At 45.7% G+C, this 72,089-nt stretch overlaps 1 protein-coding gene across 1 annotated transcript; it reads left to right on the forward strand.

The window, feature by feature from the left end:
* The first annotated feature begins 6,064 nt into the window (after positions 1 to 6,064).
* On the forward strand, positions 6,065 to 51,758 carry LOC138663978 (oocyte zinc finger protein XlCOF7.1-like). Its single transcript, XM_069750375.1, has 8 exons — positions 6,065 to 6,094; positions 7,043 to 7,261; positions 23,611 to 23,744; positions 23,874 to 24,047; positions 24,130 to 24,253; positions 24,337 to 24,425; positions 24,615 to 24,705; positions 50,592 to 51,758. The coding sequence occupies exons 3-8, from the start codon at positions 23,667 to 23,669 to the stop codon at positions 51,515 to 51,517; spliced, it is 1,482 nt and encodes a 493-aa protein (XP_069606476.1). The 5' UTR covers positions 6,065 to 6,094; positions 7,043 to 7,261; positions 23,611 to 23,666; the 3' UTR covers positions 51,518 to 51,758.
* The last annotated feature ends 20,331 nt before the right edge of the window (positions 51,759 to 72,089 follow it).

A 72,089-nucleotide genomic window follows, 5' to 3' on the forward strand; every position in this document is an offset into this window, starting at 1 on the left:
TTTTCCCCCTCACATCTCTCATTTTCTCCCTTACACCTCTCATTTTCCCCCGCACTCCTCTTATTTCCCCCCTCTCATTCCCCCCTAACACTTGTCATTTCGACCTCACATCTGTCATTTTATGATCACTCCACTATTTTCCCTCATTCATCTCATTGTGCACTCACACCTTTTCATTTTCACCTCACACCTCTCATTTTCACCTCACACCTCTCATTTTCCCCTCGGTATATACATGTTTGTCGTCTCCCTTATATATACAGTATACACTTGTATGTAGTATATACCTGTATGTCATCTCCCCTGTATATAGTATATACCTGTATATCATCACCCCTGTAAATAGTATGTACCTGCTGTATGTCATCTCCTCCTGTATATTGTATATACCTATGTGTCAACTCCTCCTGTGTATAGTATATACCTGTATATCATCTCTTCTGTATAGAACCAAAAACACATGGGCCACTTGCACATTGAACAAGTCTGTAGGAACCTGTTCACACCACCAAAAATAATAACAGTAATAAGCAAGTGCTTGTCAAAAGATGGGAGAAAACAGGGTATTTAGTTGATACTTTTTTTGCAAAAAAATGTATGCTAAGCTGCTCCACCAATCGTCAAGGTATACTCTTATAGAGCAGTCCTATCTAATGTATATAATCCCTATCTGATGTATTTAAAACCTGATCATCTGTATAGTACCTGTATAAGCAGGGTTCAGAGAAGGAATATCCATGTGGACATGCAGGATGGAACAGCTGAATGCAAATGACCCACAGAGGAGTGATGGACTCCCCAGTCTTGTAGAAACAAGAGAACAATTATAGAACCAAAAACACATGGGCCACTTGCACATTGATCAAGTCTGTAGGAACCTGTTCACACCACCAAAAACTTGAAGACACAAAAAAAGCACAGTGAGGTCAAAAATACTCTGTTGTAAAAAAAATCACAGTAATAAGCAAGTGCTTGTCAAAAGATGGAAAAAAAACAGGATATTTAGTTGATACCTTTTTTTGCAAAAAAATGTATGCTAATGTGCTCCACCAATCATCAAGGTATACCCTTATAGAGCAGTCCTATCTAATGTATATAATCCCTATCTGATGTATTTAAAACCTGATCATCTGTATAGTACCTGTATAAGCAGGGTTCAGAGAAGAAATATCCATGTGGACATGCAGGATGACAGAGTATTTTTTACCTCACTGTGCTTTTTTGTGTCTTCTCTTCTGTATATAGTATATACCTGTATGTCATCTCCTTCTGTATATAGTATATACCTGTAAGTCATCTCCTCCTGTGTATAGTATATACCTGTATGTCATATCCTCTTATATACTGTATAGTATATACCTGTATAACATCTCCTCCTGTATATAGTATATACCTGTAAGTTATCTCCTCCTGTATATATTATGTACCTGTGTGTCATCTGCTCCTGTTTATAGTATATACCTGTGTGTCATTTCCCCTGTATATAGTATGTACCTGTATGTCATCTCCTCCTGTATATAGTATATATGTGTGTGTCATCTCCTCCTGTATTAGACCTCGTTCACACGTTATTTGGCCAGTATTTTTACCTCAGCATTTGTAAGCTAAATTGGCAGCCTGATAAATCCCCAGCCAACAGGAAGCCCTTCCAACAGGTGAAGTGTATCACCAGGGCTTCCGAGAGTGTAGATGGTGGATGGTGGATGGTGTAAGGCGCAGAGAAGAACGAGGACACAAGGTTGCAGTCTCTTTACCGAAGGCTTCAGCGTCCACAGTCCAGAGCACCGGATCACGGGGAAGGCAGAGTCCGACCGGTCTGAAGGCAATTCCAGAGTCCCCTTATCCAGGTGGAAATCAGTAGCCTTCCTCTAGCGCCTGAGTGTTGTAGTACCTCCGTGCTGAGCTTCTCGGTGAGGTCCTCACAACTGATGCTGGTGTTCTAAATGTTATTTCTCTTTCTCTCTGTCCCCCAGATGGTATGGATAGGACAAACCCGTATGACTAAAGGCCTGAGGCTTTTTACAGGGACCCTACGACTCCCCAGCTGTTGTGAATTCTGTGGCAGAGCTCCCTCCTGTGGTCACAAGTGGTACTTCGGCTGATTCTCTCTGTGAGCTTCCGTTGGTGGAGGAAAGTGGTACTGCGGCTTTTGAGTTTCCTTCCTCAGGTGATGTGGTGAAATCGTTAGGTGCTGCTCTATTTAACTCCACCTAGTGCTTTGATCCTGGCCTCCAGTCAGTGTTCTAGTATTGGACCTGTTTCCTCCTGGATCGTTCCTGTGGCCTGCTGCTCTGCATAGCTAAGTTCCGCTTTGCTATTTTGTTTGCTGTTTTTTTCTGTCCAGCTTGTCTATTTGTTTTTTCCTGCTTGCTGGAAGCTCTGGGACGCAGAGGGTGTACCTCTGTGCTGTTAGTTCGGTACGGAGGGTCTTTTTGCCCCCTTTGCGTGGTTTTTGTAGGGTTTTGTGTTGACCGCAAAGTTACCTTTCCTATCCTCGCTCTGTTCAGAAAGTCGGGCCTCACTTTGCTAAATCTATTTCATCTCTACGTTTGTCTTTTCATCTTAACTCACAGTCATTATATGTGGGGGCTGCCTTTTCCTTTGGGGTATTTCTCTGAGGCAAGGTAGGCTTATTTTCTATCTTCAGGCTAGCTAGTTTCTCAGGCTGTGCCGAGTTGCATAGGGAGCGTTAGGCGCAATCCACGGCTGCCTCTAGTGTGGTTGGAGAGGATTAGGGATTGCGGTCAGCAGAGTTCCCACGTCTCAGAGCTCGTTCAATGTTTTTGGGTTATTGTCAGGTCACTGTATGTGCTCTGACCTCTATGTCCATTGTGGTACTGAATTGCCTTATCATGACACCCAGCCCCCACAAGTTGCCACCGTGCCTCCAGGGGGTAAGGTCGGGCAGCTAACGTGGAATTAACTGTCCTGCCGGTCTCTGAAGCAAGGCTTGGAGACGATTGCTTCCTCGGTGTTCCGGCCACCGGCTTCTGCGCCTCAGTCCGGTTTCACACATCAGTGGCTCCGGTACGTGAGGTGACAGTTTCCTCACGTACCGGAGACACTGACTCACGTAGACACATTAAAATCAATGTGTCTCTGCACATGTCAGCGTGTTTTCATGGACCGTGTGTCCGTTTGGAAAACACGGAGACATGTCAGTGTTCGTGGGAGCGCACGTATTACACGAACCCATTAAAGTTAATGGGTCCGTGTAAAACACGTACCGCACACGGATGTTGTCCATGTGCAGTCCGTGTGCCGTGCAGGAAACAGCGCTACAGTAAACGCTGTCCCCCCAGCGTGGTGCTGAAGCCGCTATTCATTTCTTCTCTCTAGCATAGTTCGCGGGAGAGAAGATATGAAAAATCTTTTTTTTTGGGGGGAGGGGGGTGTTTAAAATAAAGATCCCTGTCCCCAACCCCCTCCCACCCCCTGTGCGCCCCCCCGCTGTTAATAAAATACTTACCCGGCTCCCTCGCTGGCGCTGCTTCCTGTCCTCGCCGCAGCTTCTCCTGTATGAGCGGTCACGTGGTGCCGCCCATTACAGTGATGAATATGCGGCTCCACCCCTATGGGTTGGGGACAGGGATCTTTATTTTAAACACCCAAAAAAAAAAGATTTTTCATATCTTCTCTCCAGCGAATGATGCTGGAGAGAAGACATGAATAGCGGCTTCAGCACCAGATGCAGGGGACAGCGCTTAACTGTAGCGCTGTCTCCTGCACGGTGCGTGTGGTACCCAGTCGGCACACGGATGCCGCACGTGTGCCACACTGATGTACCACGGGAGCACACGGACACGGATAATTCCGGTACCAATTTTTCCGGTACCGAAATTATCTGGACGTGTGAGACTGGCCTCAGAGGGAGGCAGCCTATTGCAGGGCAGAACTCCCTCTGGATTCCTCTCCTTGTGCTATGACTTCGTTTCTCACCCTCAGCAAAGCAATTCTCTTCGTGTCCTTTCTTAGGATGCTGCCGCACGTCGGGGCAGGCGCAGCTCCGTAACCCTCTATCTAGGCCTCTGACAGGATCCCACCCCTGTCAGGGACCTCTCTGTCTGCAGCTGTTTGATGTACCTCCTTTCCCCTGTCTGCCTGACAGGTGCTGCCTGGGTGAAGCCCAGTCAGATTCTGCCTAACTTCCTATCCAAGCCACCAGTTTTACCCAATTGTGAGGAGTGCCCTACTAAATAGGAGCATAACTCACCCTGGTGGACTGGAGTGTGTTGTGTGTTTTGTGATACCTGGCAAGGTGATCTCCTTTATTGCCATCAGACGTAACATCACTCCCCCTGGTGGAAGAATGACATCACTGCAACGACCAGGACCCTGGGGTGCTGAATATATACATTATACACAAACAGCTCCACTCCGTACACCACATACACATAGTATAATGTCCCCACATGAGACTCCATTTCGTACGAGGGGCGATCCAAAAGTAATGATAATCAATACTAAACACAATGAATATAGTCAAAAAATAAATTTATTTTTCTACATAGTCTCCTAACAAGTCTATACATTTAGTCCATCTCTTTTCTAATCTTAGAATTCCCTTCGAAAAAAATTCTTGATCTTGACCCTCAAAAAAATCCCCAACAGCGGTTATCACGTCGCTATTGTTGTCAAATTTCTTGCCCCGGAGGTGTTCCTTGAGCCGAAGCAAGAGAAAGAAGTCACTGGGGGCTAGATCTGGTGAATAGGGGGGGTGTTCCACCAGTTCAAAGCCCGCTTCTTGAATGGTAGCCATGGCAACAGCAGCTTTGTGAGCCGGCGCGTTATCTTGGTGAAACAACACTCCAGCCCGCAGTTTGCCGCGCCTTTTCTCCTTGATAGCCTCCCGCAATCTTCTTATTTGTTCTGTGTAGTAGGAGCCCGTAATAGTGGCTCCCTTCTCCAAATAGTCCACCATAATAATTCCTTCAGCGTCCCAAAAAACGGACGCCATAACCTTCCCTGCTGAGCTTGACACTTTGAATTTCTTCGGCGTCGGTTCGTCGGCTCGTTTCCATGTCATCGATCGTTGTTTAGTTTCGGGATCAAAGTGGTGGATCCAGGTCTCGTCCATGGTCAAAAAACGTGACAAAAAATTTTCTTTATCTGCTTGGAACTTTTCGAGATTTGCTATTGAAATGTCAACTCGTTTCTTCTTTTGTTCGTCGGTTAACATTTTTGGCACCCAACGCGTGGAGACCTTTCTCATATGCAATTCTTTTGCAAGGATTCTTTGAATTCTGCCATATGAGATCCCTGTGACCTCAGCTACATGCCTGATAGTCACTCTTCGATCTGCCAATACAACTTCTTCAACTTTTTTCACGTTTTCTTCATTGAGGGACGTGGATGGGCGTCCTTCATGATGTTCATCTTCCGTCGATGTTCTTCCCAGCTTAAATTCCTTCGCCCAGAGTGCAACTGTGGAATATGGAGAAGAAGAGTCCCCCAATGTTTCCACCAAGTCGCTGTGTATGTCTTTGGTAGTCATTTTTTTCAAGCAGAGGTATTTGATGACAGCTCTGAGCTCGTTTTTTTCCATTTTGATGTTCACTCCTCGGCAGTTCATATTCAAATGAATGTAGCTCCCGGGAATCGTGGTCTATTTAAGTGATTTTTTTTTCCCTGGACTAGTGGGTACCTAAGAGAGAAGAAAACATTTTAATTTCTGTGTGCAATAGAAATAACCGATTATCATTACTTTTGGATCGCCCCTCGTACATCTTGTACACACACGGCTCCGCTCCCTACGCCTCATACACACACGGCTCTGCTCCGTACACCTTGTACACACACGGCTCCGCTCCGTACACATCGTACACACACGGCTCCGCTCCCTACGTCTTGTACACACGGCTCAGCTCCATACACCTCGTACACTCATGGTTCTGCAACATCCACACTGTAAAGCTCTCCTGACCCCACACACAAATGTCCCCTCATCTAGCACCATGACAACCAGCACAGCAGAGTCCGCATACACCGAGGCCCCTGATCATGTGACCCCTGACTCCTCCCCTCCTGTGACCTCATCACAGGTCCTGTGAGCACAGAACAGCCATATATGTGGTGTGCGGCTCTGCAGGTGGAGGTAGGAGCTAGAGATTCCCCATTACTAAGAACTATAAGGCTACTTTCACACATCAGGCTTTTTGTTTCAGGCACAATCCGGCAACTTTTGAAAAAAACGGATCCTTTTTTTTTTACGCCGAATCCGTTTTTTTTTTCCACATAGAGTTGTATTCGCGCCGGATTGTGCCTGATGGCCAGACGTTTCATCCGTTTTTTTGCCGGATCCGTTCAAATAGTTGTTTCCGGCAGATGGAGAAAACGTCCACTGCAACATTTTTTTGTCCGGCGGAAAAACCGCACAGTGACGGATTCGGCCAAAAACACATGAAACAGAGGTCGTCCGGATCAGGTTTTCACAGCATTTTCCATGCAAATCATGGAGATTTTCCGTTCTGGGGTCTCTCTTTCTCTCTACCTCTCTTCCTCTCTCCCTCTCCGCATCAGTTTTTTGCAATTTACGTCGGATTCGTTTTTTTAAACATTGGCCGGATTTAGCCTGAAACAAAAAGCCTGATGTGTGAAAGTAGCCTTACGCTTTCTTCCCTCTCCTCTGATAGATACATACGACCCAACTATGAATAGCCAGAAGTCAGGAAACATATTGCTCCCATAGTACAGCGCCCCAGTCTGACACACAGTATAATGTCCCCAGAGTGCCGCCATCCCCCCCACACAGTATAATGTCCCCACAGTGCCGCCATCTCCCCACACACAGTATAATGTCCCCACAGTGCCGCCATCCCCACATACACACAATATAATGTCCCCACAGTGCCACCATCCCCCCACACACAGTATAATGTCCCCAGTGCCACCATCCCCCCACACACAGTATAATATCCCCACATTGCCGCCATCCCCCCACACACAGTATAATGTCCCCACAGTGCCGCCATCCCCCCGCACACAGTATAATGTTCCCACAGTGCCGCCATCCCCCCACATACACAGTATAATGTCCCCACAGTGCCGCCATCCCAAGACAAGGTCCGCTCTGCTCTGAGAAAACTGAGTCCGGAAGACGACGTGGAAGCGTTCCTCACCATCTATGAGCGCACGGCAGAGAGGGAGAACCTGCCAACTTCCCAGTGGGCAGAAGTGGTGGCTCCGTTCCTGAGGTGTGATGTGCTAAAGGCCTACTTTGACCTCAGTTGGGAGGACGCCCAGGACTACGTCAAACTAAAAGGTGAGATCCTTGCCCAACAAGGGGTTAATACCTACGTGAGAGCCCAACAGGTGTTTTCATGGGCTTTTGTGGAGGCCCAGCCCACCCGGTCTCAGGTTTATGACTTACTGTAGCATGTGAAAAGGTGGCTCCAACCTGAAACTTTGACTCCGGCCCAGATGGTGGAGAGGGTGGTGGTTGACCGGCTGGTGAGAGCTCTGCCAGCAGCCATACAGCATTGGGTGGGGCAAGGGGACCCAAGCACTCTGGACCACTTGGTGGGACTGATTGAGCGGTACATGGCAACTCAGAACTTTATACTGGACACAACCCCTCTACAGCTATCATGTTGGGCCCCAGCAACTCAGGAGTCTCGGAAAAGTCCACGACCCTCTCCTGGGGCCAATCAGGACCGAGTACGAAGGGAGAGTGACAGCAGACCCATGTATCTTAAGTAAACCCCAAGGTCCAGTCGTGCCGCAGCTATCAAGTGCTGACGGACCCTGGACATGTGGCTGCCAACTGCCCTTTGACAGCTGAATCCATGGACTGCGGGTATACTCGCCATGTGTCTATGTATGCCTAGCCAGTCTGCACCACCCCTTCAGGCACTACCGATTGAACCCCAACTGTGTAAGGTACTCGTTAACAGGTACAAGACAGACGATCTCTTGGACTTTGGGAGCTTAGTGACTCTGGTCCATGGGTCCCTTGTTGCCGGGGACAACCCCAACGGACGGAAATTGGGGGTGGTTTGCGTACATGGGGAACTCTGAGACAACCCGACTGTGGAAGTTACGTATTCCACCCCGTGTGTTGAAATAAGACGTGGTGGGAGTGTTAAAAACTCTCCCGTATGGGACTGTGTTGGTAAGAGACTTGCCTCTGTTCTCATCCTTGTGGGAGACCAGGGTTAACCCTCCCAAAGTAAATGATATTCTCGGACTCAGAACCCGAAGATCCCAAGTCAGGGGTACCTGCCGTAGGGGTCGCCAACATAGGGACAGAGTGTAACCCCCCGATAGTCTCCCCTAGAGGTATTGGCAGGAGAGATCATGGAGACCCCACTTATCCCCATGCTGGAAGTGTCCCTTGGTGAGTTCGAGACAGCTCAACTGCAGGTTCCCACCCTGGCCCGGGCATGAGAAAGGGTGATTGAAATTAACAAAGTAGCTCAGCAACCAGGTGCAGAGACAGGTTTTTCCCCACATGGCTATCAACCAGGAGTTTTTATACCGTTTGGACAAAGTCCGGGATGAGGTGGTGGAACAGATGGTGGTGCCCCAATCCTACCATTGGGCGGTGCTCGACATGGCTCACATCCATATGCTAGGAGGGCACTTGGGGCCAAAAACATTCAGGAGTACATTTTGCAGTGGTTTTTTTTTTGGCCTGAGGTCTATGCGGAGGTCCAGAGGTACTGAGACACGTATCTGGAGTGCCAACTATCATCACCCATCATGAACTACCGGAGTCCATTGGTACCACTGTCCATCATAGAGGTACCATTTGAGAAGATAGTAATGGATCTGGTAGGCCCATAGTGAAATCCACCCGTGGTCATCAGCATATTTTGGTCATAGTAGACTACGCCACCCGGTTACCCAGAGGCGATACTTCTCCGCCACACCTCGGCCAAGTTAATAGCTTGCGATCTGTTTGCCATGTTTTGTCGCCTTGGGCTACCAAAGGAGGTCCTTACAGATCAGGGTACTCCTTTTATGTCCAAGGTGACTCGGGAGCTATTTAAGCTGTTCTGGATTAAACAGCTACGTATGTCAGTGTGGAGAGATTTAACAAGACCCTTAAATCCATGCTAAAAAGGTGGTCACCAAGGACGGGAGGGATGGGACATGTTACTGCCCTATCTTATGTTCGCTATCCGTGAGGTACCGCAGGGGTTCACAGGGTTCTCTTCATTTGAGTTATTGTATGGCAGGCACCCGGGGGGACTGCTAGACGTAGCTAACAAGACATGGGAACAGGAGCCCACTCCGCATAAGAGCATCATCGAGCATGTGAAAAGCATGCAGGACTGGATTGTGGCAGTATGGGCCATAGTAAAGAAGCATCTGATGGATGTCCAGGCCGCGCAGAGCCGCGTGTATAATAAAAGAGCCACTTTCAGGACCTTTTAAAGAAGGAGAAGGGTGTTGGCCATGAGCTTACTCTCTGGGGTGGGCACTAGTACCAAGTGGCAAGGGCCATATGAGGTACGGGGGAAGTAAATTATAGAGCTTACCAGCCTGGGAAAAGAAAACCCGAACATCACATCAACCTATTGAAAGCGTGGAAGGACTGGAAATGTCTTGTCGCAGAGGTGACCCGGTTGTACCAAAAGGGAACCCTATGTCACCGGCCAAGGCCGAGAGAGAGGTAAAAATAGGAGACACTCTCTCAAAACAGCAGCGTCGAGAGGTTCGGAAATTAGTCCAAGAGAATGCAGACGTATTCTCAGAATTATCTGTTTTGATACAGGAAAGATATATATCTTGGTACCGTGTTAGCCAGTAGATAGAAAAATATTTAGAATTGAGAGTCCTCAGTGGTTGATACCTTTTAATGGCTAACTGAAAAGATGGTAACAAATTGCAAGCTTTCGAGACTACACAGGTCTCTTCATCAGGCAAAGATGATTACAAAATGCTGTAGATAAGCCCCTGATGCCGGTGGGCTTAGCTCACCTTCTATTTTGGGGGTGACAGGTTCCCTTTAAGTGGGCCTTGAAGTTCCCATGCTATTATTTGCTCGGTTGACCGTTTCGCTTGGTGACAGATCATTCACCCTTGGTCTGGATGAGGAATGCCAAGGAGAGGAATGTTCGGATCACCTGATGGTTCCTGTCTTTGCAAAATTTCAATTTTACCGTGGAACATTGGGCTGGGAAGTCAAATGGAAATGCAGATGCCCTGTCATGGGCCCCGTGTATGGTGACAAATGTTCAACTCCACAAGTTTGAACAGAGGGGGGATGCATGCAAGGGTTGCTATGTGTCCCCCAGGATGCGCATATTGAGGCCGCGGTAGTGCATTGCAGTCACAGGCGTAACTGTGATTGCAAAGCAGAATAAAAGTGAGTGTGAGTGTTAGGCTAGGGTCACATTCCGTTAGCAGCAGCCCGTTCAGCACATACGCTAACGGGCTGCTGCTAGCGCAAGTGCCTACGCTACATCACGCTAGCGCAGATGGAGCTTCTGCTAGCTCCATCTGCGCTAGCAGTGACGGACCCGGAAACGCGGCAGCCAGCATCTCGGGTCTGTCACTCAATGACGGCGCATCACTAGCGCACGCCCATTCTGGGCGTGCGGTAGGCGATGCGTCCGACATTGCATTCAATGGCGGCGTTAACGGAGTACGTTACACCGCGTTATGCCGCGGTGTAACGTACTCCGTGTAACGTTGCCCCTGAACGCAATGTGAACCTAGCCTTAGTCTTAGACAAGCTTTTTGTCCAAGGCAGATTAGAAAAAACTGCCTTGGGCTTTTCTTTTTGAAACAGACTACAGGAAGGTAACGGGGCACTCCGTTTCCTCCCCCGGCCCGGGTTTTCTATGTGGCCTACAGCCACTGGTTCTTTGTAAAAAAACAAAACAAAAAACAAACAAAAAAAAACAAAACAGTGCAGCAGAGTGTTGGGTGAGTCAGTGTGCAGTTTGCAAGGTGCAGAGTAGACGGCAATGCAAAAGCTCAGCCTGTATGAGGGAACACGGCACCAAGCAGAGCGAATTCCTGGCAACCCACTGCATTATACAGTGGTGCAGTGGCCCTCGGCAACCTACCACATTTACGGACTGTCTTGTTTCCCGGCTGTGATCCGGAGGATATCTTTGTTTTGTTTGCAACTTTTGGAACATTAAACCTGTGTTTACTTTGAACTCTCCTGGATCACTGCCTCTTCACTGCACAGTGACGACACCGCTGCACTACAGGGGATAATGAGGCTCAGGAATACATTATAGTACAGGAGTTACTACCGTTAGGAGGATAATGGTGCTCAGGAATACATTATATTACAGGAATTACTGCTGTGAGGGGATAATTAGGCCCATGAATACATTATATTACATGAGTTACTGCAGTGAGGGGGTATAATGAGGCCAGGAATATATTATATTACAGGAGTTACTGCAGAGAAGGGATAGTGAGGCCCAGTAATACTTTAGATTACAGGAGGTATTTTTTTTCTTGAATAGGAATAAGCGATTATATATACGTTTTTAACATAAACCTGAAAAGTTGTAAATTAGATTTTGCTTATATTTTTTTTTACATATTTCACTATGGGTAACACATTTTGCAAAATTCATATTTTTTTCTAATCAATAAAACTTGTATTTTCTAATAATTTATTCCAAGAACTATAGTTTCTCCTTGCGGAGAGTGACATTTTAAGCATGTCGAAATGAGGAGACTTAAAGCGGCAATACTCCTCTGGGAAATATGCAAATTGTCTCTTCAGAGAGGAAGAAGACTAGAACTCTAATGCTACCTACTGGCACTTCCAATTTGCTAATAATTTTTTGTAATATAAAACATTACACACAGCGCTGATTCATCAGCTTTGCCAGAATGGGACTTTCCGGTATGTTCACCAGTTCTGGACACACCTCCAACATTTTGAAGAGTGAGCGGAGCTTCGTGGGAAAAGGCGTAACAGCGACAGTCTTAATTTACACCACAGATGCGATGTAATTCATTACAGAAATGTGGGGAACTATTATGTTGTAATTTTCGCCACGTTTGTGACGTAATTTATGATGATTTTGTCGTTTCCGCTCCAACACGGTCATGCCCCTCACTGCAAAACTTCGCCTACTTTTAAAAATTGTGGTGCTGGCAGGGACTTGTGTACATATGGGAAAGGTGAATTCTATCAAAACTGAAGATGTAAATTTTATTAATTGCAAAAAAAAAATTGCATAAAGTCCCACAGTTTTTTCCAGCTACTCCATCCTTAAAGGGAACCTGTCACCCCGTTTTTTGAGATTGAGCTATAAATACTGTTAAATAGGGCCTGCGCTGTGTGTTCCTATAGTGTATGTAGTGTACCCCGATTCCCTATGTATGCTGAGAAATAACTTACCAAAGTCGCCGTTTTCGCCTGTCAATCAGGCTGGTCAGGTCGGGAGGGCGTGGTGACATCGGTGGTTCTTCCTCAGCTTTACGTTGGTGGCGTAGTGGTGTAGTGGTGAAGACACAGCGCGCGATCTGCGCTGTAATCCCTTGCATCGGTGGGGGCGGCCATCTTCCTGGGGCCGCGCGTGCGCAGATCGAGTGCTCTGCTGCACGGGGCTTCAGGAAAATGGCCGCGGGATGCCGCGCGTGCGCATTAGAGATCGCGGCGGCCATTTTCCCAAAGCCGAGTTTGCATCTCGGCTTTGGGAAAATGGCCGCCGCGATCTCTAATGCGCACGCGCGGCATCCCGCGGCCATTTTCCTGAAGCCCCGTGCAGCAGAGCACTCGATCTGCGCACGCGCGGCCCCAGGAAGATGGCCGCCCCCACCGATGCAAGGGATTACAGCGCAGATCGCGCGCTGTGTCTTCACCACTACACCACTACGCCACCAACGTAAAGCTGAGGAAGAACCACCGATGTCACCACGCCCTCCCGACCTGACCAGCCTGATTGACAGGCGAAAACGGCGACTTTGGTAAGTTATTTCTCAGCATACATAGGGAATCGGGGTACACTACATACACTATAGGAACACACAGCGCAGGCCCTATTTAACAGTATTTATAGCTCAATCTCAAAAAACGGGGTGACAGGTTCCCTTTAAGACTGGTGTGTAAAATGCCAGTGTTCATGAATCGGGGCTGTAATCTTGTTTATGTGTCTTCACAGAAATAATGAAACTCACTGCAGGAGCGCCATTTTAGTTGTCTCACTATAGAGATGAGTAGATCGGAGTTGCTGCAGCTTATGATTTCTGTGCACAACGTAATGTCTATAAGGTCGTCCTCTGTCCAGCAACTCCTTTCTAGCTTCCGCTTCACTACAGAGATGGGAGTTACTGCACTGAGGCTCATGATTTCTATGCACATAGTACGGTCTATTCTAGTGGTTACACTAAGGCTTGCATGCATATAAGGCTAAAGTTGGCAGGTTCAGCTACAATCTGATGTGTATGGGACCTCTCGACTTCCTTTGTTAGTTTGTTAACTCTTGGTTCGGCCAAACATCCATGTGCATCTTCGCACCTGTTTGGTTTCCATTTATACAATTACCAAAAGGCTGACTTGACACATTCAAACAGAAAACAAGTGTGAACAGGTGCTTACTAAGAGTAGCCATCTCCAGATATAATCAACAAATAAAGTAACACTCTGTAGCGCTATAGCATGCAAACATGAAATATATGAAATTTGAATTGCATTACTGCTCTAAAAAAATTTGAAAAATTGAGAATACATAGCGCATAAATTGGCCAAATCATGTGTACCCAGCGGCCAAGATAAGGCGATTCTTATTGCTGGGAACCTTCCTGTGTGAATTCTCTCTTGCCTACATTTAAGTAACGCAGTACAGGCACTCAGAATAGTGGTGGCATTGAATCACACAGTAAAAAACTGGTAACAGGTTTAATAAAAATCTGAAAAAAATGTCTCATCCCATATAATTTCTACAGCAGATCAGGCTGTATAGACCACAAACAATGGTAAGGGGGTCACAGAAGGCCAGGTACACACAGACACTGCTGGGACCTAATAAACTGGTTGCAAAAGCAAGGATCAGGGTTTTATTTACTTTTTTTTATTAGTTAAATGCTGCTGAGGGCAGATTGTTAGTGAGTTCTTGACGATTTAGTGTGGTTCTACTGGTGAGGACTTTGCTAGAGATTGTTTCATCAACAAATTGCATTGTGTAACCATACTGTGAACTTTATAAATTTAGAAATGAAAATTCAACCCATAGTTCTCAAACTGTTTTATTAAATCACAAATAGAAATATGTCCACCAAAAAGGAGAAATATATAAAATACTATCTGAAGAGCCCGGCGTTGCCTAGGCATAGTAAATATCTTTGGTTAGTTATAGCAACTCACTTCTCTTATTTTCCCATCACGCCTCTCATTTTCCCCCTCACATCTCTCATTTTCTCCCTTACACCTATCATTTTCCCCCTCACTCCTCTCATTCCCCCTAACACTTGTCATTTCGACCTCACATCTGTCATTTTCTGGTCACTCCTCTCATTTTGCACTCACATCTTTTCATTTTCACCTCACACCCCTCATTTTCCCCTCAGTATATACATGTTTGTCATCTCCCTTATATATAATATACACCTGTATATCATCTCCTGTATATAGTATATACCTGTATGTCATCTCCCCTGTAAATAGTATATACCTGTTGTATGTCATCTCCTCCTGTATATTGTATATACCTATGTGTCATCTCCTCCTGTATATAGTATATACCTGCATGTCATCTCTTCTGTATATACTATATACCTGTATGTCATCTCCTCCTATATCTAGTATATACCTGTATATCATCTCCTGTATATAGTATATACCTGTATGTCATCTCCCCTGTATGTAGTTTATACCTGCTGTATGTCATCTCCTCCTCTATATACCTATGTGTCATCTCTTTTGTATATGGTATATACCTGTATGTCATCTCCTCCTGTATATAGTATATACGTGTGTCATCTCCTCCTGTATATAGTACTGTAAATACCTGTAAGTAATCTCCTCCTGTATATAGTATATATCTGTGTCATCTCATCCTGTATATAGTATATACGTGTGTCATCTCCCCTGTATATAGTATATACCTGTGTCGTCTCCTCCTGTATATAGTATATATCTGTGTGTCATCTCCTCCTTTATATAGTATGTACCTGTATGTCATCTCCTCCTGTATATAGTATATACCTGTGTGTCATCTCCTCCTGTATACAGTATATACCTGTGTGTCATCTCCCCTGTATATAGTATATTGTTATGGCTGGCAATCAGGCAACACAGCGTGCAGTAATCAGCGCACATACAGAGATCTGGCAATAACCAAAAACAATAGGACGAGCTCTGAGACGTGGAATCTCTGTAGACTGCAGTACCTGATCTATCCTCACACAACTATAAGCAGCAGTGGATTGCGCCTAACAACTACCTATGCAACTCGGCACTGCCTGAGGAGCTGACTAGCCTGAAGATAGAAATACAAGCCTGACTTACCTCAGAGAAATACCCCAAAGGAATAGGCAGCCCCCCACATATAATGACTGTTAGCAAGATGAAAAGACAAACGTAGGAATGAAATAGATTCAGCAAAGTGAGGCCCGATATTCTAGACAGAGCGAGGATAGCAAAGAGAACTATGCAGTCTACAAAAAACCCTAAAACGAAAACCACGCAAAGGGGCAAAAAGACCCACCGTGCCGAACTAACAGCACGGCGGTGCACCCCTCTGCTTCTCAGAGCTTCCAGCAAAAGACAATAGCAAGCTGGACAGAAAAAACAGAAAACAAACTAGAAGCACTTATCTAGCAGAGCAGCAGGCCCAAGGAAAGATGCAGTAGCTCAGATCCAACACTGGAACATTGACAAGGAGCAAGGAAGACAGACTCAGGTGGAGCTAAATAGCAAGGCAGCCAATGAGCTCACCAAAACACCTGAGGGAGGAAGCCCAGAGACTGCAATACCACTTGTGACCACAGAAGTGAACTCAGCCACAGAATTCACAACAGTACCCCCCCCTTGAGGAGGGGTCACCGAACCCTCACCAGAACCCCCAGGCCGACCAGGATGAGCCACATGAAAGGCACGAACAAGATCTGGGGCATGGACATCAGAGGCAAAAACCCAGGAATTATCTTCCTGAGCATAACCCTTCCATTTGACCAGATACTGGAGTTTCCGTCTAGAGACACGAGAATCCAAAATCTTCTCCACAATATACTCCAATTCCCCCTCCACCAAAACAGGGGCAGGAGGCTCCACAGATGGAACCATAGGTGCCACGTATCTCCTCAACAACGACCTATGGAATACATTATGTATGGAAAAGGAGTCTGGGAGGGTCAGACGAAAAGACACCGGATTGAGAATCTCAGAAATCCTATACGGACCAATAAAACGAGGTTTAAATTTAGGAGAGGAAACCTTCATAGGAATATGACGAGAAGATAACCAAACCAAATCCCCAACACGAAGTCGGGGTCCCACACGGCGTCTGCGATTAGCGAAAAGCTGAGCCTTCTCCTGGGACAAGGTCAAATTGTCCACTACCTGAGTCCAGATCTGCTGCAACCTGTCCACCACAGAATCCACACCAGGACAGTCCGAAGACTCAACCTGTCCTGAAGAGAAACGAGGATGGAACCCAGAATTGCAGAAAAATGGAGAGACCAAGGTAGCCGAGCTGGCCCGATTATTAAGGGCGAACTCAGCCAACGGCAAAAATGACACCCAATCATCCTGGTCAGCGGAAACAAAACATCTCAGATATGTTTCCAAGGTCTGATTGGTTCGTTCGGTCTGGCCATTAGTCTGAGGATGGAAGGCCGAGGAGAAAGATAGGTCAATGCCCATCCTACCACAAAAGGCTCGCCAGAACCTCGAGACAAACTGGGAACCTCTGTCAGAAACAATATTCTCAGGAATGCCATGTAAACGAACCACATGCTGGAAGAACAAAGGCACCAAATCAGAGGAGGAAGGCAATTTAACCAAGGGCACCAGATGGACCATTTTAGAAAAGCGATCACAGACCACCCAAATGACCGACATTTTTTGAGAAACGGGAAGGTCAGAAATGAAATCCATCGAAATATGTGTCCAAGGCCTCTTCGGGACCGGCAAGGGCAAAAGCAACCCACTGGCACGTGAACAGCAGGGCTTAGCCCTAGCACAAATTCCACAGGACTGCACAAAAGCACGCACATCCCGTGACAGAGATGGCCACCAGAAGGATCTAGCAACCAACTCCCTGGTACCAAAGATTCCTGGATGACCAGCCAGCACCGAACAATGAAGTTCAGAGATAACTTTACTAGTCCACCTATCAGGGACGAACAGTTTCTCGGCCGGACAACGATCAGGTTTATTAGCCTGAAATTTCTGCAACACTCTCCGCAAATCAGGGGAGATGGCAGACACAATGACTCCTTCCTTGAGGATACTCGCCGGCTCAGATAACCCCGGAGAGTCGGGCACAAAACTCCTAGACAGAGCATCCGCCTTCACATTTTTAGAGCCCGGAAGGTATGAAATCACAAAATCAAAACGAGCAAAAAATAACGACCAACGGGCCTGTCTAGGATTCAAGCGCTTGGCAGACTCGAGATAAGTCAAGTTCTTATGATCAGTCAATACCACCACGCGATGCTTAGCACCCTCAAGCCAATGACGCCACTCCTCGAATGCCCACTTCATGGCCAGCAACTCTCGGTTGCCCACATCATAATTACGCTCAGCAGCAGAAAATTTCCTGGAAAAGAAAGCACATGGTTTGAACACTGAGCAACCAGAACCTCTCTGTGACAAAACCGCCCCTGCACCAATCACAGAAGCATCAACCTCGACCTGGAACGGAAGAGAAACATCAGGTTGACACAACACAGGGGCACAGCAAAAACGACGCTTCAACTCCTGAAAAGCTTCCACGGCAGCAGAAGACCAATTAACCAAATCAGCACCCTTCTTGGTCAAATCGGTCAATGGTCTGGCAATGCTAGAAAAATTACAGATGAAGCGACGATAAAAATTAGCAAAGCCCAGGAATTTCTGCAGACTTTTTAGAGATGTCGGCTGAGTCCAATCCTGGATGGCCTGAACCTTAACCGGATCCATCTCGATAGTAGAAGGGGAAAAGATGAACCCCAAAAATGAAACTTTCTGCACACCGAAGAGACACTTTGATCCCTTCACGAACAAGGAATTAGCACGCAGTACCTGGAAAACCATTCTGACTTGCTTCACATGAGACTCCCAATCATCTGAGAAGATCAAAATGTCATCCAAGTAAACAATCAAGAATTTATCCAGATACTCACAGAAAATGTCATGCATAAAAGACTGAAAAACAGATGGAGCATTGGCAAGTCCGAACGGCATCACCAGATACTCAAAATGACCCTCGGGCGTATTAAATGCCGTTTTCCATTCATCTCCCTGCCTGATTCTCACCAGATTATACGCACCACGAAGATCAATCTTAGTAAACCAACTAGCCCCCTTAATCCGAGCAAACAAGTCAGAAATCAATGGCAAGGGATACTGAAACTTAACAGTGATCTTATTAAGAAGGCGGTAATCAATATACGGTCTTAGCGAACCATCCTTCTTGGCTACAAAAAAGAACCCTGCTCCCAATGGTGACGACGATGGGCGAATATGTCCCTTCTCCAGGGACTCCTTCACATAACTGCGCATAGCGGTGTGTTCAGGTACGGACAAATTAAATAAACGACCCTTAGGGAATTTACTACCAGGAATCAAATCGATAGCACAATCACAATTCCTATGCGGAGGTAGGGCATCAGACTTGGACTCTTCAAATACATCCTGAAAGTCCGACAAGAACTCTGGGATGTCAGAAGGAATGGATGACGAAATAGACAAAAATGGAACATCACCATGTACTCCCTGACAACCCCAGCTGGTTACCGACATAGAGTTCCAATCCAATACTGGATTATGGGTTTGTAGCCATGGCAACCCCAACACGACCACATCATGCAAATTATGCAGTACCAGAAAGCGAATAACTTCCTGATGTGCAGGAGCCATGCACATGGTCAGCTGGGCCCAGTACTGAGGCTTATTCTTGGCCAAAGGTGTAGCATCAATTCCTCTCAACGGAATAGGACACCGCAAAGGCTCCAAGAAAAATCCACAACGTTTAGCATAATCCAAATCCATCAGATTCAGGGCAGCGCCTGAATCCACAAACGCCATGACAGAATACGATGACAAAGAGCACATTAAGGTAATGGACAAAAGGAATTTGGACTGTACAGTACCAATAACGGCAGAGCTATCGAACCGCCTAGTACGTTTAGGACAATTAGAAATAGCATGAGTAGAATCACCACAATAGAAACACAGTCTGTTCAGACGTCTGTGTTCTTGCCGTTCTACTTTAGTCATAGTCCTGTCGCACTGCATAGGCTCAGGTTTACTCTCAGGCAGTACCGCCAGATGGTGCACAGATTTACGCTCGCGCAAGCGACGACCGATCTGAATGGCCAAGGACATAGACTCATTCAAACCAGCAGGCATAGGAAATCCCACCATTACATCCTTAAGAGCTTCAGAGAGACCCTTTCTGAACAAAGCCGCTAGTGCAGATTCATTCCACAGAGTGAGTACTGACCATTTCCTAAATTTCTGACAATATACTTCCACATCATCCTGACCCTGGCATAAAGCCAGCAGATTTTTCTCAGCCTGATCCACTGAATTAGGCTCATCGTAAAGCAATCCGAGCGCCAGGAAAAATGCATCAACATTACTCAATGCAGAATCTCCTGGTGCAAGAGAAAACGCCCAGTCCTGTGGGTCGCCGCGCAAAAAAGAAATAATAATCAAAACCTGTTGAATAGGATTACCAGAAGAATGAGGTTTCAAGGCCAAAAATAGCTTACAATTATTTCTGAAGCTCAGGAACTTAGTTCTGTCACCAAAAAACAAATCAGGAATCGGAATTCTTGGTTCTAGCATCGATTTCTGATCAATAGTATCTTGAATCTTTTGTACATTTACAACGAGATTATCCATTGAGGAGCACAGAGCCTGAATATCCATGTCCACAGCTGTGTCCTGAAGCACTCTAATGTCTAGGGGAAAAAAAAGACTGAAGACAGAGCTAAGAAAAAAAAATGATGTCAGGATTTCTTTTTTCCCTCTATTGGGAATCATTGGTTGGCTCCTTGTACTGTTATGGCTGGCAATCAGGCAACACAGCGTGCAGTAATCAGCGCACATACAGAGATCTGGCAATAACCAAAAACAATAGGACGAGCTCTGAGACGTGGAATCTCTGTAGACTGCAGTACCTGATCTATCCTCACACAACTATAAGCAGCAGTGGATTGCGCCTAACAACTACCTATGCAACTCGGCACTGCCTGAGGAGCTGACTAGCCTGAAGATAGAAATACAAGCCTGACTTACCTCAGAGAAATACCCCAAAGGAATAGGCAGCCCCCCACATATAATGACTGTTAGCAAGATGAAAAGACAAACGTAGGAATGAAATAGATTCAGCAAAGTGAGGCCCGATATTCTAGACAGAGCGAGGATAGCAAAGAGAACTATGCAGTCTACAAAAAACTCTAAAACGAAAACCACGCAAAGGGGCAAAAAGACCCACCGTGCCGAACTAACAGCACGGCGGTGCACCCCTCTGCTTCTCAGAGCTTCCAGCAAAAGACAATAGCAAGCTGGACAGAAAAAACAGAAAACAAACTAGAAGCACTTATCTAGCAGAGCAGCAGGCCCAAGGAAAGATGCAGTAGCTCAGATCCAACACTGGAACATTGACAAGGAGCAAGGAAGACAGACTCAGGTGGAGCTAAATAGCAAGGCAGCCAACGAGCTCACCAAAACACCTGAGGGAGGAAGCCCAGAGACTGCAATACCACTTGTGACCACAGAAGTGAACTCAGCCACAGAATTCACAACAGTATATACAGTATGTGTGTGACTGTCATCTCCTCCTGTATATAATATATACCTGTATGTCATCTCCTCCTGTATATAGTATATACCTGTGTGTCATCTCCTCTGTATATAGTATATATCTGTATGTCATCTCCTCCTGTATTAGACCGCGTTCACACGTTATTTGCTTAGTATTTTTACCTCAGTATTTGTAAGCTAAATTGGCAGCCTGATAAATCCCCAGCCAACAGGAAGCCCTCCCCCCTGGCAGTATATATTAGCTCACACATAGACATAATAGACAGGTCATGTGACTGACAGCTGCCGTATTTCCTATATGGTACATTTGTTGCTCTTGTAGTTTGTCTGCTTATTAATCAGATTTTTATTTTTGAAGGATAATACCAGACTTGTATGTGTTTTAGGGTGAGTTTCATGTGTCAAGTTGTGTGTGTTGAGTTGCGTGGTGACATGCATGTAGCGACTTCTGTGAGATGAGTTTTGTGTGGAGACATGCGTGTAGCAACTTTTTGTGTATCAAGATGCATATGACAGGTTAGTGTAGAAAGTTGTGTGCAGCAATTTTTGCGCATGGCGAGTTTTGCGCGTGGCGAGTTTTATGTGTGGTGCGTTTTGAGTAGGGGCAAGTTTTGTGTGAGGCAACTTTTGCATGTGTTGCAACTTTTGTGCATGTGGCAATTTTTCCGCGTGTGCGAGTTTTGCATGTGGCGAGTTTTCCATGAGGTGAGTTTTGCACGTGTGGCATGTTTTGCGTGAGTCTAGTTTTGCATGTGGCGAGTTTTGCGCGTGGCGAGTTTTGAGCGGCGACTTTTGTGTTTCCACTTTTATGTGTCGAGGTTGGTGTATGTGTGGTGAAATGTGTACTGAGGGTGGTATATGTGTTCAAGCACGTGGTAGTGTGTGGCGCATTTTGTGTGTGTGTTCATATCCCCGTGTGTGGTGAGTATCCCATGTCGGGTCCCCACTTTAGCAACTGTACAGTATATACTCTTTGGCGCCATCGCTCTCACTCTTTAAGTCCCCCTTGTTCACATCTGGCAGCTGTCAATTTGTCTCCAACATTTTTCCTTTCACTTTGTCCCCATTATGTAGATAGGGGCAAAATTGTTTGGTGAATTGGAACGCACGGGGTTAAAATTTTGCCTCACAACATAGCCTATGACTCTCTCGGGGTCCAGACGTGTGACTGTGCAAAATTTTGTGGCTGTAGCTGCGACGGTGCAGATGCCAATCCCGGACATACACACATACAGACACACATTCAGCTTTATATATTAGATTTATACATACAAGTCTATAACAATGAACTTTACACATCAATAAGTAGAATTAAGCCATGTAATAGATGTGTCTTTTGTGGGGTGGCCGCAGGATGCTATTTTTAGGCTGTGGGGGCCAATATCCATGGCCCCTTTCCAGCCTGAGAATACCAGCCCCAACTATCGACTTTAGCTGGGCTGGTTATAAAAAATGAGGGGGACCCCTCGCTGTTTTTCTTTAAATTATTTATTTAAATTTTTAAAAAACGACGAGGGACTCTTCTATTGTTGATAACCAACCATGATATAACTGATAGCAGAGAGTTGCAGACCGCAGCTGTCAGTTTTCACCTGCGCCGATTATCAAAAATATAAGAATCCTCACGTCATTTTAGAAATAACAATTTATAGCAAGGCGCCAGCTGCTGAATATTCCCATTAGCGATTCCTACTCCCGCTGTTATCAGTGACAGCAGGCGTAGGCTGATGGGAGTAGTACACTATCATCACCCGATGCCTGTGACCAGAGATAACCTTTTTACTGCTGGCCACAGCTGCTGGCTCACGCTGCCATCTGACAGCGTGGGAACTGCAGCTCTCTGACCAGCTTTAACTATCTTACCACCAATCAGATCCACCCGGTGTTTCTCACACTGTAATCCAGATGACAGCGTGGCAAACACGTAATGTTCAGGTTGCTGAACCCCAAAACAGTAACACGGACTTCCTGGAGAAGTGTGGAGTGTTCAGGGTCCGTGCCTGAAGAGTAGGTGAATATTAGAACACTGAAATTTACTGTTTGCAATCAACCATCTCTTGTGGACACATGACCCACCAGGTATGTAACCGATATGAAGGATGGAAGGAGAGAGTATGAGACCCCACACATCATGCCACCAAATGTGGTTTGTCAGGGAGAAAGTCAGTGCTAAATGAAATATCTGTGTATATAGACAATATCACAGTTGTGCAGGTCTGAAATGAGTTACCTATAATCAAAATGCATAGGAATAAGGTGGGAGCCGTTCTATGTCATGGTGTTTAATCATCATTGGCGGCGTGCAAGTCATGTATTGGTGCATGGCACAGAACTTCTAATCATTGCTGCAGTGCTGGTTCATTCTCTAATTGTAGATCTGTGCCAATTTTTCTGGCCAGAAGGTTCAATCCATAAGACTTTTCTGTATATAATCCGTTTGTTTTTGTACTGTTTTTTTACCTTGTATGTAAATCTTATTTCTTTTATTTGCTTGGACAAGTGATTGGGAGAAGCGGAGTTCCTTTTACAATCACAAGTCACGAGTGCAGCAAATGGGTGATGTTTATGACATTCCCGTTTATACAATCTGAGAATACAACATCTACACTTTCTATCTCCTCAAATGTTCCCCTTATTATTTGTTTTGTTACATGGGATCTTGATGATGATGTTACATCGTCATGTTCTCATTTAGGTGCCTCCAATTTCAGATCCTCTCAGTGGAGATCTTCTATATAAGAGAATTTTCCTGATTGACCCATCAAGGATGGATAGGAACAAGGAGCAGATGGCAAAGAGGATATTACACCTCACCCTAGAGATCCTCTTCCGGCTTACTGGAGAGGTGAGAAATTCTGATTACGTCACATTACATCATTTTTATCTGTGGGAATAACAGATGGACAGAACTGGAGAGGTGAGGACTCTGGAAATGTCTGTAGTGAGATTTATGAATGTGTCTCTCCATAACCAGGATTACACAGTAATGAAGAAGACCTCAAGTGAGGGTTTTCAGGACTCTGTGTCTGAGGCATGGGGAAAACCACTGAGCCCAATCACTGGACCTCACCCCCTGATACATGAGGACATCAATCACCAGAAAATCCTAGATCTCGCCTACAAGATGATTGAGCTGCTGACTGGAGAGGTGACACTGCTGGGAATGATGGGACATTATACACTAATGCCATGAAGGGGTCGGGGGATGACTGTATCATTGTATGTGTCAGGTTCCTATAAGGTGTCAGGATGTCACCGTCTACTTCTCCATGACCGAGTGGGAGTATTTAGAAGGGCACAAAGATCTGTACAAGGACATCATAATGGAGGTTCGCCAGCCCCTCTCATCACCAGGTAATAGACAGGACTAAATTCACATGGCTTATAATTATCTAGTTGTAAAGAATGAATTCAGTCCCTGTATGTATTTCCTTCAGTTGTATCCATTAAGAGGACAACACCAGAGAGATGTCCCCGTCCTCTTCTTCCACAGGACTGTAAGCAAGAAAATCCCAAGGTTCCTCAGGTAGATGGAGAAATGGTGTGATATCATCTCCTCTATGATGTGTAGACGGCTGTGAAGATTTTTTGGATAGTCTTGTTTTATCCACCAGTTTTATACTTGTGTAATGAGAACTGTGGAGATGGCAGAATTAGAGCTGATCATAGATGTGACTTCTCCATCTGTCTGTGACTTTTACAATATTTGTTTTAGGGTGAAGATCTGACACATATTAATACTATAGAGACATATGTGAGGGGTGATGAGCGGTGTAAAGAGGAGATTCCTACAGATGACTACCCAGGTGAGTAGTAACCACTAAATGAAGAGAAGTCACAGATTCTCCTCTAGTTAAGTAAATAAGGCAGCACACTGCAGCGCTAAAACATGCAAACTTGAAAACACAAAATTTGAACTGCAATACTGCACTAGAAATATGAAAAATGAGAGCTTTTAGCGCATAAAAATGGCCAATTTTATGTGTACCTGGTAGCCTCTTTACGGCATCTCTCTTATACCAGGTCCTACGCTTGCCCTACCTCGCTGAGAATAAACGTCTCCATCTGAATGGGTGCATGTGAAACCTCTTCTTAGGCTAAAATTCTCTCTCTCTATGGAGGGGTATTGGACCTGCTGTAATTAAAACACCTGAAGCTAGGAGGCGGAGTGCACGATCAGAAGGCTAGAGAATACATTTCAAAAACCTGACCTGCACATCCAAACATAGACTCAGTGTGAACAGGTGCTGAACCTAGAGTCGCCAACTCGTATATAGTTAAGTAAATAAGGCAGCACACTGCAGCGCTAAAACATGCAAACTTGAAAACACGAAATTTGAACTGCATTACTGCATTACTGCATTACTGCACCGTGGTCCAGCTATAGGCTGGACCACGGTGAGTCATTGGACGTGGTATATCTCGATTTTTCCAAAGCGTTTGATACCGTGCCGCACAAGAGGTTGGTACACAAAATGAGAATGCTTGGTCTGGGGGAAAATGTGTGTACATGGGTTAATAACTGGCTAAGTGATAGAAAGCTGAGGGTGGTTATAAATGGTATAGTCTCTAACTGGGTCGCTGTGACCAGTGGGGTACCGCCAGGGCCGTATTTACCACTAGGCACTTGAGGGCACGTGCCTAGGGCGGCAGGATGCGGGGGGGCGGCACCTGAACAAGGTTTTGTTTATTTTTATTTTTTTTATTTTTTTCTTCAATGGTCCGGGGCTTGCCCGCCCTCCTCCGCCCACCTCCGCCCACCTCCGCCCTGCTCCCTCCACCCACCTATGTCTTCTTGTTGGGCGGGTCTCAGATCACACGCAGTTAAATGTACTGCACAGGGAGCCAGAAGCAGAAACACGTCACTTCATAGGCCCCGCCCCCTCCTCGCTAAGGCGCCAAATTCAGTAGCTGCCTGACAGTCCACCCGCCCACCTCAGTGTCCTGGCTGCTGGGGATCACGTCCCTCTGCTGTAACCTGGCCGGACTGCTGGTGCCTTGACCCGGGGATTGGAAAGGCTAAAGCCCGCTCTGCCCATCAGGACCTGCGAGCGGCTGGCAGTGGGGGGCGCTGGTGGTGGGGAGCGCCATCCTGGGCTGTGGGAGAAGAGCAGCTGAAACCTCTGGAGTTAGTATGAGAAGCCTCCACCTGGATCCCGGCAATTTCCTGTGAAGTGCTGAAGCCCAGGACAGCGGTCAGCAGAGCAGCACAGACCTGGCACCAGCATGCGTCTCTCCAGGAATCCAGGCTGGGTGATCCTGCCCATCACGCTGCCAGCCTTCTCTTTACCAGGACCTGGATAGTGTAAGTGCACGGCAGGGGCTCGGGGCTGCTCTGTGATGGGGGCGGTATAGCCGGGGAGCACTGATCAAAGGAGTCTGTGTGTTGGAGAGAACGCTAATGATGTGTGAAAAGTCTTGGGGGAGGAATGGGGCTGATACTGATCTGTGCACCTCCAGGAGATGCCATGGTCCCAACAATGCCTGCAAGTCCTGGCACCTTCATCATGTCACTGTACCGTCAGCAGATGGTCTGCAGCCGCCTGTCATGTAAGGGTATGTGCACACGCTTCGGATTTTGCTGCGGATCCACAGCATTTCCCATGCATTTACAGTACCATGTAAAGCAATGGGAAATGAAATCCGCAGTGCACATGCTGCGGAAAAGAGCGTGCGGAAACGCAGCGGTTTATTTTCAGCAGCATGTCAATTCTTTCTGCAGATTCCGCTGCGGGTTTGCTCCTGCTCCAATAGAAAACTACAGGTGAAAACCCGCAGAAGAAACCGCAAAAGAAACCGCGGTAAATCCGCAGTAAAAAACGCAGCGGTTTTTCACTGCGGATTTTGCAAATCCACTGTGGAAAATTCCGCAATGGAATCCGCAGCGTGTGCACTTAACCTAAGGGTCACTATGGGGGAAAATACTAGGTGGTCCCTAGAAGGTCATAGGTCCAATATGAGCACTGCCATCCATAATGACACTACCCTGGGGTTGTCACTACGACTGTGGGGTTGTCAGCATTTATGACTGATTGTTATTGTGACAGTTCTGATATTTAGCAGCACTATTTTCTTTTAGGCAGCGCAGTACATATTGGGGATGGGATGTATGGAACTGTTAAGGTACCGTCACATTTAGCGACACTGCAGCGATCCAGACAACGATCCCGATCGCTGCAGCGTCGCTGTGTGGTCGCTGGAGAGTTGTCACAGACAGCTCTCCAGCGACCAACTATGCGAAGTCCCCTCGTAACCAGGGTAAACATCGGGTTACTAAGCGCAGGGCCGCGCTTAGTAACCCGATGTTTACCCTAGTTACCAACGTAAACGTAAAAAAACAAACACTACATACTTACCTACCGCTGTCTGTCCCCCGGCGCTCTGCTTCTCTGCACTGTCAGTGCCAGTCAGCCGTAAAGCACAGCGGTGACGTCACCGCTGTGCTTTACGGCCAGCGCTGACAGCCAGTGCAGGAAAGCACAGCGCCGGGGGACAGACACCGGAATGTAAGTATGTAGTGTTTGTTTTTTTACGTTTACGCTGGTTAGTAACCCGATGTTTACCCTGGTTACCAGTGAAGACATCGCTGAATCGGTGTCACACACGCCGATTCAGCGTTGTCTGCAGGAGTCCAGCGACGAAATAAAGTTCTGGCCTTTCTGCTCCGACCAACGATCTAGATCGCTGCTGCGTGTCAAACTCAACAATATCACTACCAGGACGCTGCAACGTCACGGATCGCTAGCGATATCGTTCAGTGTGACGGTACCTTTCATCTATGTTCACATGTTGCATTTTTTTAATGCAAATTTAAAGCTGCATTTAAGCTGCCTACAAAAAGCAGTTTTTGCTGTGTTTTGTTGTCTTTCGTGCATGTTGATAAAGTTTAGTGCCCCTCCACCTCCCCAAAAAAGTCTGATTTAACTCTAAGGTTTTTACACCAAAAACTGCTACTTGCGATTTCTGCTGCGTTTTTAAAAAGTGCAGCATGTCACTTTCAGCATTTTTTATGCTTTTTTTTTTTTTTTTTTTTAAACAAGGGCATAAAAACCGCTGAAAGTGACATGTTGCAGTTTTTAAAAACACAGTAGTTTTCCAAATCAGTCAGGGAAATAAAACCAAAGTGTGTGCATGAGATTTCTGAAATCTCATACACTTTCCCGAAAATACTGTAAAACGCAGCTTACAACTTGCATAAAAAAGCAGCAAAAAACCCTGCAAAAATACAACACATGAACACAGTCTTATTAGTAATGTTTTAGGGTAAGTTCACACAATGGCGGCGTTAATGGACTACGTTACACCGCGTTATGCCATGGTGTAACGTAGTCCGTTAAACGGGTTCACATAACGTGAACCTAGCCTTTGACACGCTGTCATGTGCATGACAGCGCAGCAAACACCGCTTCTGATCGGTGGTGAAATCGTCCCGGCGGGTCAGTGAGCCGCGGTTCCCACAGTGTCAGGAGCCAGCGGCATGACAGGGAGTCAGAGAACTATTTCAGTCCCTCCCCTTATGAAAAAATGGACCCTCAATGAAAATATGTCTACTACAATGGTGAGACCAAACCATTTTTTATCTTGAGCACTGGTATGCACGAGCACTTTATACACGTGGTTTTCTTTGTGTCTTTTTTGCCCATGATTTTAGTGTTGTATAAAAAGTTATGTTTTAATAATAAGGGAGACTCTCCTAGCTAAACTCAGTTATGCCATACAAATTCATCAGATTAAGAGAGCTGCTGTAAAAATACAGCAGGTGTATGGGCTGTACGGTCTGGGTCCAGGTGCACGCGCAGTCCTCATATTGAAGCTGGCCCGTGCTGGCCGTACACCTGATAAGCCCCCACAATGCACCGGACCAGAACTGATGTCCGGCTGCACGTCATACTATGAGGAGGAGGCGGGAATTTTAACATAGGGGGCGAGAAAAGAAGGAATGATGACACCCAGCGGGGCGTGATAAGAGCAGCGAGGGGGAGAGATTGGAGACCCGGAGACTACCCGTCCCATTCTACGCCATAACCTGGAGCCTCATTATCAGAGGAATATGTCAGTTAAATTGTTTTTCTAAAGCTTTATAGTGCAGTTTTAGATCAGAGGGGTTGTTAGGGATGAGCTTGCAAGGTGCAGGGACAGGTAGTTATGGCTACTTGCGGACATATGCGGCACTTGCAGTTTTGCACTTGTGGTGAGACAAAAAAACAATGCTAACCGGATCGTGGCAAGTGCCACACATGTCCGCAAGTACCATATTGAATGAATGACACAGTGTTGCCGTAAGTGATCCGTTACGTGGCAGATGCAGAAAAACTGCCGGATCATCCGCAAATGGCAAAAATTGCTGATGTCAAAGTAGCCTAAGTCACCATCGACAGTATCTGCATTAGTCATACCAATGGGGGAGGCAGCACGAAAAGTGCCTAGGGCAGCATAAAGTCTAAATACGGCCCTGGGTACCGCAGGGGTCAGTATTGGGACCTGTTCTCTTCAACATATTCATTAATGATCTGGTAGAAGGTTTACAAAGTAAAATATCGATATTTGCAGATGATACAAAACTATGTAAAGCAGTTAATACAAGAGAAGATAGTATTCTGCTACAGATGGATCTGGATAAGTTGGAAACTTGGGCTGAAAGGTGGCAGATGAGGTTTAACAATGATAAATGTAAGGTTATACACATGGGAAGAAGGAATCAATATCACCATTACACACTGAATGGGAAACCACTGGGTAAATCTGACAGGGAGAAGGACTTGGGGATCCTAGTTAATGATAAACTTACCTGGAGCAGCCAGTCCCAGGCAGCAGCTGCCAAGGCAAACAGGATCATGGGGTGCATTAAAAGAGGTCTAGATACACATGATGAGAGCATTATACTGCCTCTGTACAAATCCCTAGTTAGACCGCACATGGAGTACTGTGTCCAGTTTTGGGCACCGGTACTCAGGAAGGATATAATGGAACTAGAGAGAGTACAAAGGAGGGCAACAAAATTAATAAAGGGGATGGGAGAACTACAATACCCAGATAGATTAGCGAAATTAGGATTATTTAGTCTAGAAAAAAGACGACTGAGGGGCGATCTAATAACCATGTATAAGTATATAAGGGGACAATGCAAATATCTCGCTGAGGATCTGTTTATACCAAGGAAGGTGACGGGCACAAGGGGGCATTCTTTGCGTCTGGAGGAGAGAAGGTTTTTCCACCAACATAGAAGAGGATTCTTTACTGTTAGGGCAGTGAGAATCTGGAATTGCTTGCCTGAGGAGGTGGTGATGGCGAACTCAGTCAAGGGGTTCAAGAGAGGCCTGGATGTCTTCCTGGAGCAGAACAATATTGTATCATACAATTATTAGGTTCTGTAGAAGGACGTAGATCTGGGGATTTATTATGATGGAATATAGGCTGAACTGGATGGACAAATGTCTTTTTTCGGCCTTACTAACTATGTTACTATGTTACTATGTTACTATGTAAAAATGAGAGCTTTTAGCGCATAAAAATGGCCAATTTTATGTGTACCTGGTAGCCTCTTTACGGCATCTCTCTCATACCAGGTCCTACGCTTGCCCTACCTCGCTGAGAATAAACGTCTCCATCTGAATGGGTGCATGTGAAACCTCTTCTTAGACTAAAATTCTCTCTCTCTGTGGAGGGGTATTGGACCTGCTGTAATTAAAACACCTGAAGCTAGGAGGCAGAGTGCACGATCAGAAGGCTAGAGAATACATTTCAAAAACCTGACCTGCACATCCAAACATAGACTCAGTGTGAACAGGTGCTGAACCTAGAGTCGCCAACTCGTATATAGTTAAGTAAATAAGGCAGCACACTGCAGCGCTAAAACATGCAAACTTGAAAACACGAAATTTGAACTGCATTACTGCACTAGAAATATGAAAAATGAGAGCTTTTAGCGCATAAAAATGGCCAATTTTATGTGTACCTGGTAGCCTCTTTACAGCATCTCTCTTATACCAGGTCCTACGCTTGCCCTACCTCGCTGAGAATAAACGTCTCCATCCTGTTTTTTCTGCCTGTGTATGTTTTTTCCTCTCCGACTCACCGCCAATATTTGTGGGGGGCTGTCTATCCTTTGGGGATTTTCTCATGCAGCTCCAAGGTCACCGGATCATAACAGTACAACTGGCCAACAATGAGTTAAATGCATCTCAGAAGAAGGGAAGAAAGGTCTTGAGCCATTTTTTTTCTCCAGTCTGTTTTGTGTTCTCTTCCCTCTTAATATCTGGGTGGCTGAGGAGCCTGGTGCAAGCATGAATGTTCAGGAATTAGCTTCTCGTGTAGATCAGCTTGCTGCTAGGGTGCAAGGTATTTCTGATTATATTGTTCAGATTCCTGCTTTAGAACCGAAGATTCCTACTCCTGATTTGTTTTCTGGTGACAGTTCTAAATTTTTGAGTTTTAAAAACAACTGTAAACTGTTTTTTGACCTGAGACCTCGATCCTCTGGTGATTCCATTCAGCAGGTAATAATCGTAATCTCCCTGCTGCGTGGCGACCCGCAGGATTGGGCATTTTCCCTGGAATCCGGGAATCCGGCTTTGTTTAATATTGACTCCTTTTTTCAGGCTTTAGGACAATAATATGATGAACCTAATTCTGTGGATCAAGCTGAGAAGACCTTGTTGGCCCTGTCTCAGGGTCAAGAGGCGGCAGAATTGTATTGTCAGAAATTCAGAAAATGGTCTGTATTGACTAAATGGAATAATGATGCTTTGGCGGCAATTTTCAGAAGGGGGCTTTCTGAATCCGTTAAAGATGTTATGGCGGGGTTTCCCACGCCTTCCGGTCTGAGTGATTCTATGTCTCTGGCCATTCAGATTGACCGACGCCTGCGGGAGCGCAGAACTGTGCGCGCTGTGGCGTTATCCTCAGAGCAAATTTCTGAGCCTATGCAATGTGATAGAATTCTGTCTAGAACGGAACGACAAGGTTTCAGACGTCAAAATAGGTTGTGTTATTATTGTGGCGACGCTTCTCATGTCATTTCTGTCTGCCCTAAACGGGACAAAGAGGATCGCCAGTTCAATTACCAACAGTACTGTACAACCTAAATTTCTGTTATCTGTGTCCTTGATCTGCTCATTGTCATCATTTTCTGTCATGGCGTTTGTGGATTCAGGCGCCGCCTCGAATTTAATGGATTTTGAGTTTGCCAAGCGTTGTGGTTTTCCCTTGCAGCCTTTGCAGAACCCTATTCCTTTAAGGGGCATTGATGCTACACCCTTGGCTAAAAATAAGCCCCAGTTTTGGACACAGGTGACCGTGCGCATGGCGCCAGCCCATCAGGAAGATTGTCGATTTCTGGTGTTGCATAACTTGCATGATGTTATCGTGTTGGGTTTTCCATGGTTGCAGGTACATAATCCTGTGTTGGACTGGAAGTCCATGTCTGTGACTAGTTGGGGTTGTCAGGGGGTTCATGATGATGTTCCTTTGATGTCAATCTCCTCTTCTTCACCTTCTGAAATTCCAGAGATTTTGTCTGATTTTCAGGATGTATTCGATGAGCCCAAGTCCAGTTTCCTTCCACCGCACAGGGACTGCGATTGTGCTATTGACTTGATTCCAGGCTGTAAGTTTCCTAAGGGTCCACTTTTCAACCTGTCTGTGCCTGAACATACCGCCATGCGGAGCTATATTAAGGAGTCTTTGGAGAAAGGGCATATTCGGCCATCTTCTTCACCGTTGGGAGCGGGGTTCTTTTTTGTTGCTAAAAAAGATGGTTCCTTGAGACCCTGTATAGATTATCGCCTCTTGAATAAAATCACGGTCAAGTTTCAATACCATTTACCTTTGCTTTCTGATTTGTTTGCTAGGATTAAGGGAGCTAGTTGGTTTACCAAGATTGACCTTCGAGGGGCATATAATCTGGTTCGTATTAAGCAGGGTGATGAATGGAAAACTGCGTTTAACACGCCCGAAGGCCATTTTGAATACATTGTGATGCCATTCGGACTCTCTAATGCTCCATCTGTTTTTCAGTCCTTCATGCATGATATCTTCCGGACTTATCTTGATAAATTCTTGATTGTATATTTGGACGATATTTTGATTTTTTCCGATGATTGGGAGTCTCATGTGCAACAGGTCAGGATGGTATTTCAGATCCTTCGTGACAATGCCCTGTTTGTGAAAGGGTCTAAGTGTCTCTTTGGGGTGCAGAAAGTCTCTTTTTTGGGCTTCATTTTTTCTCCTTCGTCTATAGAGATGGATCCGGTTAAAGTTCAGGCCATTCATGATTGGATTCAGCCCACATCCGTGAAGAGCCTTCAGAAATTTTTGGGTTTTGCAAATTTTTATCGCCGTTTCATTGCTAATTTTTCCAGCGTGGTTAAACCCTTGACCGATTTGACGAAGAAAGGCGCTGATGTGGCGAATTGGTCCTCTGCGGCTGTCTCTGCCTTTCAGGAGCTTAAACGTTGATTTACTTCTGCTCCATTGTTGCACCAACCGGATGTTTCTCTTCCGTTTCAGGTTGAGGTTGACGCTTCTGAGATTGGGGCAGGGACCGTTTTGTCTCAGAGGGATCCTGTTGGTTCCTTAATGAAACCGTGTGCCTTCTTTTCCCGTAAGTTTTCGCCTGCTGAACGCAATTATGATGTCGGCAATCGGGAGTTGTTGGCTATGAAGTGGGCGTTTGAGGAGTGGCGACATTGGCTTGAGGGAGCTAAGCACCGTATTGTGGTCTTGACTGATCATAAGAATTTGATTTACCTCGAGTCTGCTAAACGGCTGAATCCTAGACAGGCTCGATGGTCCTTGTTTTTTTCCCGTTTTGATTTTGTGGTCTCGTACCTTCCGGGTTCTAAGAATATTAAGGCTGATGCCCTCTCTAGGAGTTTTTTGCCTGATTCTCCTGAGGTCTTAGAGCCGGTCGGTATTCTGAAAGAGGGGGTGGTCCTTTCTGCCATTTCCCCTGATTTACGACGGGTTCTTCAGGAATTTCAGGCTGACAAACCTGACCGCTGTCCTGTGGGGAAATTGTTTGTTCCTGACAGATGGACTAGTAGAGTGATTTCTGAGGTTCACTGTTCCGTGTTGGCTGGTCATCCTGGCATTTTTGGTACCAGAGATTTGGTTGGTAGGTCCTTTTGGTGGCCTTCATTGTCACGTGATGTGCGTTCTTTTGTGCAGTCCTGTGGGACTTGTGCGCGGGCCAAGCCTTGTTGTTCCCGTGCTAGTGGGTTGTTTTTGCCATTGCCAGTCCCTGAGAGGCCCTGGACGCATATTTCGATGGATTTTATTTCTGATCTTCCGGTCTCCCAGAAGATGTCTGTTATCTGGGTTGTTTGTGACCGGTTCTCTAAGATGGTTCATTTGGTGCCCTTACCTAAATTGCCTTCCTCTTCAGATTTGGTTCCGTTGTTCTTTCAGCATGTGGTTCGTTTGCATGGTATTCCGGAGAATATTGTGTCCAACAGAGGTTCCCAGTTTGTTTCTAGGTTTTGGCGGGCCTTTTGTACTAGGCTGGGCATTGATTTGTCTTTTTCTTCTGCATTTCATCCTCAGACAAATGGCCAGACCGAGCGAACTAATCAGACCTTGTAGACTTATTTGAGATGCTTTGTGTCTGCTGATCAGGATGATTGGGTGGCCTTCTTGCCATTGGCCGAGTTTGCCCTTAATAATTGGGCTAGTTCTGCTACCTTGGTTTCGCCTTTCTTTTGTAATTTTGGTTTTCATCCTCGTTTTTCTTCTGGGCAGGTTGAGCATTCTGACTGTCCTGGTGTGGATTCTGTGGTGGACAGGTTGCAGCAGATTTGGGCTCAGGTGGTGGACAAGTTGGTGTTGTCTCAAGAGGAGGCTCAACGTTTTGCTAATCGTCGTCGGTGTGTTGGTTCCCGGCTTCGGGTTGGGGATCTGGTCTGGTTGTCTTCCCGTCATGTTCCTATGAAGGTTTCTTCTCCTAAGTTTAAACCTCGGTTTATTGGTCCTTATAGGATTTCTGAGATTATTAATCCGGTGTCTTTTCGTCTGGCGCTTCCGGCCTCTTTTGCTATCCATAATGTCTTCCATAGATCTTTGTTGCGGAAATATGTGGAGCCTGTTGTTCCCTCTGTTGATCCTCCGGCCCCTGTGTTGGTTGATGGGGAGTTGGAATATGTTGTTGAGAAGATTTTGGATTCCCGTTTTTCGAGGCGGAAGCTTCAGTACCTGGTCAAATGGAAGGGTTATGGCCAGGAGGATAATTCTTGGGTTTTTGCCTCTGATGTCCATGCTGCTGATTTGGTCCATGCCTTTCATCTGGCTCGTCCTGATCGTCCTGTGGGTCCTGGTGAGGGTTCGGTGACCCCTCCTCATGGAGGGAGTACTGTTGTGAATTCTGCTCTTGGGTTCCCTCCAGTGGTTGTAAGTGGGAATGCAGTTGTCTCTGACTCGCAGTCCTGGCAAGGTGTATCGGATGATTACAAGTCTGACTGGGATATTTAGGTGTGCAGGATCCTTTAGCCCTTGCCAGTTGTCAATGTTACTTGTGAAGTATTGGATCACTTTCTGGCTTCTCCTGCTGGCTGTCAAATTCAGCAAAGATAAGTGTTTGGTTTTTTGTGTCTGTGGCTCACTGCTGTGTGCTTGTTTCAGTTTTATTCCTGCTCTGTTTGTAGGATTCACTGGAGTTGCAGATATACGCTCCTACATCTTTAGTTAGATGTAGGAAGTTTTTTGTATATTCTGCTGTGGATTTTTTGAAGGGTTTTAATACTGACCGCACAGAACTCTGTCCTATCCTGTCCTATCTAGCTAGAGTGGCCTCCTGTGCTAAATCCTGTTTTTCTGCCTGTGTATGTTTTTTCCTCTCCGACTCACCGCCAATATTTGTGGGGCGCTGTCTATCCTTTGGGGATTTTCTCTGAGGCAAGATAGTATTCCGATTTCCATCTTTAGGGGTATTTAGTCCTCCGACTGTGACGAGGTGTCTAGGTGTGTTAGGTACACTCCACGGCTACTTCTAGTTGCGGTGTTAAGTTCAGGATTGCGGTCAGTATAGTGGTTACTTTCTCCAGTGAAAATTCTCATGCAGCTCCAAGGTCACCGGATCATAACAGATACGCTGGCGTCTCAGGCCTCCTATCCGTTATAGGTACCCCTAAGATAAGGGAAAGCCAGGGCCCCATTATAGTGGCAGGGACAGGTGCGGGTCCCAGTACGCCGTCCTGCCCCTTTATCGCTGTTAACGGCGTGACACCTGTGTAGGGACCAGAGATATTCCCCCTCCCAGGCTACCAACATCAGCCCTCAGCTGTCCAGAAATGTCATATCCATAGGATGGTCCAAACCTGGCACTTAGCTTCGCTATTCCCACTTGCCCTGTGGTGGTGGCAATTGGGGTAATAGCGTTGGGGTTGAAGTCACCTGTGTGTTGTCAGTTGACATTAATCCTAGGGGTTAGTAATTTAGAGGCGTCTATAAAAAGCCTCAATTACTAACCCCATAGTAAGTATTGAAATAAACACCCTGGATGAATAAAATCCTTTATCTACTATATAAAGCTGAATGTGTGTGTGTGTGTGTGTATGTGTGTGTGTATGTCCGGGATTGGCATCTGCACCGTCGCAGCTACAGCCACAAAATTTTGCACAGTCACACGTCTGGACCCCGAGAGCGTCATAGGCTATATTGTGAGGTGAAATTTTAACCCCGCGCATTCTAATTCACCAAACAATTTTGCCCCTATCTACATAATGGGGAAAAAAGTGAAAGGAAAAGTGTTGGAGGCGTCGCAGCTACAGCAACAAAATTTTGCACAGTCACACGTCTGGACCCTGAGAGCGTCATAGGCTACGTTGTGAGGTGAAATTTTAACCCCACGCTTTCCAATTCACCAAACAATTTTGCCCCCATCTACATAATGGGGAAAAAAGTGAAAGGAAAAGTGTTGGAGGCGTCGCAGCTACAGAAACAAAATTATGCACAGTCACACGTCTGGACCCTGAGAGCGTCATAGGCTATGTTGTGAGGTGAAATTTTAACTCCGCGCTTTCCAATTCACCAAACTATTTTTCCCCTATCTACATAATGGGGAAAAGTGAAAGGAAAAGTGTTGGAGGCAAATTGACAGCTGCCAGATGTGAACAAGGGGGACTTAAAGAGTGAGAGCGATGGCGCCAAAGAGTATATACCGTACAGTTGCTAAGGTGGGACCCCAACATGGGATACTCGCCACACACGGGGATATGAACACACACACAAAATGCGCCACACACTACCACGTGCTTGAACACATATACCACCCTCAGCACACATTTCACCACACATACACCAACCTCGCCACATAAAAGTCGAAACACAAAAGTCGCCGCTCAAAACTCACCACGCGCAAAACTCACCACATGCAAAAAATAGGCTCACGCAAAACTCGCCACAAGTGCAAAACTCACCTCATGGAAAACTCGCCACATGCAAAACTTGCACATGCGGAAAAATTGCCACATGCACAAAATTTGCAACACATGCAAAAGTTGCCTCACACAAAACTTGCACATACTCAAAAGGCACCAGACATAAAACTCACCACGCGCAAAACTCGCCATGCGCAAAACTTGCTGCACACAACTTGCTACACTAACCTGTCACATGCAACTCAACACACAAAAAGTTGCTACACGCATGTTGCCACACAAAGCTCATCTCACAAAAGTCGCTACATGAATGTCGCCACACACAACTCAACACACACAACTTGACAAACGAAACTCGCCCTAAAACACACACAAGTCTGGTATTATCCTTCAAAAATAAAAATCTGATTAATAAGCAGACAAACTACAAGAGCAACAAATGTACCATATAGGAAATACGGCAGCTGTCAGTCACATAACCTGTCTATTATGTGTATGTGTGAGCTAATATATACTGCCAGGGGGAGGACTTCCTGTTGGCTAGGGATTTATCAGGCTGCCAATTTATCTTACAAATACTGAGGTAAAAATACTGAGCAAATAACGTGTTAACGAGGTCTAATACAGGAGATCACACAGGTATATACTATATACAGGGGAGATGACACACAGATATATACTATATACAGGAGAGATGACACACAGGTATATACTATATACAGGAGCAGATTACCTACAGGTATATACTATATACAGGAGGAGATGACATACAGGTATATGCTACATATAGAAGATGACATACAGGTATATACTATATACAGGAGGAGATGACACACAGATATATACTATATACAGGGGAGATGACACACAGGTATATACTATATACAGGAGGAGATGACATACAGGTATATACTATATATAGAAGGAGATGACATACAGGTATATACTATATATAGGAGGAGATGACATACAGGTATCTACTATATATAGGAGGAGATGACATACAGGTATATACTATATATAGGAGGAGATGACATACAGGTATATACTATATACAGGGGAGATGACACACAGCAGGTATATACTATATACAGGGGAGATGACATACAGGTATATACTATATACAGGAGATGACATACAGGTGTATACTATATATAAGGGAGATGACAAACATGTATATACTGAGGTGAAAATGAGAGGTGTGAGGTGAAAATGAAAAGGTGTGATTGCAAAATGAGAGGAGTGAGGGAAAATAGTGTAGTGATCGGAAAATGACAGATGTGAGGTCGAAATGACAAGTGTTAGGCGGTAATGAGAGGAGTGAGGGAGAAAATGAGAGGTGTGAGGGAGAAAATGAGAGATGTGAGGGGGGAAATTAAAGATGTGATTGGGAAAATGAGAGAAGTGACGTGCTATAACTAACCACAGATATTTACTATGCCCAGGCAACGCCGGGCTCTTCAGCTAGTCTAATATATAAAGCTGAATGTATGTATGTGTGTGTGTGTGTATGTATGTATGTATGTCCGGGATTGGCATCTGCACCGTTGCAGCTACAGCCACAAAATTTTGCACAGTCACAGGTCTGGACCCTGAGAGCGTCATAGGCTATGTTGTGAGGTGAAATTTTAACCCCGCGCTTTCCAATTCACCAAACAATTTTGCCCCTATCTACATAATGGGGAAAAAGTGAAAGGAAAAGTGTTCGAGGCGTCGCAGCTACAGCCACAAAATTTTGCACAGTCGCACGTCTGGACCCCGAGAGCGTCATAGGCTATGTTGTGAGGTGAAATTTTAACCCCGCGCTTTCCAATTCACCAAACAATTTTGCCCCTATCTACATAATGGGGAAAAGTGAAAGGAAAAGTGTTGGAGGCAAATTGACAGCTGCTAGATGTGAACAAGGGGGACTTAAAGAATGAGAGCGATGGCGCCAAAGAGTATATACCGTACAGTTGCTAAGGTGGGGTCCCGACATGGGATACTCACCAGACACGGGGATGTGAACACACACACAAAATGCGCCACAAACTACCACGTGCTTGAACACATATACCACCCTCAGGACACATTTCTCCACACATACACCAACCTCGCCACATAAAAGTCGAAATACAAAAGTCGCCGCTCAAAACTCACCACGCGCAAAACTCGCCACATGCAAAAACTAGGCTCACACAAAACTCGCCACAAGTGCAAAACTCACCTCATGGGAAACTCGCCACATGCAAAACTTGCACACGCGGTAAAATTGCCACATGCACAAAAGTTGCAACACATGCAAAAGTTGCCTCACACAAAACTTGCCCCTACTCAAAACGCACCACACATAAAACTCGCCACGCGCAAAACTCGCCATGCGCAAAAATTGCTGCACACAACTTGCTACACTAACCTGTCACATGCAACTCGACACACAAAAAGTTGCTACACGCATGTTGCCACACAAAACTCATCTCACAAAAGTCGCTACATGCATGTCGCCTGTCACGATTCACACTGTGACCGTCACCCCTACGTCACGGGTCGGGGTGACTTTAGGTGTTGTGAATTCTGTGGCAGAGCTCCCTCCTGTGGTCACAAGTGGTACTTCGGCTGGTTCTCTCTGTGAGCTTCCGTTGGTGGAGGAAAGTGGTACTGCGGCTTCTGAGTTTCCTTCCTCAGGTGATGTGGTGAAGTCGTTAGGTGCTGCTCTATTTAACTCCACCTAGTGCTTTGATCCTGGCCTCCAGTCAATGTTCTAGTATTGGACCTGTTTCCTCCTGGATCGTTCCTGTGGCCTGCTGCTCTGCATAGCTAAGTTCCTCTTGCTATTTGTTTGCTGTTTTTTTCTGTCCAGCTTGTCTATTTGTTTTTTTCTGCTTGCTGGAAGCTCTGGGACGCAGAGGGTGTACCTCCGTGCCGTTAGTTCGGTACGGAGGGTCTTTTTGCCCCCTTTGCGTGGTTTTTGTAGGGTTTTGTGTTGACCGCAAAGTTACCTTTCCTATCCTCGCTCTGTTCAGAAAGTTGGGCCTCACTTTGCTAGATCTATTTCATCTCTACGTTTGTCTTTTCATCTTAACTCACAGTCATTGTATGTGGGGGCTGCCTTTTCCTTTGGGGTATTTCTCTGAGGCAAGGTAGGCTTATTTTCTATCTTCAGGCTGGCTAGTTTCTCAGGCCGTGCCGAGTTGCATAGGGAGCGTCAGGCGCAATCCACGGCTGCCTTTAGTGTGGTTGGAGAGGATTAGGGATTGCGGTCAACAGAGTTCCCACGTCTCAGAGCTCGTTCTTGTTTTTTGGGTTATTGCCAGGTCACTGTATGTGCGCTGACCTCTATGTCCATTGTGGTACTGATTTACCTTTCATAACAGTTAGGCCAACATACGGCTATCACATGTGCAGGGGGGCTTATCTTAGTTATCCCTCCGCTTCACAATGTGATGAAAAAACACACACAAGGCTATTGACCTCTTAGTTTACAGCAGGGGCTTATTCTAGGTATCCCACTGCTCTTCAATATACCACGAACTGCAGGGATTTATGTATATCCCGCTTACAGTTCCACTTAAAACTTGCAGCTCCCTGGCATCCCCCTTACTCTCAGGTCAGATGTGGTACTGCACCTGGGGTAATTAGTCGCCAAAAAGCTGCCTGCTATGTACTGGCTATTGGGCATGCTGCAGCGACGCGATAAACTACTCCCACTCAGGCAGGAACAATAATTATGAACGCCGCAGTCGCTACAGCATCACCCAAAAGTCTGCACACTATCGCTGCCACCGGCTTCGATTAAATGGGTCCGAAGCTTACCCAAAAACAACAGTAGCGTAATTCCCTTCAGGAGCCTTAGGGTACGGTTTAGAACAGGAGAATGAACTAGTATTAAATAATATACCCCATCAAAAGTTTCAGGCAGTGTTTTATCAAAATATTTTACAAATGATGTTACAAATGAGACAATTGCAAATATGTACAAGGTAATTATAACATAAAGGGATTACAGGAGAAAAGATAACACTCACATGTTCAAAGCATTGCAGGCACCCAGGCTAGTGGAGTTTCCATACGTCCCAGTTCATGGGACGTGCTCAGGGCTCTCCAGAAAAAAAGACAAGAAGCCTGTGCTGGGGATCTGGGCAGACAGTTATAGCTGCGGCCTGTAACATCCCAGAAAGGGGTTGGATCACCTCGTCCCTCCTACCTCTTCAGTTAACTAATTTTACCCTAACCTATATCTAATTTCTATAACTCCGCTACAAAACATGTCATAGTCATAACAAACCCAGCATTCATCTCGGATTAATGTGGGCATTCTAATGAGATCAAATATGTCCTATCTGGGATACATATTTACAGAGAAATCCCTACTTCTTTACCAGATGGAGTTAGAAGCCCGTGTTTAGAGGGATGGGTAGATCCACCGAGGGAGATTAAGAATATATATTTTCGTATTCTTAACGTAAACGGTTTGCGTAATATCTTACAAAAACAAAACAAAGAACTTCCATGAATTCTAGAGACTTAGAATCCAGTTCTAGCCGGTCACTCTCCACTGCAGGGATGTCGTAAATACCTTTGCTCTCCGAGCTAGAGGTAATAAACTCTTCTTCCCCCATCCCTTGGAAAGGAAAGCTCTTGGCTGAGTGCCAGGGAAGGGGGCTTTTTAGCCCGCAGCCTGCTAACAAGAGAAACTACTTATATGATATTTCATACCATATCGTGACATCGCCACACACAACTCAACACACACAACTTGACAAACGAAACTCGCCCTAAAACACACACAAGTCTGGTATTATCCTTCAAAAATAAAAATCTGATTAATAAGCAGACAAACTACAAGAGCAACAAATGTACCATATAGGAAATACGGCAGCTGTCAGTCACATGACCTGTCTATTATGTGTATGTGTGAGCTAATATATACTGCCAGGGGGAGGGCTTCCTGTTGGCTGGGGATTTACCAGGCTGCCAATTTAGACTACAAATACTGAGGTAAAAATACTGAGCAAATAACATGTGAACGAGGTCTAATACAGGAGGAGATGACACACAGGTATATACTATATACAGGGGAGATGACACACAGATATATACTATATACAGGAGAGATGACACACAGGTATATACTATATAGAGGAGGAGATGACATACAGGTACATACTATACACAGGAGGAGATGACATGCAGGTATATACTATATACAGGAGCAGATGACCTATAGGTATATACTATATACAGGAGATGACATACAGGTATATGCTATATATAGAAGATGACATACGGGTATATACTATATACAGGAGGAGATGACACACAGATATATACTATATACAGGGGAGGTGACACACAGGTATATACTATATACAGGAAGAGATGACATACAGGTATATACTATATATAGAAGGAGATGACATACAGGTATATACTATATATAGGAGGAGATGAAATACAGGTATATACTATATACAGGGGAGATGACACACAGCAGGTATATACTATATACAGGGGAGATGACATACAGGTATATACTATATACAGGGGATGACATACAGGTGTATACTATATATAAGGGAGATGACAAACATATATATACTGAGGTGAAAATGAAAGGTGTGAGGTGAAAATGAAAAGGTGTGAGTGCAAAATGAGAGGAGTGAGGGAAAATAGTGGAGTGATCGGAAAATGACAGATGTGAGGTCTAAATGACAAGTATTAGGGGGGAATGAGAGATGTGAGGGGGAAAATGAAAGATGTGATTGGGAAAATGAGAGGCGTGATGGAAAAATAAGAGAAGTGACGTGCTATAACTAACCACAGATATTTACTATGCCCAGGCAACGCCGGGCTCTTCAGCTAGTTTGAAATAAAACAAAATACCCTGTTTTACTCATTTATTTAATAATAAAAAAAACTAAGGGAAGTGCGGGGAATATTTTCTAGGGCTGGTGCGTCTAAGTCGGTCCATTTTATACCAACTCCGATTTGGGAGCTGAGATCTCAAACTGCGCTCTGATTTTCCTGAAATCCACTGCAGTGAAAACAATGAGAAGTGGGGGGACTCCGCTGATATTTTCTGCAAATCCGAAGCCTACCGAAGCCACACTCATCCAAACATCAACTTCTCCAAAGGGGAAATAGGAAAAAATATATATTTTGCAACTTTTTCTGAATCGGACAATATCATACTGTTTGGGCACATGACAGGGCTCAGAAGGGAAGGAGCGCAATTTGGTTATAGGTATTCAGATGCTGCTAAAATGGTTTGCGGGTATAATTTGCAGATCACCTAACGTGCCAGAGCGGTGGAAAAGCAGAACATTAGAAAATCGCATAAAGTGACTGTATTACCAACATGAAATTCATCTTTAAGAGTTGTGACTATTTTGACTCCACAGGTAATCTCTTGAAACTAGCATGTAGTGGATGCTGGAGAGTAAAAATTACATGTACAGTGGGTACGGAAAGTACTCAGACCCCTTTACATTTTTCACTCTGTTTCATTGCAGCCATTTGGTAAATTCAAAAAAAGTTCAATTTTGCTCTCATAATGTACACTCTGCACCCCATCTTGACTGAAAAAAAAACAAAAATGTAGAATTTTTTGCAAATTTATTAAAAAAGAAAAACTGAAATAGCACATGAAATAGCACATGGTCATAAGGATTCAGACCCTTGGCTCAGTATTGAGTAGAAGCACCCTTTGAGCTAGTACAGCCATGAGTCTTCTTGGGAATGATGCAACAAGTTTTTCAAACCTAGATTTGGGGATCCTCTGCCATTCTTCCTTGCAGATCCTGTCCAGTTCCATCAGGTTGGATGGTGAACGTTGGTGGACAGCCATCTTCAGGTCTCTCTAGAGATGCTCAATTGGGTTTAGGTCAGCGCTCTGGCTGGGCCAGTCAAGAAGTTGTTCTGAAGCCATTCCTTTGTTATTTTAACTGTGTGCTTAGGATCATTGTCTTGTTGGAAGGTGACCCTTCAGTCAAGTCTGAGGTCCAAAGCACTCTGGAAGAGGTTTTCATTAAGGATATCTCTGTACTTGGCCGCATTCATGTTTACTTCAATAACAACCGGTCATCCTGTCCCTGCAGCTGAAAAACACCCCCATAGCATGATGCTGCCACCACCATGTTTCACTGTTGGGATTATTATTGGGCTGGTGATGAGCAGTGCCTGGTTTTCTCTACACATACCACTTGGAATTATCAACACAAGGTCTATCTTTGTCTCATCAAACCAGAGATTCTTATTTCTCATAGTTGGGAGTCCTTCATATGTTTTTTAAGCAAACTCTATGTGGGCTTTCATATGTCTTGCAGTGAAGAGAGGCTTCCGTTGAGCCACTCTACCATAAAGGACGAGTGGTGGAGGGCTGAAGTGATAGTTGACTTTGTGGAACTTTCTCCCATCTCCCTACTGCATCTCTGGAGCTCAGCCACAGTGATCTTGGGGCTTTTCTTTACCTCTCTCACCAAGGCTCTTCTTCCACGATTGCTCAGTTTGGCTGGACGGCCAGGACTAGGAAGACTTCTGGTTGTCCCAAACTTCTTCCATTTAAGGATTATGGAAGCCACTGTGCTCTTAGGAACCTTGAGTACTGCAGAAATTATTTTGTAACCTTGGCCAGATCTGTGCCTTGCCACAATTCTGTCTATGAGCTCCTTGGCCAGTTCTTTTGACCTCATGATTCTCATTTGGTCTGACATGCACTGTGAGCTGTGAGGTCTTATATAGACAGTTGTGTGCATTTCCAAATCAAGTCCTATCAGTTTAATTAAACATAGCTGGGCTCTAATGAAGAAGTAGAACCATCTCAAGGAGGATCACAAGGAAATGAACAGCATGTGACTTAAATATGATTGTCTTAGCAAAGGGTCTGAATACTTATGACCATGTGATATTTCTGTTTTTCTTTTTTAATACATTTGCAAAAAAATCTACATTTCTGTTTTTTTTCAGTCAAGATGGGGTGCAGCGTGTACATTAATCCCTTAACCCCCCAAGGGTGGTTTGCACGTTAATGACCTGGCCAATTTTTACAATTCTGACCACTGTCCCTTTATGAGGTAATAACTCTGGAATGCTTCAACGTATCTTGGCGATTCTGAGATTGTTTTCTCATGACATATTGTACTTCATGATAGTGGTAAAATTTCTTCGATATAGCTTGCGTTTATTTGTGTAAAAAAAAACGAAATTTGGCAAAATTTGGAAAAATTTTATGCCCTTAAAACAGAGAAATATGTCACACAAGTGACATGTAATAAATAACATTTCCCACAAGTCTACTTTATATCAGAACAATTTTGGAAACAAATTTTTTTTTGTTAGGGAGTTATATAAGGGTTAAAAGTTGACCAGCAATTTCTCATTTTTACAAAAAAATTTACAAAACCATTTTTTTTAGGGACCACCTCACATTTGAAGTCACATTTAGGGGTCTATATTGCAGAAAATACCCAAAATTGACTCCATTCTAAAAACTGCACCCCTCAAGGTGATCAAAACCACATTCAAGAAGTTTATTAACCCTTCAGGTGTTTCACAGGAGCAGAAGCAACGTGGAAGGAAAAAATGAACACAAAAATTATCTTTTAGCAATAATTTTTTTATTTTCCCAAGGGTACCAGGAGAAATTGGACCTTAAAAGATGTTGCACAATTTGTCCTGAGTACGCTGATACCCCGTATGTGGAAGGGGGGGACTACTGTTTGGGCGCACGGCAGGGCTCGGAAGAGAAGGAGCGCCGTTTGATTTTTTCAACCTAAAATTGTCTGGAATTGCGATCGGACGCCATGTCACGTTTGACGAGCCCCTGATGTGCCTAAACAGTGGAAACCCCCCACAAGTGACTCCATTTTGGAAAGTAGACCCCCTAAGGAACTTATCTAGATGTGTGATGAGCACGTTGACCCCCCAAGTGCTTCACTAAAGTTTATAATGATCGGTAGTTAAAAAAAAATATATATATATATTGTTTTTCCTCACAAAAATGATTTTCTAGTCCCCAATTTTTTATTTATCCAAGGGTAACAGGAGAAATTGGACCCCAAAAGTTGTTGTCCAATATGTCCTGAGTAAGCTGGTACTCCATATGTGGGAGAACACTACTGTTTGTGCACACATCAGGGCTTGGAAGGGAAGTAGTGATGTTTTGGAATGCAAGCTTTGATGGAATGTTCTGCTGCCGTCATGTTCCGTTTGACGAGCCCCTGATGTACCTAAACAGTAGAACCCCCACAAGTGACCCCATTTTGGAAACTAGACCCCCTAAGGAATTTATCTAGATGTGAGGTGAGAACTTTGAACCCCCAAGTGTTTCACTAAAATTTATAATGCCCAGGCGTAAAAATATAAAATCCTATTTTTTGCCCACAAAAATGATCTTTTAGTCACCAATTTTTAATTTTCCCATGTGTAACAGGAGAAATTGGGCCTCAAGTGTTGTTGTCCAATTTGTCCTGAGTACGCTGGTACCCCATATGTGGGGAAAAAACGTTTGGGTACACGTCAGGGCTCGAAAGGGAAGTAGTGACGTTTTGGAATGCAGTCTTTGGTGGAATGGTCTGCGGGCATCATGCTCCGTTTGCAGAGCCCTTGATGTGCCTAAAAAGGAAAAAAAAAACACAAGTGACATCATTTTGGAAACTAGACCTCCAAGGAACTTATCTAGATGTGCCCCCTTTGGAACTAATCTACGATTTCCTGTAAAGTAAGTTAGTAGTGCACGGATGTGTGGTACAATTTGAAGCAATCCTTCATACACAGGCCAGGTTTTTCGGGGCAGGTGTAGCATTAAGTGGTGTCCTTGGGTATTCCCCTTTTGTAACACACTCGGCACCTTTTTTGCGGCTTCCCTTTTCTTCCAGTTGGCGGGACCACCCCCGGAAAATGCTGACCTGGTATGATACGAGCACCTTCAGCTCCGGAAGTACTGGGACCGCTCCTTCCGGAGTGCCAAATATTAGGGCCTTAACAACTACCTCCTGGAAATGAAGGTACGAGGTATTGGTGTCGCGTGCACATCGTGACAGCAGGAAAATGTTGAGCATTGCCATTTGTACAATATGCACGGCCAGCTTTTTGTACCACACCCTGACCTTTCTCAAAGCACTGTATGGTTGGAGGAGTTGATCGGAGAGATCAGGGCCCCCCATGTTTTTGTTGTACCCCAGTACACAGGTCAGTTTGCTGACCTCTGTAGAGGTACCCCGTACAGTGCTGAGGGTGCTGCCATCACCATGTATGATGGTCAAGAGGAGGACATCCCTCTGTACTTGACCACCAGTAGGTGGTCGCTACATTGGGCTTTGCTCTGACCTTTTCTGAGCATCTGCCCAACTAGTGTCTTCGTGAGGCCTCTCTGATTTTTGCTAACAGTATCGCAAGCTGCGGTACCTAGCGCAGAGAGGGTTTTGTAAAGTGAGATGCTGGTGTAAAAGTTCAGTGTAGAGGTGATAACCTTTATCCAGCAGTGGGTGCGCCAAATCCCACACAATTTTCCCACTCACTCCCAGGACAGGAGGACACTCGGGAGGTTCAATCCTGGTGTCCTTCCCTTCGTATTCTCTAAAGCTGTAGGTGTACCCTGAGGTACTCTCACACAGCTTATAGAGTTTTATTCCGTACCTGGCCCTCTTGCTGGGCAGGTACTGACGGAATCCGAGCCGTCCCTTAAAATGAATTAAGGACTCGCAGATGTCATGCAGATGACACTCAGATGTCCCTTTGAGGCATGTACACTTCAGCAAACTTTTTGTTGAAGTGTTCGATGACCGGCCGAACTTTGAACAGATGGTCAAAGTTGGAGTCTTCTCGTGCAGGACACTGTGCATTATCGTTATAATGCAGGAATTTATGGATGGCCTCAAAATGCATCCGGGCCATGACCATTCAAAACACTGGACTGTTGTATGAAATATCAACACTCCAATATTGCTGAAGTTCTGGCTTCTTCAGGATCCCCATGTGGAGGACCAGGCCTAAAGCTGCATCATTTCAACTGCGTCTACAGGAAACCAGTTAGAATATGATGAACCTGAGTTTCGTTCCAAAACCTGACGAGCATACAAATTAGTTTGCTCCACCTTGAGGTTAATAAAATCCTCAGAGAAAAAGACTTTGAAAAAGTCTAGTTCTGTGAGGCCGGTGGTGTCAACTTGATTCCTGATTATGCCACAAAATCAGGAATCAGTGGCTTGTAATTTTCGGTCGGCAAGATGCATATGGGGTTTGCAGTGGGGTGCGCTGGTTCATCTTCTGGAATGGTGGGCGCTGCCTCATCTTCTGTCCTGCGGCGTCTGTGTGGCGTTTCCGCAGGACCCGAGGACGAAGATGAGGAGGGGAAAGAGGAAGAGGGTGAGGATGAAGCATTGGAAAAGTAAAGAAAAGTGGGATTCTCTCCCTCGCCATCAGTGTCTGAGGCAAGGAAAGAATATGCCTCCTCCAATGAATAGCGGTGTTGGGACGAGCGAGACATTTTTTTGTGAATATGGTGCTTGGGTGTACTCTATTGATAACTAGGTGTACGTATGGGGGGGATAGTCATTGGTGCAAACTATTCTGAAAAGAAAAAGCTAAAGGAAAAAAAAGCAAATAGGGAGAAAAAAATACATGTGAAAAGAAAAGCCTAAAACAGCAGACCCTAGCTCTGATATGCAAACTGCGTCACTTATCAAAGATTGGCGGCTGCTGAGTGTGCGAACGGGGATGTGAAAAAACAGGAAAACTGCAGGCATGAAAGCTCTGATAAGTGAACAGCGTCACTTATCAAAGTTCAGCGTCTGCTGGATGTGTGTACGGAGTTGTCACAAAGGGGGAGAGCACGAGTGCTGATCGGTGAACTGCGTCACCAATCAACGCTCGGCGGCTGCTAAAGGTGCGCACGGAGACGGCGCAAAGAGGGATGGAGGGGGGTAAAAAGAGGGGAAGGGGGGATTGGGGTGGATTAAGAGAAATCGGGTAGGGATCAGGCATAACACTTACGGTTGTAGTCTTTCTTCTGTCTTCTTTCTTCTGTCTTCTTTCTTCAGCAGGCATTGTGGTGTTGCAGGCTGCTGTGGCACCACAATACCCAGCACAGGAGGAGATCTGGCTGTGTGCCCGTTCTGCTGGAATCCTCATCTAGAGTGAGGACTCCTGCAGAGCAGTCAGACAGGTCATAGGCAGGTGACAGACAGGTCACAGAGCGGTCACACCGCTGCTGTAACCTGTCATTGGTGGGATCGAATGATCCACCAATCACTGCTGGCCCTGGTGACCATGGCAACTGCCTAGGATCGCTCCGATCCTAGGCAGGTCACAGCCAGGTCACTAGCAGGGCACACAGCGGTCACAACGTGACCGCCGCTGTGCCCTGTGATTGGTGCGGTCGTCGATCACATCGATCGCGCCAATCAGCTCCTGCAGGCACTGCTGGGCCTTTCCTAGGCTCTGGCCTAGGATCGGTGCTGTAATAGCCGGTATCGGCAGGGCACAGCGCGGTAATACCGCTGCTGTGACTTGCGATTGGTGCGATTGATGCGATCGTGCCAACCTGAGGGGTTTTTGCCGGTGCCTGGCATTGCCAGGCACCGGCCTAGGATCGAGTAGATTGGTACTCGATCCTAGCTTGGGACCTCATTGTTTCAGCCAATCTGATTGGCTGTTCAGAATTGAACAGCCAATCACAGCGATCGGGATGGTTGGGGTGCGGCGACAGACCCCAGGATGCCGAGGCCATTTTCCCTGAGGTAAGATGGTGTCGGAATTTTAATGCGATCACCGCCACATAAGTCGCGATGTCGCATTAAATGCCATGACGTACTATCCCATCTCTGGGAATTAAGTCCCAGATCACCTCGACGGGATAGTACGTCAGAGGGCAGAAAGGGGTTAATGAGAAAAAAATGAACTTTTTTGAATTTACCAAATGGCTGCAATGAAACAAAGTGAAAAATTTAAAGGGGTCTGAATACTTTCCGTATCCACTGTATGTCATTTGAGTGCCCAAAAAGTGGTGCCCAGCTTGTGCTTCTGGAGACACAATGACTATAAATTTTTAAGTGGGTTCTTCCTGCTACAGCAATATTAAAAATGTGGACGGTAGCAGTATTTGGGCACTCAGCAGAATTCAGAAGCAAGGGCAATATTTGGCTTTGGAAGCACAGATTTTGCTGGATAGGTTCATGGAAGCCATGTTGCTTTTCAAGATCTACTTGCTTTGCAAAATAACTTTTTTTGTCTTGGTATATGATATAATTATGCTGCATAACTTGCAATTTCGTTGGGTATTTTAGACATGTTGTAAAAATATAATTCAGCTTAATTTATTAAAAAATAATCATTATTCTTGGCAGTGAACTACACCAAGAGATCGGAGGGTCAACTGATGACTTCAATTTTTAAATCGGATGACCTTGATATCACTCAAGATATAACTGACACCTATGCCACTATTCCAGAAATACAGTCATCCTTTCGCCGCAAAGATCTATCATCTGATCCTTATAAACAGGTCCCATCTTCTGATTCATTACAGTTTATTAAGAAAAATAAAAGTCATAAAAGAGATTTTAAATATCTAAATACTATTACAGCAAAAAAGCCATTTTCAAGTGCAGAATGTGAAAAAATTCACATAGAGGTTGTTAGTCAAAAAAGATTTCACACAAGGATGAAGCCAAATTCATGTTCAGAATGTGGGAAATGTTTTGCAACTAAGTCAAAACTAGGTAAACATCAGAGAATTCACACAGGGGAGAAGCCATTTTCATGTTCAGAATGTGGTAAATGTTTTGCAGATAAATCATATCTAGTTACACATCAGAGAATTCACACAGGGGAGAAGCCATTTTCATGTTCAGAATGTGGTAAATGTTTTGCACATAAATCATATCTAGTTACACATCAGAAAATTCACACAGGAGAAAAGCCATTTTCATGTTCAGAGTGTGGGAAATGTTTTATATATAGATCACATCTTTTTACACATCAGAGAACTCACACAGGTGAGAAGCCATTTCCATGTTTAGAATGTGAAAAATATTTTGCACATAAATCAACTCTTACTGTACATCAGAGAACTCACACAGGGGAGAAGCCATTTTCATGTTTAGTCTGTGGAAAATGTTTTGTAGATAGCTCATATCTCGTTATACATCAGAGAACTCACACAGGTGAGAAGCCATTTTCATGTTTAGAATGTGAGAAACGTTTTACCAACAAATGGAGTCTTGCTAAACATCAAATATCTCACAAAGGAAGAAGCAATTATCATTCCTAGAAGGTGGGAAATGTTTTACTTGAAAATAATATTTTGTTGACCAAACAGGAAAACTCACAGGTATAAACCATATATTTTTGACAAACTGTAAAAGAAAACACATAACAGAGAGTCAAAGTAACGACAAAGAAGTAAATGAGAAATGAAGTTAGAACTTACATTTGAATTAAAACATATGCAGTTTTTAATTATTAATATACATGTTATCTAAAAATCAAATAAATGTAATCTTTCTTAGAAAGTTTTCATTGTTAAATGTTTATTTATTCACTATATGGACAAGAGTATTGCAACACTTGCCCTTAACATCACAAAAAAATACTCAATATTTTCTGCTCTCTTTCCTTCCTAACTCCCAATCTCAGCGATCTGCCATTCATAAGTCTTTTTCAATCCACATTCTCCGTGTGTGAACAAAGTTTTAATTTTTCCATACTACAATAATATACATGTTCATATTGTAAATTACTATTCACATGTACGATCCATTCCTTCTTTGTTGGAACATCTGGTGTTATCCATTTCAATTAAAATAAAATGTCTCCCTCTCCTCACCTCTTACCTAGATTTGTAGTGCTGGGGTAAGATTATCTATTCAGAGACCTCATATACGGAAATATTAGGGCTACACATATTTTATACAGAATAGCGGTATATCCATAGTTCTTTATACAATGATATACAGTGGGTATGGAAAGTACTCTGTTTCATTTCTAGATTGTGAGCCCAATCGGGGACAGTGATGATAATGTGTGCAAACTGTAAAGCGCTGCGGAATATGTTAGCGCTATATAAAAATAAAGATTATTATTATTATTATTATTATTGCAGCCATTTGGTAAATTCAAAAAAGTTCATTTTTTTCTCATTAATGTACATTCTGCACCCCGTCTTGACTGAAAAAAAAAACAAATGTAGAAATGTTTGCAAATGTATTAAAAGAGAAAAACTGATATATAACATGGTCGTAAGTATTCAGACCCTTTGCTCAGACAATCATATTTAAGTCACATGCTGTCCATTTCCTTGTGATCCTTCTTGAGATGGTTCTACTTTTTCATTAGGGTCCAGCTGTGTTTAATTAAACTGATAGGACTTGATTTGGAAAGGCACACACCTGTCTATAAGACCTCACAGTGCATATGCAGCGCCCCAGAGTCCTGGTCATTGCAGTAATGTCGCTCTGCCGCTAAGGGGGGTGATGTTATGTCTGATTGCACTAAGGGAGTTCACCTGACCAGGTATCACAGTCACACATTACACTTCACACTCCGGCCACCGGGGGAGCAAAAGGCACTATGTATTAGGCCACTCCTCACACTGGTAAAACTGGGAGTTGGATAGGAAGTTAGGACAGAAAGTAGCCTGGGAGAGCTCCATGGAGGACCTGTCAGAAGTGGGTTCCTGACAGGGGCCTAGCAGAAAGGACCGATTGTTACAGAGCCGCGTCTGCACTACCTTGCGGCGGTATCTTAAGAAAGGACACGGAGCAAAGTATATTGTGGAGCAGTGAGAAACGGGATCAGAGTACGAAGGAGATACAGTGCCTACAAGTAGTATTCAACCCCCTGCAGGTTTAATAAGATGCAAATAAGTTAGAGCCTTCAAATTTCAAACAAGAGCAGGATTTATTAACAGATGCATAAATCTTACAAACCAAAAAGTTTTGTTGCTCAGTTAAATTTTTATAAATTTTAAACATAAAAGTGTGGGTCAATTATTATTCAACCCCTAGGTTTAATATTTTGTGGAATAACCTTTGTTTGCAATTACAGCTAATAATCGTCTTTTATAAGACCTGATCAGGCCGGCACAAGTCTCTGGAGTTATCTTGGCCCACTCCTCCATGCAGATCTTCTCCAAGTTATCTAGGTTCTTTGGGTGTCTCATGTGGACTTTAATCTTGAGCTCCTTCCACAAGTTTTCAATTGGGTTAAGGTCAGGAGACTGACTAGGCCACTGCAACACCTTGATTTTTTGCCTCTTGAACCAGGCCTTGGTTTTCTTGGCTGTGTGCTTTGGGTCGTTGTCTTGTTGGAAGATGAAATGACGACCCATCTTAAGATCCTTGATGGAGGAGCGGAGGTTCTTGGCCAAAATCTCCAGGTAGGCCGTGCTATCCATCTTCCCATGGATGCGGACCAGATGGCCAGGCCCCTTGGCTGAGAAACAGCCCCACAGCATGATGCTGCCTGTTATGACCTGGTGGTTAGGAGCACCCGACCTGATAGTTAAACTCATACAGGACAAGCTCTGGGATGTGGGAGCTCTGCTGACCGCAAGCCCTAATCCTATCGCACACACTAGAAATAGCCGTGGAGCGCTCCTGACGCTCCCTATGCGCCTCGTCACAGCCTAAGGACTAGCTAGCCCTAGAGATAGAAAATAAAGCCTACCTTGCCTCAGAGAAATTCCCCAAAGGAATAGGCAGCCCCCCACATATAATGACTGTGAGTAAAGATGAAAGTCACAAACGCAGAAATGAAACAGGTTTCAGCAAAAGGAGGCCAGACTTACTAAATAGACAGAGGATAGGAAAGGTAACTTTGCAATCAGCACAAAAACCTACAAAAGACCACGCAGAGTGTGCAAAAAAGACCTCCACACCGACTCACGGTGCGGGGGGGGGGGCACTCTGCATCCCAGAGCTTCCAGCTAGCAAGACAAAATCATGATAACCAGCTGGACAAGAAAACAGAGAACAAATAATGACTATCAGGAACTTAGCTTCTGCAGGAAAGGCAGGTCACCAGAGAGATCCAGGAGCGAACTGAACCAATGCAAAAACATTGACAGCTGGCATGGAGTAACGATCTGAGAGGAGTTAAATAGAGCAGCCAACCAAAGGATAAACCACGTCACCTGTGTAAGGAACCTCAGAAGCAGCAGCTTCACCCATAGCCACCAGAGGGAGCCCATAGACAGAACTCGCCGAAGTACCATTCACGACCACAGGAGGGAGTTCGACAACAGAATTCACAACAGTACCCCCCCCCCTTGAGGAGGGGTCACCGAACGCTCACCAGAGCCCCCAGGCTGATCAGGATGAGCCAAATGAAAGGCACGAACAAGATCGGCAGCATAAACATCAGAGGCAAAAACCCAGGAATTATCTTCCTGACCATAACCCTTCCACTTAACCAGGTACTGGAGTTTCCGTCTCGAAACACGAGAATTCAAAATCTTCTCCACCATACTCCAACTCCCCCTCGACCAACACCGGGGCAGGAGTATCAACGGAGGGAACCATAGGCGCCACGTATCTCCGTAACAACGACCTATGGAACACATTATGGATGGCAAAAGAAGCTGGAAGGTCCAAACGAAATGACACAGGATTAAGAACTTCAGAAATCTTATATGGCCCAATGAAATGAGGCTTAAACTTAGGAGAGGAAACCTTCATAGGAACGTGACGAGATGACAACCAAACCAAATCCCCAACACGAAGTCAGGGACCAACACAACGCCGACGGTTAGCGAAACGTTGAGCCTTCTCCTGGGACAATGTCAAATTGTCCACCACATGAGTCCAAATCTGCTGCAACCTGTCCACCACCGCATCCACACCAGGACAGTCCGAAGGCTCAGCCTGCCCTGAAGAGAAACGAGGATGGAAACCAGAATTACAGAAAAAAGGAGAAACTAAAGTAGCCAAGCTGGCCTGATTATTAAGGGCGAACTCAGCCAAAGGCAAGAAGGACACCCAATCATCCTGATCAGCAGAAACAAAGCATCTCAGATGTGTCTCCAAAGTCTGATTAGTTCGTTCGGTTTGGCCATTAGTCTGAGAATGGAAAGCCGAAGAAAAAGACAAATCAATGCCCATCTTAGCGCAAAAAGACCGCCAAAACCTCGAAACAAACTGGGAACCTCTGTCCGAGACGATGTTCTCTGGAATGCCATGCAAACGAACCACATGCTGGAAAAACAATGGCACCAAATCAGAGGAGGAAGGCAATTTAGATAAGGGTACCAAATGGACCATCTTAGAGAAGCGATCACAAACCACCCAAATGAACGACATCTTTTGAGAAACAGGGAGATCAGAAATAAAATCCATGGAAATATGCGACCAGGGCCTCTTCGGGATCGGCAAGGGCAAAAGCAACCCACTGGCACGAGAACAGCAGGGCTTAGCCCGAGCACAAATCCCACAGGACTGCACAAAAGAACGCACATCCCGTGACAAAGAAGGCCACCAAAAGGATCTAGCCACCAAATCTCTGGTACCAAAGATTCCAGGATGACCAGCCAACACTGAACAATGAATCTCAGAGATAACTCTACTAGTCCATCTATCAGGGACAAACAGTTTCTCCGTAGGACAACGGTCAGGTCTATCAGCATGAAACTTTTGCAGCACACGCCGCAAATCAGGGGAAATGGCAGACAAAATTACCCCTTCTTTAAGAATATCCGCCGGCTCCGGAACACCCGGAGAGTCAGGCACAAAACTCCTTGACAGGGCGTCAGCCTTCACATTCTTAGATCCCGGAAGGTATGAAACCACAAAATCAAAATGGGAGAAAAAGAGCGACCATCGAGCCTGTCTAGGATTCAACCGTTTGGCAGACTCGAGATAAATCAAATTCTTGTGATCCATCAAGACCACCACGCGATGTTTAGCTCCTTCAAGCCAATGTCGCCACTCCTCGAATGCCCACTTCATGGCCAACAACTCCCGATTGCCCACATCATAATTGCGCTCAGCAGGCGAGAATTTTCTAGAAAAGAAGGCAGAGGGTTTCATCACCGAGCCATCAGAACTTCTTTGCGACAAAACAGCCCCTGCTCCAATTTCAGAAGCATCAACCTCAACCTGAAAAGGGAGCGAAACATCTGGCTGGCACAACACAGGGGCAGAAGCAAAACGACGCTTCAACTCCTGAAAAGCCTCTACAGCCGCAGAGGACCAATTGACCACATCAGCACCTTTCTTGGTCAAATCAGTCAACGGTTTAGCAATACTGGAAAAATTAGCGATGAAGCGACGATAAAAATTAGCAAAGCCCAGGAACTTCTGCAAGCTCTTCACAGATGTCGGTTGAGTCCAATCGTAAATGGCCTGAACTTTAACAGGGTCCATCTCGATAGTAGAAGGGGAAAAAATGAAACCCAAAAATGAAACCTTCTGAACTCCAAAGAGACACTTTGACCCCTTCACAAACAAGGAATTCGCACGAAGGACCTGGAACACCATTCTGACCTGCTTCACATGAGACTCCCAATCATCCGAAAAGACCAAAATGTCATCCAAATATACAATCATGAATCTATCCAGGTACTCTCGGAAGATGTCATGCATAAAGGACTGAAACACAGATGGAGCATTAGAAAGCCCGAATGGCATAACCAGGTACTCAAAATGGCCCTCGGGCATAATAAATGCCGTTTTCCATTCATCACCCTGTTTAATTCGCACAAGATTATACGCACCACGAAGATCTATCTTGGTGAACCAACTAGCCCCCTTAATCCGAGCAAATAAATCAGACAGCAGCGGCAAAGGATACTGAAATTTGACTGTGATCTTATTAAGAAGGCGGTAATCAATACAAGGTCTCAAAGAACCATCCTTCTTGGCCACAAAAAAGAACCCTGCTCCCAATGGTGACGACGACGGACGAATATGACCCTTCTCCAAGGATTCCTTTATATAACTCCGCATAGCGGCGTGCTCTGGCACAGATAAATTAAACAGACGGCCCTTAAGAAACTTACTACCAGGAATCAAATTAATGGCACAGTCGCAATCCCTATGAGGAGGTAGGGCACCAGATTTGGGCTCTTCAAATACATCCCGGTAATCTGATAAAAACTCAGGGACTTCAGAAGGAGTGGAAGGCGAAATTGACAGCAATGGAACATCACCATGTACCCCCTGACAACCCCAGCTGGACACAGACATAGATTTCCAATCCAACACTGGATTATGGACCTGTAGCCATGGCAACCCCAAAACGACCACATCATGCAGATTATGCAACACCAAAAAGCGAATATCCTCCTGATGTGCAGGAGCCATGCACATGGTCAATTGAGTCCAGTACTGAGGCTTATTCTTGGCCAAAGGCGTAGCATCAATTCCTCCCAATGGAATAGGATACTGCAAGGGCTCCAAGAAAAAACCACAGTGCCTGGCAAACTCCAAGTCCATCAAATTCAGGGCAGCGCCTGAATCCACAAATGCCATTACAGAATAGGACGACAGAGAGCAAATCAGAGTAACGGACAAAAGAAATTTAGACTGTACCGTACCAATGGTGGCAGACCTAGCGAACCGCTTAGTGCGCTTAGGACAATCGGAGATAGCATGAGTGGATTCACCACAGTAAAAACACAGCCCATTCCGACGTCTGTGTTCTTGCCGTTCAGCTCTGGTCAAAGTCCTATCACACTGCATAGGCTCTGGCCTATGCTCAGAGAATACCGCCAGATGGTGCACAGCTTTGCGCTCACGCCTGCGCCGATCGATCTGAATGGCCAAGGACATAGACTCATTCAGACCAGCAGGCGTGGGAAATCCCACCATGACATCCTTAAGGGCTTCAGAAAGACCCTTTCTGAAAATTGCCGCCAGGGCACATTCATTCCACTGAGTAAGCACAGACCACTTTCTAAACTTCTGACAGTACACCTCCGCTTCATCCTGACCCTGACACAAAGCCAGCAAGATTTTCTCTGCCTGATCCACTGAATTTGGTTCATCATAAAGCAATCCAAGCGCCAGAAAAAACGCATCAACATCACGCAATGCAGGATCTCCTGGCGCAAGGGAAAATGCCCAGTCTTGAGGGTCACCACGCAGCAAAGAAATTATAATTTTTACATGTTGAACGGGGTCACCAGAGGAGCGGGGTTTCAAAGCTAGAAACAGTTTACAATTATTTTTGAAATTCAAGAACCTAGATCTATCCCCAGAAAACAAATCAGGAATAGGAATTCTAGGCTCTAACATAGGATTCTGAACCACAAAATCTTGAATGTTTTGTACCCTTGCAGTGAGATGATCCAGACAAGAGGACAGACCCTGAATGTCCATATCTACACCTGTGTCCTGAACCACCCAAAGGTCTAGGGGAAAAGAAAGACAAAACACAGTGCAAAGAAAAAAAAATGGTCTCAGAAGTTCTCTTATCCCTCTATTGAGATGCATTAATACTTTGGGCCAGCTGTACTGTTATGACCTGGTGGTTAGGAGCACCCGACCTGATATTTAAACTCATACAGGACAAGCTCTGGGATGTGGGAGCTCTGCTGACCGCAAGCCCTAATCCTATCGCACACACTAAAAATAGCCGTGGAGCGCTCCTGACGCTCCCTATGCGCCTCGCCACAGCCTAAGGACTAGCTAGCCCTAGAGATAGAAAATAAAGCCTACCTTGCCTCAGAGAAATTCCCCAAAGGATTAGGCAGCCCCCCACATATAATGACTGTGAGTAAAGATGAAAGTCACAAACGCAGAAATGAAACAGGTTTCAGCAAAGGGAGGCCAGACTTACTAAATAGACAGAGGATAGGAAAGGTAACTTTGCAATCAGCACAAAAACCTACAAAAGACCACGCAGAGTGTGCAAAAAAGACCTCCACACCGACTCACGGTGCGGAGGGGCCACTCTGCATCCCAGAGCTTCCAGCTAGCAAGATAAAATCATGATAACCAGCTGGACAAGAAAACAGAGAACAAATAATGACTATCAGGAACTTAGCTTCTGCAGGAAAGGCAGGTCACCAGAGAGATCCAGGAGCGAACTGAACCAATGCAAAAACATTGACAGCTGGCATGGAGTAACGATCTGAGAGGAGTTAAATAGAGCAGCCAACCAAAGGATAAACCACGTCACCTGTGTAAGGAACCTCAGAAGCAGCAGCTTCACTCATAGCCACCAGAGGGAGCCCATAGACAGAACTCGCCGAAGTACCATTCACGACCACAGGAGGGAGTTCGACAACAGAATTCACAACAGCTGCCACCACCACCATGCTTGACTGTAGGGATGGTATTCTTGGGCACGTATGCAGTGCCATCCAGTCTCCAAACGTCACGTGTGTGGTTGGCACCAAAGATCTCGATCTTGGTTTCATCAGACCAGAGAACCTTGAACCAGTCAGTCTCAGAGTCCTCCAAGTGATCATGAGCAAACTGTAGACGAGCCTTGACATGACGCTTTGAAAGTAAAGGTACCTTACGGGCTTGTCTGGAATGGAGACCATTGCGGTGGAGTACGTTACTTATGGTATTGACTGAAACCAATGTCCCCACTGCCATGAGATCTTCCCGGAGCTCCTTCCTTGTTGTCCTTGGGTTAGCCTTGACTCTTCAGACAAGCCTGACCTCGGCACGGGAGGAAACTTTCAAAGGCTGTCCAGGCCGTGGAAGGCTAACAGTAGTTCCATAAGCCTTCCACTTCCGGATGATGCTCCCAACAGTGGAGACAGGTAGGCCCAACTCCGTGGAAAGGGTTTTGTACCCCTTGCCAGCCTTGTGACCCTCCACGATCTTGTCTCTGATTGCCTTGGAATGCTCCTTTGTCTTTCCCATGTTGACCATGTATGAGTGCTGTTCACAAGTTTGGGGAGGGTCTTAAATAGTCAGAAAAGGCTGGAAAAAGAGATAATTAATCCAAACATGTGAAGCTCATTGTTCTTTGTGCCTGAACTACTTCTTAATACTTTAGGGGAACCAAACAGAATTCTGGTGGGTTGAGGGGTTGAATAATAAATGACCCTCTGAAAAGACTTTTCACAATTTAAAAAAAAAATAAACAAAGAAATAACATTCTTTTTTGCTGCAGTGCATTTCACACTTCCAGGCTGATCTACAGTCCAAATGTCACAATGCCAAGTTAATTCCAAATGTGTAAACCTGCTAAATCTGCAGGGGGTTGAATACTACTTGTAGGCACTGTAGAACCAGAAGGAGTTGTGCCACTAAGACCGCGGCAACATCCTTCTGAGGCGCATAGCCGGTGGCCAAAGCACCGAGGAAGTGACAGACTCTACGCATTACTTCAAACAGCGGCAGGACAGTTAATTATAGGTTGGCTGTCTGACCTAAATCACCTGAACGGACATAGGAGGCAATCGTGGGAGAGGGGCATCTCTAGGGTCCCAGAATAACTCCAGGCCTACCTGTCATACGGGTGCGTCCTAGCCATATCATACTGGGGGACGGAGAGAAGAGAAAGAACGGATATGACAGTTGTGAGGACTATCCCGTGGTGCTCAGCAGGGAAGGACTACAAAACACAGGTGCTAGAAGGTAGACACTGATTTCCACCTGCAAAGGGAACTCTGGATGTGCCTTTGGACCGGCTGGTCTCAGCCAGCCTTGTTAGCAGTGTTCTGGATTGCGGATCCCGAAGCCTTCAGTAAAAGGTAAAGAGACTGCAACCCTGTGTCCTTGTTATTCCTCGCGTTCTGCACCACGCACTATCACCTTTTATTGGACGCCCCTTAGCAGGGTCACGGACCGGGTCTAGCCACCGTGACAACCCCGGACCGAGTACCCCGTGGCCATGCGTCTGGGGGTGCTTCAACTTGGCGTCACGAACAGGATCTACTTAAGCCTGAAGAATCAGGTCATGTGTGCCTTGGAACTGTGATTGAACTGTGACGTATTGCAAGGACTGTGTATCGCTATTTGCCGCCAAAAATCCGCCATTGCCGCGCCGTGTGGAGCGCGAGGGGAGAAGCCATTGCAGCGCCCCAGAGACCTGGTCGTTGCAGTTTGACGCTCTGCCACTAAGGGGAGTGATGGTACGTCTGATGGCACTAAAGGAGTTCTCCTGACCAGGTATCACCAGAACACATGATACTTCACACTCCGGCCACTAGGGGGAGCAAAAGGCTTTATTTATTGGGCCACTCCTCACACTGGTAAAACTAGGGGTCGGGGAGGAAGTTAGTCAGAAGCTGACTGGGTTGGATTCAGGCAACATCCCGTGGCAGGGGGTGTTGCAGGGAGAAGACACAGGGGGGTCCCTGTCAGGTGTGGGAACCTGGCAGGTGCCTAGCGAACAGAGCAGAACGTAATGGAACCGCGCCTGCACACCCCGCGGCGGTATCCTAAGAAAGAGACACGAAGGGAAGGATATTGTGGAACAGTCTAAACGAGATCAAGCACAAAGGAGTACCAGTAGGAGTCGTGCCGTGAGACCGAGGCAACATCCTACCGAGGCGCGTAGCCGGTGGCTGGAACACCGCGGGAGTAACTGACTCTAGGCCTTACTTCGAACTCCGCAGGACAGTTAATTATAGGTTGGCTGTCTCACCTAAACACCTACAAACACATAGGGGGCAACAGTGGGAGAGGGGCGTCTCTAGGGTCCCGGAAGACCTCCAGGCCTTCCCGTCATACGGGTGCGTCCTAGCCATAACATACCTGGGGAACGTTGAACTAGAAAGATCTGGAACCAAAGAGAGAGAGAGCTGTAGAGAACGACGAACGAGAACAGCAGTTGTGAGGACTATTCCGAATGCTCAGCAGGGTAGGACTACAACACACAGGCGCTAGTGGTAGGCAACGATTTCCATCTGCGAAGGAAACTCTGGAAGTGCCCATCGGACTGGCCGGTCTCAGATAGCCCTGTTAAGCGTGCTCTGGATTGCGGATCCTGAAGTCTTCAGTAAAGAGGTAAAGAGACTGCAACCCTGTGTCCTCGTTATTGACTGCACCCTACACCATTACCATCTACCTTACTGGGAAGCCCTGGGAACATACTTCACCTGTGGGAAGGTATACCATCCAGCTGCCATTCCATCACCCCAGCGGACCCCACAGCAGCGTCAGTCACCCTGACCGAACACCACAGGTGGCGTCACGAACCCCTGACAGACTGCACCACCTTTATTGGACGGCCCTTAGCAGGGTCGCGGACCGGGTCTAGCCACCGTGACAACCTCAGAACCGAACCAGAGAGGCCCGGTACCGAGAACGCGTGGCCCTGTGTCTGGGGGCGCTCAAACTTGGCGTCACGCACAGGATCCTACTTAAGCCTGGGAAGCAGGTCATGTTTGCCTTGGAACTGTGATTGAAACGTGTTGGACTGATTTATTGCAAGGACTGTGTATTGCTATCTGCCGCATGATTCCTGCCAAAACTGCCGCCATTGCCGCGCCACGAGGAGCGCAGGAGAAGAAGGAGGGCGTGTCATGGGAGGAGATCGAGAAAACGGCACGAACAGCAGCATCCGCCTCCTCCGACTATGGCTGCAGGATGACGAGCTCAGGAATGGAGGAGCTCAAACCCCAGAAAATGGCGGAGCCTCGTGTGTGTGCCACTGCAGACCAGGGAGCGGAGCTGACGATCAGCGGGTACCTGAATGACGACGAAGTGACCCGGGATCACCGCAGCCCAGCGGAGCTGAACCAGGGCTTGCCGTCACAGGGGAACCCGGATCCCCTGGAATTGCCGGAGGAGGCATCGGACCACCCGACTCCAGACGGGGGGTCAGCGACGGCGAGGAAATGGAAGTCGGAGCTGTGCTGGACGGCCGCCCGGGGGGAGCCGTGGTCCGGGCCGCAGCGGACTCCAGCGTCCTCGTCAGCAGAGCCGACCGACATCGGTGGAACCACATCAGACGCAGGTACCAAAAGCGACCCTGCCCCACCGACCGCTCCGGTTCCGGTGACCGCTCCCCAGCCCATTGATGACTGGTCTCCCGCTACTGAGATTGTGGTGGCGTCTCTTTATGCCATGAAGGGGATCCTGCCCCCGCTGCCAACACCTCTGGGTACACCGATAGACATAAGCCCCAGGGGGGTGGTCTTTGAGTGGAATGCTCCCCGGTTCCGACCAGACGGGTCCCGACAGGAGGGCTCCTACGTCATCCGGCTCACCTGGGATCAGTATAGATGAAGCTTAATCTCACAATGGGAAGACCGGAAACGAATGGAACAGACTGTTCGACCAGAGGAACGGGTGCCCCTCGTCAATTGCTGCCCTGAGAGTTTGATAAAACAGGGGATTGTGCTGGCCTTCCACCGGGGGAGAGGTTGCGGCTTTATATTAGAACCAGGGCTGCTGACTGAAGTCTTTATGACCAGCTGTAATGTGGAACCCCAGTCCCATAGTGTACCTCCACTCCGAAACTTGTAGAGGGGACCATGTGACCTACACCCTCCACTGGAGTGAGCGAGGGTGGTATGCCAAGAGAGTCAAACGCTGCGCGCTCGTGGTCGCGCCATCTACGGTCATGACCGAAACTGGTGGCGGAACTCCATTGACTCCTGACCCCACAGGACCCAGCACTACCACCCCGGCGTGTGGTGTCCTGTGTTGTGAATTCTGTTGTCGGGCTCCCTCCTGTGGTCATGAATGGTACTTCGGCTGGTTCTGTCCATGGACTTCCTCTGGTGGGTGTTTCTGAGTTTCCTTCCACAGGCGACGAGGTTAATTCGTTAGCTGCTGCTCTATTTAACTCCACTTAGATCTTTGCTCCATGCCACCTGTCAATGTTCCAGTATTGGTCTGTTCACTCCTGGATCGTTCTTGTGACCTGTCTTCCCATCAGAAGCTAAGTTCCAGCTTGTATTTCTTTGGTTTGCTATTTTTCTGTCCAGCTTGCTATTTAATTTGTTGTCTTGCTTGCTGGAAGCTCTGGGACGCAGAGGGAGCGCCTCCGCACCGTGAGTCGGTGCGGAGGGTCTTTTTGCGCCCTCTGTGTGGTCTTTTTGTAGGTTTTTGTGCTGACCGCAAAGTAACCTTTCCTATCCTTGGTCTGTTCAGTAAGTCGGGCCTCACTTTTCTAAATCTATTTCATCTCTGTGTTTGTATTTTCATCTTTACTCACAGTCATTATATGTGGGGGGCTGCCTTTTCATTTGGGGAATTTCTCTGAGGCAAGGTAGGCTTTATTTTTCTATCTTCAGGGCTAGCTAGTTTCTTAGGCTGTGCCGAGTTGCTTTGGGAGCGTTAGGCGCAATCCACGGCTATTTCTAGTGTGTTTGATAGGTTTAGGGATTGCGGTCAGCAGAGTTCCCACGTCCCAGAGCTCGTCCTTATTATCAGTAACTATCAGGTCATTCCGTGTGCTCTTAACCACCAGGTCCATTATTGTCCTGACCACCAGGTTATAACAGTACAGGTGGCCCAAAGTACTAATGCATCTCAATAGAGGGATAAGAGAAGTTCTGAGACCATTTTTTTTTCTTTGCAGTGTGTTTTGTCTCTATTTTCCCCTTTACCTCTGGGTGGTTCAGGACACAGGTGTAAACATGGACATTCAAGGTCTGTCCTCTTGGATGGATAATCTCACTACAAGGATACAAAACATTCAAGATTTTGTGGTTCAGAATCCGATGTCAGAGCCTAGGATTCCAATTCCTGATTTGTTTTTTGGTGATAGATCTAAGTTCTTGAATTTCAAAAATAATTGTAAATTGTTTCTTGCCTTGAAACCTCGCTCCTCAGGTGACCCTGTTCAACAAGTAAAGATCATTATTTCTTTGTTACGTGGTGACCCTCAAGACTGGGCATTTTCCCTTGCGCCAGGAGATCCGGCATTGCGTGATGTTGATGCGTTTTTCCTGGCGCTTGGATTGCTTTATGACGAACCTAATTCAGTGGATCAGGCAGAGAAAATCTTGCTGGCTCTGTGTCAGGGTCAGGATGAAGCGGAGATATATTGTCAGAAGTTTAGAAAGTGGTCTGTGCTCACTCAGTGGAATGAATGTGCCCTGGCAGCAATCTTCAGAAAGGGTCTCTCTGAAGCTCTTATGGATGTCATGGTGGGGTTTCCCATGCCTGCTGGTCTGAATGAGTCTATGTCCTTGGCCATTCAGATTGATCGACGCTTGCGTGAACGTAAAACTGTGCACCATTTGGCGGTACTATCTGAGCATGGGCCTGAGCCTATGCAATGTGATAGGACTTTGACCAGAGCTGAACGGCAAGAACACAGACGTCGGAATGGGCTATGTTTTTACTGTGGTGATTCCACTCATGCTATCTCCGATTGTCCTAAGCGCACTAAGCGGTTCGCTAGGTCTGCCACCATTGGTACGGTACAGTCTAAATTTCTATTGTCTGTTACTCTGATTTGCTCTTTGTCATCCTATTCTGTTATGGCATTTGTGGATTCAGGCGCTGCCCTAAATTTGATGGACTTGGAGTATGCTAGGCGCTGTGGTTTTTTCTTGGAGCCCTTGCAGTATCCTATTCCATTGAGAGGAATTGATGCTACGCCTTTGGCCAAGAATAAGCCTCAGTATTGGACCCAATTGACCATGTGCATGGCTCCTGCACATCAGGAGGATATCCGCTTTCTGGTGTTGCATAATCTGCATGATGTGGTCGTTTTGGGACAGCCATGGCTACAGGTTCATAATCCAGTATTGGACTGGAAATCTATGTCTGTGTCCAGCTGGGGTTGCCAGGGGGTACATGGTGATGTTCCATTTTTGTCTATTTCGTCTTCCATTCCTTCTGAAGTTCCAGAGTTTTTGTCGGATTATCGGGATGTATTTGATGAGCCCAAAGCCAGTGCCCTACCTCCTCATAGGGATTGCGATTGTGCAATTAAAGGGAACCTGTCACCCCGTTTTTTGAGATTGAGATATAAATACTGTTAAATAGGGCCTGCGCTGTGTGTTACTATAGTGTATGTAGTGTACCCCGATTCCCCACCTATGCTGAGAAATAACTTACCAAAGTCGCCGTTTTCGCCTGTCAATCAGGCTGGTCAGGTCGGGAGGGCGTGTTCACAGCGCTGGTTCTTCCTCAGCTTTACGTTGGTGGCGTAGTGGTGTCCGCATGTTGAGGTGACTAATCCACTGTGGGCACGTGAACAAGCAGCGCGCGATCTGCGCTGTCATCCCTTTCGTCGGTGGGGGCGGCCATCTTCCTGGGGCCGCGCGTGCGCAGATCGAGTGCTCTGCTGCAGGGGGCTTCAGGAAAATGGCCGCGGGATGCCGCGCGTGCGCATTAGAGATCGCGGCGGCCATTTCCCCAAAGCCGAGTTTGCATCTCGGCTTTGGGAAAATGGCCGCCGCGATCTCTAATGCGCACGCGCGGCATCCCGCGGCCATTTTCCTGAAGCCCCGTGCAGCAGAGCACTCGATCTGCGCATGCGCGGCCCCAGGAAGATGGCGGCCCCCACCGACGAAAGGGATGACAGCGCAGATCGCGCGCTGCTTGTTCACGTGCCCACAGTGGATTAGTCACCTCAACATGCGGACACCACTACGCCACCAACGTAAAGCTGAGGAAGAACCAGCGCTGTGAACACGCCCTCCCGACCTGACCAGCCTGATTGACAGGCGAAAACAACGACTTTGGTAAGTTATTTCTCAGCATAGGTGGGGAATCGGGGTACACTACATACACTATAGTAACACACAGCGCAGGCCCTATTTAACAGTATTTATATCTCAATCTCAAAAAACGGGGTGACAGGTTCCCTTTAATTTGATTCCTGGTAGTAAGTTTCCTAAGGGCCGATTGTTCAATTTATCTGTGCCAGAACATGCCGCTATGCGGAGTTATATAAAGGAATCCTTGGAGAAAGGCCATATTCGCCCGTCGTCGTCACCGTTAGGAGCAGGGTTCTTTTTTGTGGCCAAGAAGGATGGTTCTTTGAGACCTTGTATTGATTACCGCCTTCTTAATAAAATTACTGTCAAATTTCAGTATCCTTTGCCGTTGCTGTCTGATTTGTTTGCTCGTATTAAAGGGGCTAGTTGGTTCACCAAGATAGATCTTCGAGGGGCGTATAATCTTGTGCGTATTAAACAAGGCGATGAATGGAAAACAGCATTTAATATGCCCGAGGGCCATTTTGAGTGCCTGGTTATGCCATTCGGGCTTTCCAATGCTCCATCAGTATTTCAGTCCTTTATGCATGACATCTTCCGAGAGTACCTGGATAAATTCCTGATTGTGTATTTGGATGATATTTTGGTCTTTTCGGATGATTGGGAGTCTCATGTGAAGCAGGTCAGAATGGTGTTCCAGGTCCTTCGTGCGAATTCCTTGTTTGTGAAGAGGTCAAAGTGTCTCTTTGGAGTTCAGAAGGTTTCATTTTTGGGGTTCATTTTTTCCCCTTCTACTATCGAGATGGACCCTGTTAAAGTCCAGGCCATTTACAATTGGACTCAGCCGACATCTGTGAAGAGCCTGCAAAAGTTCCTGGGCTTTGCTAATTTTTATCGGCGCTTCATCGCTAATTTTTCTACTGTTATGACCTGGTGGTCAGGACAATAATGGACCTGGTGGTTAAGAGCACACCGAATGACCTGATAGTTACTGATAATAAGGACGAGCTCTGGGACGTGGGAACTCTGCTGACCGCAATCCCTAAACCTATCAAACACACTAGAAATAGCCGTGGATTGCGCCTAACGCTCCCTATGCAACTCGGCACAGCCTAAGAAACTAGCTAGCCCTGAAGATAGAAAAATAAAGCCTACCTTGCCTCAGAGAAATTCCCCAAAGGAAAAGGCAGCCCCCCACATATAATGACTGTGAGTAAAGATGAAAATACAAACACAGAGATGAAATAGATTTAGCAAAGTGAGGCCCGACTTACTGAACAGACCGAGGATAGGAAAGGTTACTTTGCGGTCAGCACAAAAACCTACAAAAAGACCACGCAGAGGGCACAAAAAGACCCTCCGCACCGACTCACGGTGCGGAGGCGCTCCCTCTGCGTCCCAGAGCTTCCAGCAAGCAAGACAACAAATTAAATAGCAAGCTGGACAGAAAAATAGCAAACCAAAGAAATACAAGCTGGAACTTAGCTTCTGATGGGAAGACCGGTCACAAGAACGATCCAGGAGTGAACAGACCAATACTGGAACATTGACAGGTGGCATGGAGCAAAGATCTAAGTGGAGTTAAATAGAGCAGCAGCTAACGAATTAACCTCGTCGCCTGTGAAACTCAGAAACACCCACCAGAGGAAGTCCATGGACAGAACCAGCCGAAGTACCATTCATGACCACAGGAGGGAGCCCGACAACAGAATTCACAACAGTCCTACTTGCGGAGTCTGCCACCGGCATCACCGCTCGTACCCCGACCGTTGCTGATCCGACGAAGACGGTGCTGGACGGCGACACAGAGCCAGACCTTCCCCGACTGGGACGTGGTCATCACCGGCTGATGTCGTTTCACCTATTACAGCAGTAAACCTCGAAGAACCGAAGAAGATGTAAATAGTGAGAAAACCGGGGTAGATCACCTGCGCTAGTGTGGGTGCCTCTGCTGGCACTAGAAGCTACACATGGGAACAATACCCGGCAGATAGGAGCTAACAATAGTTAGAATGGTGCACTTACTTCATACTGGGAAGATGATGTGGGCGTAGAACTTCCTAGAGCTGAGTGCCTGGCTCCGTACTGCAAGATCAGGGGATAGTGGCAGCGCCTGGATCCGCGCGAGCCTGAACAGCAGGGTGAACGCTGGAACCAGGAAAGAACCGCCAACTTCTAGCGTGCCCCGGCCTGAAGCAACGCCGAAGCGGTGGCGGAGTGTGGGGGGGCGTGGCGAGTAGCGTGACGTCACAGCTAATGGGCGGGCGCGTATGAGGATTATCCAATCCAACGCGTTTCGAAGGAAGCGATCCTTCTTCGTCAGGGCTGGAGTTCCCCATGGAGCCCTCCCCTTATATAGCGAACTACCTACATGCCCCCTACAGAAAAAACTACCTGACAGCCCTGATTAATGCAGCGTAATTGGTATATCAAATGGGCGCTATGCCTGAATATCTCAATAGATGATATATATAGTGTACTTGGTGGATTACAAGAAGACCCAGGTGAAGGTACATAGAGTGGAAGAACATAAAAGAAATGATGGCGCAGAATAAACGCTGGGATAATGGATTGGTGCCCTAAATCCTGGGCTTTAACACAATAGCGAAAAAACGGGGGGGGGGGGGGAAGGGGAGATGACATATAGTCGACCTCGATAAAGACAGTTTAACTTTAATACAAAAAATTAATAAGAACCTTAAAAATAAAAGGATACTACATTATAAAGTTTTATCAACCTAGAACAATAATAAAATTTAAAAAGTTTAAGACAAAAATATATGGAGGTATTTAAAAACAGGGATGTAAAAAATTTAGCACATTGTAACACATAATAGTAAAATATGGGTTGTGTAATAAATGTGCCAAGATGGGGTTGTTCACAGGAACACAATTTGGTCCTGAACCTCATTCCTATAGACAGGGATGGCTGAACATGAAAAATGCGCATTAAAAAGCGTATAACTCGATCTCATAATTGAGGCCTCTTTGGGCCATGCTGTCTAATAGGTAAATCCATTTGGATTCAACCCTAGACATTGCTTTAAGAAAATCTCCGCCCCTAGGGTTTTGCTGGACTATTTGGATTCCACAAAAACGGATCCCTCCACAAGATTTGTTGTGTTTTTCTAGAAAGTGGCGAGATAAAGGGTGACCTTTGAAGCCTTTTTGAATATTATCTAGGTGCTCCTTAATTCTGACCTTTAAAGATCTTTTTGTGCGACCCACATACATTTTGTTACAAGGACACTGCAATATGTAGATTACCCCCGTGGTTTCGCAAGTTATTGAGTTTTTAATCTGAAATTGCTTAGTGCCACCAGAGTTTGTAAATGTTGTTTGGATAACCTTCCCAAAAGATGTTCGTTTACAACACGAACAACTACCACATGGCCTGAAACCCCATTTTTGGGGGTCTGATGGTTTTGCAGACGCTCCTGGTCTAGAAAGGACTGGTTTGGTTGTCGGTGCTAAGAGGAGGCCCAAATTTTGTGCCTTAGTATACACAAATCTAGGATTGTGTGGTAGTAAGTCCCCAATGTACTTGTCACATTGTAGGACGGGCCAATGTTTTTTAACTATGTTCGTGAATTTCTTGTACCCTGAATGGAATTGAGTGACAATGGGTAAATTTTTAATTTGTGATTGGATATCTTGGGGGTAATTAGTCTTTTTTGTTTTGTGAACGAGGTTCGCTCGTGGGATATGACCCACTGTCTGACGAGCTACATCAAGGGTTTGAGTTGGATAACCTTTGGCTTCAAATTGTTTGGTGATGTATGTGGACTCCTCATTATAATCCTCCAAATTCATGCAATTGCGTCTAATACGGGTGTATTGCCCTCTGGGGATGTTCGTAAGCCAGATTGGAAGGTGGCAACTTGTTAGATGTATAAAACTATTTGAATCTACTGGTTTGCGAAAACACTTTGTTTTAAGTACATTATTTTCCGCATAAATGGTAAGGTCCAGGAAATTAACCTGGAAATTGTTAGTAGTGGGAGTGAATTCAAGGCCAAACTGATTGTTGTTTAGGCCCGAAATGAAGGAGCTTAGTTCTGTTGTGGTTCCCTCCCAAATAAACAGGATGTCGTCAATGAAGCGACGCCAAAGTTTTAATCCTGGATGTAATATGCCTTCTTTAAAGATATATTGGTGCTCCCAGTAGCCTACATATAAGTTTGCGTAACTGGGCGCAAAACGTGTGCCCATAGCGCTGCCCCACGTTTGTAAGTAATACTGTTGCTCGTATTGGAAATAATTGTGTCTTAAAATAAAATCAATACTTTCCAAAATAAATTCGATTTGGGGTTTTGGGTATATCTCCAAAGCGTTTAGAAAGAAATTGGCCGACTCACATCCTTTTTCATGGTTGATTACCGTGTATAGGGATTTAATGTCAAGGGTGCCCAAAATGAAATTGCTTTGCCATATGATGGGTTCCAAAACTTGTATGGTATGAGCAGTGTCTTTTAAATAAGCTGGAATTAAGGGCATACATTTTTGTAAGTGCAGATCTACATATTTGGACAAATTGGCGGTCAAGCAATTGATGCCTGATATAATTGGGCGGCCTGGGGGGTTAGAGGTATCTTTGTGGATTTTAGGTATATGATAAAATATAGCTGTTGTTGGGGTTCGGTTATTGATAAATTGAAACTCCTTTTTATTTAATACCCCTAGGGTCTTGCCCTTTAGTGCTAAGAGATTAAGTTTTTTTATGTAATTAATAGTAGGATTGAAGTGCATTTTTTTGTAAGTGACAGAGTCACTTAAAAGTCTCAATGACTCATTATGATACATAGTACAATCGAGAACCACAATGCCGCCACCTTTATCGGCTGGACGAATGACAATATCATGATTTTTCTGAAGGTTAATGATGGATTTCCTTTCACTGATAGTGAGATTATGTGGGATATACTTAGTTATTTTTGCAGAGTTTTTTTATATCTGTCGTAACCAGGGTTTCAAAAGACTGGAAGGCACTGGAATATTCATTGATGGGATTGAATGAGGATTGGGGTGCTAAGTTAGTATGGATATAGTCCTGAGTGTTGGTTATAGTTGAATAAGTGGTGGAATTAGTAATGGGTACCTTTTTCAGAAAGTATTTTTTTAGAGCTAAATTACGCATGAACTTTTTAATACTGATGAATAGGTTAAAGGGATTAGCTGTAGCAGTAGGGGCAAATTTTAAACCTTTTTGTAAGAGGTTAGTTTCACTATGGGTTAATTGGTAAGAGCTGAGATTAAAGATTTTTTGCGTATGATTTTGTAGAAGTTTTTTTATATTTTTCTTTTTGGCGAGTTT

This window comes from Ranitomeya imitator, chromosome 2, assembly GCF_032444005.1.
Source record: "Ranitomeya imitator isolate aRanImi1 chromosome 2, aRanImi1.pri, whole genome shotgun sequence".
In the NCBI taxonomy this organism is placed as follows: Eukaryota; Metazoa; Chordata; class Amphibia; order Anura; family Dendrobatidae; genus Ranitomeya; species Ranitomeya imitator.

Coding starts and splice junctions, on each gene's coding strand:
- LOC138663978 (XM_069750375.1), top strand. CDS start 23,667: ATGGATAGGAACAAGGAGCAGATGGCAAAGAGGATATTACACCTCACC. Junction 23,745..23,873: donor TCTTCCGGCTTACTGGAGAG/GTGAGAAATTCT, acceptor CTCCATAACCAG/GATTACACAGTAATGAAGAA. Junction 24,706..50,591: donor TCCTACAGATGACTACCCAG/GTGAGTAGTAAC, acceptor TATTCTTGGCAG/TGAACTACACCAAGAGATCG.